This window comes from Amblyomma americanum, chromosome 6, assembly GCF_052857255.1.
Source record: "Amblyomma americanum isolate KBUSLIRL-KWMA chromosome 6, ASM5285725v1, whole genome shotgun sequence".
NCBI classification, from domain to species: Eukaryota; Metazoa; Arthropoda; class Arachnida; order Ixodida; family Ixodidae; genus Amblyomma; species Amblyomma americanum.
Window position 1 is genome coordinate 36,031,340 of NC_135502.1, and position 52,939 is coordinate 36,084,278.

Here is a 52,939-nt window from a genome sequence, read left to right on the forward strand (position 1 = left end):
AAGCGATTCTCTACTGGTCTGGGACTGGCAGGGTGAAGCGATTCTTATCAAAAACTCGAAACGGGAACGTTGCTAGCCGGATGTGTTAGAGAATTTGCTGATAGAAAAATTTTCTACCCTGGAAACCTCCAGCTCTCATTTGTGGCCATTGGGTTTACATATTAAAACTGCGCAGCTCTCCAAATATTCGCTGTTGAAGATGTACGCTTTGGGAAGAAAAAAGTGAAACGAGGCATTCAAATCACATGTTTCTGAGAAAATCAAACATCACGATTAGTGCGAAACGAATACTTTACCGAATACTGAAAAAGAGTAACCATATTTCCGGGCCTTCAGAATACTTTACCTAATGCTTTACCAAGCGCCAAGCTAGCCTGGCGTCTTGAAGCCCGAAACAAATGGTATTTGAAAGGCAGTTTCTAAACACTACAACTGAAGAAATTACCATACCTCGAAGACGACTAGAGAGGCGTACGTGTCTGGAATATTGGCGCATGAGAAAGCGTCGACATCGTTTTTTTTTTTTTTTGCAATGGCGAGGCGCAAGGCGGTTATTCAGCGGCGTGACCGTGTAGTGACCAGAGGCGGGAGGCTGGCGCACTTCCAGTCGCGGCCATAGCCGATAAGCAGTCGCGCGGGCGTCGTGCAAGAACAACCAGTTTCTTGGTCCTGACAAGAAGAGAAAAGAGGGTGTCGGCGTGCAGCACAGTGCATGACAGCGCTGTGGCGGTGGCCAAATAACAGCGAACTCTCCGCGTGATCTCATGATTAACATTATATGGCGTTGTTTGTGGAGTTTAATGCCTCAGAGTTACCCACGGTCTATTAGAGACCCTGTGTAGAAAGGTTCACGATTAATTTCAACTGTCTGGGATGCTTTAATCCTGTAATATTTGGAGCATCAGCTGTGATACGGACTGCAAAAATGCGAATAGCCTTCAACTCTTCTTTCCAGACTATTTGAATTGCTAACCAGCAAGATGGTGGTTTCCAACATACTTATCAAACTAAGGACAAAAGGTGGGCTGCCAGAAATGAAGGAGACCTGTTAAAAGTTCGTTTCATGAAGGAGCTATGACCAACGGCTGAACAGCCCAAATTTTATGTGATCTTAATGCTGGGCAGGCGATGGAGAATTTCTAAATTTTGCTCTTGACTTACTGTGCGCGCACGCGTGCTCAAAGCAGTTTTATCACCCTCAGATGTTCAGCAGTTATCAAAATGAACTAAACCTATTTAGGTTGTAATCACTTTTTCTTAATAAACACCGCAGGATTTTTTTTAGATTTCTGCAAGGGAGGGATAATAAGGGATGAAACCTTAGAAGTTCAAAATTTATGTGATGTTTTCAGTGCACATTCATTGCAGAGTTAACGTGGAATGACATCGCAGAGCACAAGGGCGCGTTTTCATATCGCCTACATCGAGATGCAGCCTCCGAGAGTTGGAGCCTCAATACCGTCCCCAGCTTTTTACTAAACCGCAGATTAACCTCAACGAAAAAGTTTATTTGAGGTGTAGTAAAAAAAAAAAACATGACTGGAGTTGCAGAACTAGCACTGCGTAACGAAATAAGCACGGCAACATAAAAAAAATATTCCGGTGGTAACAGTGTGCATAGCGCAGCGTCGTTATTTTGCTCTTTGTCGTATTTTAGACACCTCAGACTGCGCGAAGGCGGTATGCGTACCTTCCTTGAAAATGTTTATGCAGGCTAGAAATGGCGAGCAAAATAATAATAGAACAGTGAACGGAAAGTTAATAAATACGGCAAGTTAGTAATATTTGCACCCCTAAGAGCTGCAAGAAGTTTAACTAGTAAGTAAAGTTTAGCCGCAAAAGAAAACTGATGGAAGATTCAGAGTACACTTCCTAATCAAAGATGTACTTTCATAGCACATCAGTCCTAGTGGGGCTGCAAATAAACATTGGGCCCTACTCACTGTTAATATTCTGGCCCTATAAGCTCGTATTTCACCAATGACAGAAAAAAAAAGCAAGAAACGTGCCTGGATTGTGGACCACAGCTGAAGACACGATCCAGCGGCTGCGAATATTCTGAGCGTTTACCACGACACTGAGAGAACCGATTATCAATATCGTGTCGATCTTTTCCATTAACACCTGAGCTGTGTGCAAGACCGCTTCCCCTAATTTCACGTAATGTCAAGTAAAGTTTTTTCAATCTGGGGATGGCTTTTCTATTCCCAGATACCTGCCCCCAGTTCCTAAGCTATCTAAAGAGAGGTATGTACTCGGACTTCGATAGGATAAATACGATCTGGAACTGGGGACACAAAACAGGAAACACATGTTTCAAGGACAGCTGGTAATACAAATTTTTCAAGGATAGCGCCACCATCGTGGCGAGACACACGGATGTTGGCGGCTGTAAGCTTTCAGCACTTGTCTCTGTTGATGGCTGGCGCTCGTCACGCTTGTTCCCACGCCATTCTTGACGGCAAGATTCAAGAATGATTCAATGTCCTCGTAGGAAACAAAACGAATAGACTTCCTTTTCACGAAGCTGTCAGCTGCCGTCGTGTACCTTAGGCCATTCATTTTTCAGTAGAGGTACAGCGAGCAACCCGCTGGTTTGCGAATCTGCGCTCGATGCGTACTAGAGTTGTGGGTTTTCCGCTCAGTTGCCGCTTACTAGAGATGCAGAACTGCGCAATAATCGGGTACTCAGAAACCTAAATCTCCTGATCATTTCAGCATCCCGCTTTTTGTTTACTCTCATTTAGAAGCCAGAGCTGGGTACTAAAATATAACCATTATTTTCTTCTAATTCCATTTCCTTTTAGTTGTCGTTGCAGAGTGACCAACTGCAGGAACGGCAGTGACGTGGAATTACCCTACCTTAAGACAACGGGTGAAAAGTGTCAGAGTCTGATACTGGCGTTCTCCGGGTTTACAATCATTTTCACTTCGTTTGTAGGCTCCGAAGTTCGTTCCTTGTAAAAGGCGCTTTTTTTTTAGGTGCGTTCTATGAGCGATCGTTTGCTAGATAATAGCACATGCAGTGTCAACACTTCCTATATTATTTAAACTATATTATTGAAAGGATTTGAAACAGACACTTGGCCTCCCCACAGTGATATACGCTTTTGAGTTTCAGTGAGCTCGTCGACATTTGCAAAGCTGCACAAGGAAGCACATTTTTCGTTGTGTAACAAGGGATGCTGTTTCGTTTACGAGTGTCCAACAACAGACTCCCAACTATTCGGAGGCGCCTGGCAGCACTTATTAAAAAGTTAATCAGTAAAGTTTGTTTACCTTGTCTATTAATTTACCAGGTCATTTCTTTTCTGACGTGCTTCGTGTGTTACGCTGTATAAATTCAGAAGAAAAAAAAACTTCCATTTGCCCGGAAAGTCTTAATTTAGTATTACACACAATCTTCACTGAAGCGCCCACTCTCCAATTACACAGGGCTACGGCTTTACACAATTTTAAAAAATAGGTTTTTGACTTAGAAGACCACTTTTTTCAGCGTAGCATTGTCAGGGCTGTAATACATCAGAATACAGCTAAGACGTGCTAACAAAAAGGCTGGTTAACCAATATTGAATAGTTAACTAACTATTACTGTTAAACTTCTTAATTATGAGGAGGCTCTAGCCCACCGTAAGTAATAACCATATCTGTTTTTAGAATTTTGAATATGCGGTCACTCTCGGTGCTGTGGCCCAACAAATTTTGGCTACTTCGACTAGTTACGTGTACTGGGGAGGTTGCTTTGCCTGCAAGCTTCTTGAAAGCGCACGTATTTTGGCCCGATGTATCCAAAATTTGTTGGGCCACAGCCCTGAGGATAACCGCATTTTCTGAATTCTAAAAAATTATATTGTTATTACTTATGGGGGGGGCCACAGGTTTCTCAATAACTGCGGAGCTTAAGAGTAATAGATAAAAAGTTAACTATTCAGTACTAGTTAATTAGCCTGCTAGTTAGCACGTCTTTGGTGTATTCCGATGTATTAAACTTCTGTCAATGCTCGGCATTGAAAAGCGCTCTTCTAGCTCAAGATCCTTATTTTTAAAAAATCGTCTAGTCTTAGGTGAAACACCCTGTATTCTGCCTTTGCTGACGTAGCACTTGCGAAGCGACGAGCTTAAGATACCTATTTCATAAACGTGGGCGCTGGGACCTGCCTACAGACCACCGTTCGCGTATATGAATCAGCGGCCTTCGTGAAAGCCAGCATCGTCATTCCTCGCACGGTCCTCACCCGCCTCACAACTTGTGTCCACAGGCTGCTCGGTGAATTCTCAATCCGCGTAGGCTTTTACTGCGCTTGCCATGAGAAGCGGTTTTGTGCAAAGCACCACGAGTGTCGGCGAAAGGGCAATGACCGGGAGACAACGCACACCCTCTAGAGTAACAAGGTTTCTATAACGCTAGCTCAATGTATAAGCAGATCTCGTATTTTTGCGGGCATGGAACCGCGTTTTCTAAAGGAAAACAATAAAATGGAGAGTTATTAGTGCTTCCGGTAGCGAAGAGCATGCTCTGGGCTGTTCACAAAAAGGTCACTGAGAAGTTGAGTCGAACCACAGTCGTCGTTTTCTTATGGCGGCTACCCGGCGCGCTCCGCAAGCAGAACAACAGCGTCTTCGCCGCCATCGACGGAGCCAGGAGCGGCCTCGGCAGCGACATATGCAGAGGCGAAGGGTAAGAGCATCTGCTGCTAACGCAGACTCGGCCTACCACAATGGGTGATCACTTTTTAGAAGAAACTGAATGAATAATTTTTTTTCAAGGTTACCCTTACGACGCGCAGGAAACCGGTCACCGCCATGGTTTCTGACCAGTCGCGTATTGCGGCATACGAAGAACAGACGACGCGATGAAAAGGCAAAGGCAATGTACTTACTCACTACGCTTTTTAGCCATATGGCCGAACTCGGAAAAAAGTATCTAATCGCACGCCAAGCAGGAAGGAGTAATGAAGAATATGTCGGAAAAAGAGTCCCTTAGATGGACATCGAAGGTAAGGGGGACTATCAGGAAGAATCTGGAGAGGACTGGCGCAGGTAGATGTTCTAATTAAAGGAGAGAGCTCAGGAAAGTAAGAAACGAAGGGTGCATATTAGAAGTAGCCATCCCACATAGACAAAGGACATAATTAGCTCAATGAGGAAGAAAGCTGGCGCCCCAAATTAAAGGTGCGCTAATGAGGTATCTGAACTCGTCTTTTTACTGTGGGAACTCGATCTGCACGTTCCGAACATTCTTTGAAACTTCGAATTAATCTCCTGTGCTGCCGATTTTTGTAATTTAAATCGAATTAAACGCACCAGCTTCCGCTTTTTTTTTTTTTACTCAACGCTGAAGGTACGAGGAGTCAACCAACGCGGGCGAGTGCCTTTCAGCCAGTGCCGCGGCGGCTTGCCGCTCTGCCATCGGCGGAGTGGTACGTAAATCAAAGAGCCCACGCATATTTTTATTTCCGTGGGCCTAATTTGCTGCTGTTTTCTGCGTCTCAAGCTATTTATTCCCAGAAACCTAAAAAAATAGAAAAATAGAAGCGAAAGAGAAGCCGCCACGGGACTGGCTAAAAGGCACTCCACGCGTTGGTCGACTCCTCCTACCTTCAGTGTTGAGTTTAAAAAAAAAGACGGGAGCCGGGACGTTTAATGAGATTTAAGGGAGGAAAATCAGCAGGACAAAAAATTATTTAAAATCCCTAAGAATGCTCGGAACGTGTAAATCGAATTCCTGCACATTTAAGCTTGCAATTTGCGTATGGCGTCAGCTGCCAGCTTTCACCGCAATTGCAACTCCCTCCAGCCTATTATGGGCAGAAATTTAAAAATCAAAATACTGCGGCCATCTCGATAACACATCTCGCGAAGAGCATGCGACCTAAACAGTAGGCACTTTTTATCTCTCTCGCTGTCTTTTTGCTTATCCGTCTTATGAGTGAACATGCGGTTACAGGCACACCGGCAGTGCAAGGAAAATGCACCCTCAATTTCAACGTAATTCTTATTCAGGTTATATGTTTAAGAATCATCTCGGCGGCTCCCCTCCAGCCTTTAATTTCTTTTCTAAATGTAGAAATATTTAAAACCCCTTCTGGCTTCAACGGCCCTCATGCGAGTTATTGGACAGGTTAAGAATTTTCTAAACATCATTTTTCAGTGTCCGGTTTAGCATAATGGCTTATTCTGAGACGGTTCCATTATCTGAGCAAGTATGACGAAGCGGGGCTGGAAAGAAGGCTTTGATATGAATTAATTTCAGCCGAAACTCGATTATCAGGCTTCCTGGAATGACGTCATGGGTGACGTTGCTAGTCGTAATGCAGTGATGATGAGCGGCTGTGACTCACTTATTTGCCCCCTCCCTTTTTTTGCTATCTCCCGGAGTGTACAAGCTATTATATTCCATCTCCGAAGGCAAATGGATGGTACATAAAATTATGTTACATAAGCATTCAAGATTTCTGGCATGGCATCATGGGTGACCTTGCTAGTCGTGATGGAATTGCCTCCGCCACCCCTTTTTTTATCTTCCAGAGCCTGCAAGCGATTATATCCGTGAATACCGCTTCTTTTTCGCTTTCAACAGAACACGTGGCTAGCAGGTGACCTGATACAGCGCACACATAACGCGAAAGTAAGCGAGAGGTTGGAGAGGGAAGAGGAGCGATCGCAGGACGACCCCTCACATGAACTGCTTTTTTTTTTAGCATGTGAATCGAGGACAAACCTGTACACGACTTTTTTCCTGCGCCTATTTTCTTCGCTTATAATGGCAAGCATACTTATTTTGTTTCTTTCTTTTGTGCTCAAAATGAAGGAATTTAATGATGCGGAAACCGCCACCTATTGCCCACAGCTGGCGGTTAAATCGAGAAGAAAGCGCCACATCTCCGTGTATATCCAAGAGGGGGCGCATCTGTCTTGATATCCAGGTTGCGCGCTGCTGTGTGTACGACCGTGTACACTCCGACTGGATATCCGTTGAAAAGAGGAAATCTAGGCACTTTACACACTCTCTGTTAAAAAATTTATGCCGCGTTTCACATTTGCAGGTTCTTTTTTTCAGAATGGCGCCGTATATATTCTTCCCTTCCTGCAATAAAATTCAGTTGACGTCAGCGCTTGTCCTGTCTAACTGTCCGCGTTTACTGCGCTGTTGTGAATCATGAATATATACAAACATTATAATCAACATTTTTCTTGATCTGGAACTACCGGGTACTAAAGGTGTTTCAGAGAAATTTTAAAGAAAATCTGAGAGTTTTTTTTTTTAATCGCCGTCAAAGTTTCTCTTTCTTTCGAATTTTTCGAACTCTAGATTGTTTCAACGCCTCATTAAAAATCATCTGCCTATTCTAGAATTACAACATTTGTCCAACGACTACAAAAAAGACGCATTAATACTGAAGAAAAATTTCATTATCACGTTCTAACTTCTTGCCCTATTATTGTCCTAAAAATTAAGCTCACTGGAATGCCTTACATTTACAACTAGTTGACTAACCAGTGGCGAAGCGTCGCGAGGTAGCGCGGGGTAAAAGACTGCGGTGATATGACATTTATTCAGTGACTCTATGCTCCTGGAAGCGGCCGACAATCTTAAAGAATGCAAGAGAAAAAATGACACAAATCTGATGAGACACAAGGTCGTCCGGGTGCCGGGACACACGGGAGTGACGGGAAATCAAGAGTCCGGAATGCAGGATAGCTCAAGCATATTCTACTTGAGCATCCGAGGTCGAAAATCTCGAGCCACCTACGCCAGTAACCCGGGAGTACTCGGCCATACTATAAAGCTGTAGAGGCAGCAGAAAATGACATCCGCCGCCTCACAAATCACTCAGCAGAGAGGAAGCTGTCACTTGCAGACAATCACAGACAGGTTCATACCTAAACCTCCCCATACTAAACAAAATACAAAATAAAATACGTGAACGAGTGCCCTGATGCTACGAAAATCCCACACTATACCACATCACATGGACCTGTTAGAACATTGACGCGATCCCCAAAAATTGAAAACTCGAGTGCAATGGGAGAAACTGCTGTCTAGCGACCGCTGCTACGACAAACTCTGTCTATTGCAGCCAGTTTAGCGGGCCGGAGAGGCTAGCGGAGCAGTGGAGTGGAGGCAGCCAATCATTGACCACAGGTGGACAAGATCGACACGGACGGCTCTGCAGATGAAACCAAAGAGGGAGACCTCTGAAGATGCCACCAAGTCCAAAAAGGCCAAGAATATTAGAGATAAGGTTTTTCCTTCCTTCCTTCCTTCCTTCCTTCCTTCCTTCCTTCCTTCCTTCCTTCCTTCCTTCCTTCCTTTAATGACTCACACGTCCACGTCGCGAGGTGGCCGTTAGCGCCGCTCCGGCTAGCTCGGGCTGCAGGACACCGTAGGCTCCTTTGCGCTGTGTGCTGGCTTCGCCCTGCACGGGACAAGGAAAACGCTGTTGTCGGCGTTTCCCTGTTAGCGGCAGCGCTGCAAGTATAGGTACCGAGCGATGTCTGGAAGTTTCGCTCAAGTTCGTTTAGATTCGCCTCCATGTTCCCCCTGCGCTCAACTTCCGTTCTGGTGGCAGCGTCACCCGCGGTGCCCCGACAACGTGAGCTAAGCGTTTAGGCTTTAAAATACGTGAAAGCGCGAAACAAGTGCGTCGCGATGACAGCGCTCTCATCCGCGACCTGATAAACACACCACTGCTTCTCGTTTTCTGGGCTACCCACGAGAGGGCTTCACAACTCTGTCCGAGCAGTTCCGGGAGAAGCACCTGCGGCCGATAACGGAGCGCCGTCACCGGTTGTTTTTTGCGCTCTGTCGGAAACAGCAGCTGTTATTCTCCCGCCGTTCAAATCGAACGGGATGGCTGCTAATAAAATAGAACAGTACTGTTACCGCTGAGTAGCGCGAGAATAAGTGACAGCTGTTAAGGTATTTATATTTTACTACATGCTGAGAAATAGATTATGACAGCGACTTCATACATGTGTAGTTCTGGAGCTCTCTTGTCGGCTTTGCCAGCATACTCCTTTTTAGATCTAGCTATCCTCTCCAGTCCGACGCCCTTAGAGCACCGCGCTACTGCTCTCCTCGGGCGGCGCCTTTCGCACCAGCTGCCACAGATAGACCACGCTATATTTATCCGTTCTCGCCATAACCTGCCCCTCCTAGGAAGGAAACACGGTTCCCGCGTCATCCACCCACCAGTTGCGCTTCAGTCTCGCCATACCCTCCTCCTTCCACAGTAGCCTTCCTCCTCCTTCTTCCGAGGTACCTTTCCTCTGAGAGGTTCCCGTTCCAACTAGCGTCCGCTTTCGCCTTACGATGTCGCCATACTTTCCACCTTCTACGGTAAACACCCTCCGGTTGGTTGCCTCAGCAAGTTCATCCGTCAGAGTAATCCAATAGCACCCTGCACCAGAGGTGCCCCCAAACTCCTGGACCAACCTTCCCGATTTAAAATAAACGCTTTGTATCTCTGCCTCTACGGTTGGTGATTCTACCACGTTCGTCACACCCTTGTCCTTCCAAGGTTCCTTCCGGACTGTTCCAGTCGCAACTACCCGCCAGATGCGCTTTATTATGCTCCCGCCATACCCGCTGCCTCCACGGTAAGGACCCTCCAATTGAAGATTGCTCCACTCTCGTCACATCCTTCTTCCACGGTAACCACCCTCCGGACACTTCCCGTGGTACCTACCCTCAGGTGACGCCCCCTTCCTTAGCTCTCGCCATACCCTCATCTTTCAGGGTAACCCTCCTCCTCCTTCCGGGGTAACTACCCTCCGGGTGGTTCCCGTGGCAACAATCCACCGGTTTATAATAAACTGCACATCTCCAATCTAAAACTTTAATTTTAACCAAACGTTTTAACCAACTCTCCCTCCCCCTCCCGCCTTTCGCATCACATCTTTCATTCCTTTGACCCCCCCCCCCCCTCCATACTTAAAGGCGCTAGCTACTGCCCTCAGTCACCCCTGATGCTGATGAAGGAGCCGAGTCGGCTTCGAAACGTTGGGTTAAAATTATAGTTTTTGGTTGGAGATGTGCAGTCTATTATAAGTCTTAAAACCCGACCAAACCGGCAAATCTGTCAAAATGTTTAATTTTCAATCAATCCACCGGTCGCACCTTCTTATGCTCTCACGATACCTTCCTCTTTTCGCGGCAATCACCCTCTGAATGGTTCCGGTGGTAACCACCCATCGGTGACGCATTCCTCAGCTCTCGTCACACCCTCCTACTTCCACTGTAACCACCCTCCGAATGGATCCCACTGCGCCGATTACTACGATTACTGCAACTGCAATTATTACTGCTACTACGACGCGAAACCCACGAACAGGCACTTAACAGCTGCGCCTGTAAAAATTCATACCTATTAAGAATGTAGAAGTGCGGGACTTTGTTGACAAATTGCAGCGGGCTGACGAAGCCAATTTTTAGCGAAAAACCCAAGTAAACGTTCATAACACGCATTACTGGAGCGATACAAACCAGCACAGGGTGGCGCAGGTAAAACACCACTGCGAGTGGTCGTTCAGCCGGACCTTTGGCAAGGGAATAACCACATGCTCAAAGCTCGGCGGCGCACTTGAATTGCACCTTTAAATTAAAAGGTCAGTGGAAGATTTTATTTATCGTCTCTCTCTATGCTTTTACAGACAGCCTTGTTTAAGAGCGATGAAGCGCCAGCCGACAGCTTCCGCCTGGCTCCAGCATGGCATGACGGCGCCTTCAAGGATGAGGTGGCATGGACCAATGATCTGGCCTGCTAGGTCACCTGTCGTTTGTAGGTTTATGTCAAGAGCAAGTGCACCCAACGCCCACAACCACACCAGAAGCACTAAAGTCAGTAATTCCAAAGGTCTGCAGCGCTATGCCGCGCTAGTGTGATCGGGAAGGCTACAGCGACTGTGCTGGAGAGGTGCCAAAACTGCACTGGCAGTTTTTCTACTTTTCACTATTTTATTCCTAAATTTCACGAGTAACTTCAACCGAGTTAATAAGCGTCACTTCTACTTACTGTAATATTCTTCTCATGCGAATACATGCGGTTGTCATTGGTGTTCCACGTGCATTCTGCTCGTGGAAGCTAGCAGTTTCCGCCACATAAACTGGCCTCGCGCATTCTTACCGTAATCATCAGCAGCCGCTGGCAGTTACGGTAAGAACCAACGCCAACACATGAAAGAAAGGAATCACAGCAGCAAAACCGGTTGCAACAATGTTTACGGCGCTTTCTGTATTACGGCATCCACACTTTCGCAAACTCTCATGGCACGATACAGTTTACGTCCTCCTCCGCCGGGGGTATAGCTCACATTCTACTTCCGGCTACCTTTCGGTGCGGACGCAGAATCATGAGCTCCGTCGTTGCGGCGATAGCGGCTGTTGCTGGCCGCGGAAACAGGTTTACGGCCGACGCAGATAACGAGTACGAGATTGTTTTGCCTACTCTGCCAACAGGACGTGTTGTTCTTAACACGGTGTTTCTTCACGGTGACGTGCGAGCGAGGACCTACAGGGTGGAAGATTTTCTGGACGCCCTCGCCAACGCTGATGCGCTCCCCGACATCGTGGCGTCGGGGGCGTATCAGATTAATCGATTAATCATGTGTGGGCGGTGACGATCAGCAGTGCTGAAGCCACGAAGAAACTTGCTGCCTTCAAGGAGCTACAAGTGAAAGGACGCCGGTGCATCATTTTCGACCCGGAGGATCAGCAGGTTAAGCTGCGCCTGCATTGGATGCTGCATGGTGTGGCTGACGAAGACATCAGGACTGCTTTCGGGCCGTTCGGAAACGTGACGGAGGTGACACGGGAGCGTTTGCGCGTCCAAGGGATGAAGGAGAAAGGCTCAACCACCAGGACCGTGCTACTCAAGTTGAAGCCCGGAATGAAGGTGGATGATTTGCCACACCAGGTGCGAGTAGCCAGTGAGATGGCCCTCGTGGCTGTGCCTGGGCGACCGATGCAGTGCCTGCGTTGCCACGGCACGGGTCACGTTCGCCGGTGTTCCCAGTGCAGGCGCTATGGACACGCGGGCGCGGACTGCGTCCGTACCTACGCGTCGGCTACCGGGCTCGGAAAGGCGAACGACACCGCGGAACTCATGGCCGTCGCCGAGGCGGAGGAAGCAGCGACTGGCACGGACGAGGCGGGCAAGTCGGCTTCAACGCTTGCCCCCTCTGTGAGTTCCAGGGATAGCACCAAGGCGGCCAACGAACCAGCGAGCCAACCGCCGACGGCAGACTCCCTCGGCTTCGCTAACGGGGCATCAGGGAGCGGGGCGTGCCCACCAGAGCCCGAGGCCGTCGAGGCAAAAGAGCCGAACGAGGACAACCACGAGAAGAGCGGCACCCGCACAACTAGCGTCACGCCCCCCGTCTCCATCCCGGCGAAGCGTCCCCACGACCAGACCAGCCCCAAAGGGGACAAGGTGGTAGCGCCCGGCGTCGAGGAACCTCCTGCAAAGACGGCTCAAGCCCGGCGTCCGAAGTTCCGGCCGCGCCCGAACCTTTCGGATCACAAGCGGGCCAGCGACAAGGTACTCCTCGATCAGGCCGATGTTCTTCCGCCGGATGATACCGGCGGCAACAGTGGCGTCTAGCCGCGCGCTAGACGTGGGAAGTAAGCACCATGCTGTTGGGTCCTTCTTCTTGCGTAAAAATGGCTCCTGCCTCCGCCTTTAAAGTCACTACACTAAATGTCAGGGGCCTGGCGACTAGGAAAAAACAAGGTCAGGTGTACCGACTTATTACGGAGCGCGAGATAGATGTATTGGCCGTGCAGGAGTCGAAAGTGGACGGCAACGAAGGAACCGAGAGCATGGTTCGACGCTTCACGACTAGATTTTTTGCTGTCGTCAGTCATGCCGTGGGGACATCGGCTGGTTGCGTGCTCTTTGTAAAGAAGATGCCGGGGCTAGAGGTGCAAGCTTATTTTTCGTGTGTGTCTGGCCGGTGTATTGTCCTTGATTTTTCTCTGAACAGCATTGAGTGGCGCATTGTTGCCGTGTATGCGCCGAATGTGGTTGAGGAAAGAGTTGCTCTTTTCCAAAGCCTCCAAGAGCGCGTTTGCACGGAGAGGCAGCTCATTGTCTTAGGCGACTTCAATTGTGTCCTTAATGCGCGCGGTAAGTCAAGCACCCGGGGGTTTCGAGACAGGAGCACTGAAGTGTTGATCAGAATGATTGAGAACGGAAACCTCGAGGATGTGGCTGAATGTCTTGAGGGTGTGCGGGCAGTGAAGTTCACTCATTTTCAGGGCTCAAGCCGTGCACGGTTGGACCGCATTTACGCATCAGTTGATCTTGGCCCTGAATGCAGCCATTATGAAGTTGTCGGAGTGTCCTTCTCAGACCACTGTTTAGTTGAGCGCTGCCTGGGAAGTGTGAAGCGAAGCAAGGCATTTTCATGGGAAATGTGGAAGCTAAAGAACACGCTTCTTTGCGACGATGTCTACTACCGAGCAGTAAAGGATGAAATAGGAAAACTAAACCCGTGCAAGAACTTGAAGATTTGGCAACAGTGGAAGCTAAGCAAAGAATCGTTAAAAATCAGATAGAAAGGGCCACTTCTATCCTTTGTAAGGAAAAACAATACGAAGCTGAGTTAAGGGCACTGCTCCAAACGTTGTTGAAGCAGGAGTGCCAAGAGCCTGGGAAATGGAATGAAGATGTCAGGAAAACAAAACAAAAGTTAGAGCTTTTGGAAGAACGGCGTTATCGCGGAGCACTGGTGAGGGCGAGGGCGGAAGACACAGCTGCAGCAACACCCTCTAAATACTTTCTTCAGGCCTCTCCAGGCCCTCCTTTCCACACGCGCTACGTCACGCCAAGTGTCCGGTCAGGCTGCTCACCAAGCGCGGCTGGCGCGGCTCCGCTCCGCTCGGTTGTCTCCCTCGATGTGCTCGCGCTTGCCCGGGCAAGCACAGACACGAACGCAGTCTTGCAGTGAGCGTCTAGCTGCTGCTTGAGTCTTTCAGCCTGGCGTTGGGTGCATTTCCGTTCGCTCCTCGCACGGCTGTGTCTGTTTCGTGTGGCCGTTTCTTGTGTGGCGTGCGTACCTGTGCTAGCGCACGAATGGGAAACTGATTGCCTGCCGTGTAGCGAGTGCAACTTCGTGAAACATGGGCCGGTGCTGTGTTCCCGGGTGCCGCGGGAACTACCAGAATGGTCCCAAAGTACGTGTTTATTGCTTCCCAAGAGACGAAGTACGAAGAAAAGCCTGGTTGCGAGCCATTCCACGGAAGGATTTCACACCTACAGAGCATTCGAGGGTAAGACTCTGAAATATTGCTTAATAGGCGCTGGTAATTATCTTAGTTGTGAGCTGTCGCTCCCGGAAAGGCATGCTGTCTTTGTAGGCAATGATATCACTTCTTACACTTATGTATGAATTGTCCAGGAAGCATTTAGTTCTGTGGATGTGCATAAGGCTTGTGTAAAAGCTGTGTAAATATGTAAAAGCTGTTCACTATTCAGACTCTTTTTACTTAGTGTTTTAGGCAATGGAGAGTCATGGCGAATGGCCTTGCTTCATTTTCTCGTGCAGGTGTGTGAACTGCACTTCCACGCAGGCGACTTCATTACGACGTTGTCACACCAAGATGAACTGACAGGGAAAATAATAGAGGTGAAGCGTGACAGGCTACAGTTGAAGATTGATGCTGCGCCTTCTGTTTTTCCAAACTGCCCAAAATACTTGTCCTCAACGCCTGGACGGAGTGAATCGCCAGAGACGAAAAAAGCAAGAAGGGAAAACGCTGCTTTGCAGGAGGCTATGAGGAAGTCACTTCAGTCTAATGAGCTTGAACAGAAAAGAAACAAAGTTTCATCTTACGAGGAGTTCAAATCTAAGTTGCCTGGAATCTGCAACACGAAATTCTGGACCGTTTCTGTCGATGAGCAGTGCGTTAGGTTCCTTCTCATCGAGAATGATCCTTCACCTAATGTGAAATGCGCCTTGGTAGTTCTCCCTGATCTGTCACTTTCTGTTTTCTTGAATGGAGTGAAGCTTCTGTCGCTTCCTTCAGGCAGGATTCTGCCAGCTCAAGTATGCGACACCTCCAGCCTGTCCTTGCTGCTAGAAGAACTCGAGATAGGCTTGCATAATATACCTGAGGTGACGAAAGAGTCGAAACATACTAAAGTATTGCAGTTTGTCGGTTCACTGCTTGCAGACCTCATTGAGGACAGTGATACGACGAAAGAACAGTCTTCTTTGCTGAAATTTCTGGTTGAGCAGATAGAGCTTCTCCTCGCGAAACAGCATGTGTATAGCGCAGAGCTGCTGGTATTCGCCAGTATTTTGAATTCAATTTCTCCTCACGCATATCACTTCACAAGAGCTGCATCAAGAATCATTCTGCCCCATCCTTCCACACTGCGCCGTGTTTGCTCAAATTACAAAGCTGACCCTCTTGTGGAGCAAAATCAACCGCACTGTCTCTCCTACATCCGAGAACGAGTCAAATCAATGAAAGACCACGAGAAGACAGTGACCCTGATGATCGATGAGATCCACATAAAACCATACTTCGACTACAAAGGGGGCACAATAGTAGGATCGTCGGTTCATTCAACGGAACCAGCAACAACAGCCCATGTGTTCATGGTACAATCACTCCTTTCTGCAAACAAGGACGTCATTCACATATTACCTGTGAGCAAACTGAGCGCAGAAATTTTGCACGAGCATGCTAAGAACATAATCATTAATGTTGAGAAAATGGGGCTCAAAATTATCGCTGTGATAACGGACAACAATGCTCTGAACCGCAAGATGATGTCGTTATTTGCTACAAGTCCTCAGGTGAGCATTGTCTATCCCCATCCAGCCGATAACGCTCGCCCTCTTTTCTACGTGGTCGATCCTGTGCATCTCTTGAAGTGCATTAGGAACAATTGGATTAACCAGAAAAACCCTGGAACATGCCTCTATTTCCCTGAAATGGACTTGAGTGGAGCAATGCCCGAAGGGCCTCCTCGTATGAAAGCTGCTTCTTTCGCAGCTGTGCGGCAGCTTTATTCTTCAGAGAAGACGTCGCTTGTGAAGGCTGCTTACAGACTGAACGCAAAAGCCGTGAATCCAACCTCAATGGAGCGGCAAAATGTAAAGCTCGCTCTCGACGTCATTAATCAGTTTGTTTCAAATGCCCTCAGGACACATGGTTCCGCGTTCAAGATTCCTCAAGCTGAGTCGACTGCTCTTTTCATTGACGTTATCCTCACATGGTGGCAAATAGTCAATGTTAAGACCCCTTGCAAAGGCCAGAGGCTAAGGGACAGCATGCAAGACCCTGTAAGGTCTGTTGATGACACACAGTTAGCTTTCCTGAGCGGCGTTGTGGACTGGTTGGACGCTTGGGCAAGAATAAACATCACCAGTGGCTCGCTGACGAAAGAGACTCACAGTGCTTTGCGACTGACATGCTATTCTCTGGTAGAACTCTCGCGCTACTGCTTAGAAGAACTTCACTTCAAGTACGTACTGCTGGGCAAATTTCAGACGGATGCGCTAGAAGACCGGTTCGGCCGTTACCGCCAGCTGGCAGGATCACAGTACCACATTTCCGTGCGTCAGCTCTACGAATGTGAGAAGAAGCTTCGTCTTCAAAAACTTTTGACATTTCCACGCGAGGAAACAGAGTTTGAAGACGTAAGTGAGGATCTTGTCCCATGCAACTTTTCTGTGGCTGTCAGCGACGACGATATTACACACGCCCACTCTGACATGGATGCTATTGTCTACATTGCAGGATACGCTGCTCATGCTGCTTTAAAGAAGCTTTCATGTTCTGCTTGCTTCAGCACATTGGTGATTGAAAATCGAGAGATCGAAGCGGAAAATACTGCCATGATAGCTAACCTGTCGAGAGGAGGGCTGAAGTTTCCCCAGCCATGCACAGTTCACATGGTACTGATGACTAAACTAGTTGCAGAGAAGTTGTCTTTTGGAGCAACCGCGGAAGATTTTCTCTCCTGTAGAAATCAACGTGGTGTCGTGATTTCACAGACGATTTCCCTCCTGGACGAACACGACATTGAGACATGTGAAAATGGCCACACTGCACAAACTCTCCTGCGCTTGGTAGTACGCGTTGCAACCAACGTTGTTCTAAACAACTTTTGCAAACTAAGAAATGATGCCATACAAGACAATGCGCAGCAGAAGGCCGCAGCCCGGAAAGCAGCAACGCTTAAGAAGAAGTAAGTTTTATTCCCAAGCAATAAAAATGCTTTGCGCACACTTCATTGCTGGTGTCTCGTCGTTTTTTATTGTAAGGGTCAGATTAGCTGTACAAATACTCAACAGCGCAACATTATTGTGAGTGTCATTATTGGTGTGTGTGAAAGCTTTAAGCAAAACACAATACAGAATAAAACTAACACAATGCGCAGTAGACGGTGTTTTTTTTTCAATGTTCACGAACTTCTACTTTAACAACTAGATATACGCATGTGCGGTCTGTGCGGATGGATTTTACCGCACGGCAGACATCATGTACGTGATAGAACCTAATAATTAGATGATTAATTGAAATTAACTAATCAATTTTTTATTATAATGACCAATAATGCGAAATTGGCGGCCGTATGCTAAATTGTTTATTATAAAAAACTGTATTAGCAGCTCGAACTTTCTTGACAATAAGGTGTTCTGCAATAAAAAAAATATATAAAGCAGATAAAATGATAGCCTAAGGCGCGCACAAACTAGCGAATTTCTTTTCTGCAGCAACGACAAAAATGAAAATGAAGGAATCACTTATAAGGCAGCTACGTACGGCAGTACCCGAATAGTGCAGACGGGCGCGGCGCGCTGAAATCGCGGAGCGCGGGGCCTGCACGGTCCCTTGGCGTGACGTCACGCGGCCGGTGGAGAGGCCTTAGCATTGAGAGGGTGTTGGCTGCAGGCGAAGCGCCATCAAAACGTGCTCTCGGTTTAGAAAAAGCCCAAGCTAAAAGGAATCACATCGATAAAATTGAATGGGGGAGGGGGGGGGGGTATCTTATCGGAAGACACTGACCACATTGAAGCAACCTTTAATGAATTCTACCAGAGGCTTTTTTCATTGCATCCGGTAGACGCAGTCGCATTTAAGCATCAGTTTTCTTGGTGCAATGCCACGGCTGGACGAAGAAAGGAAAAAGCAAATCGAACTAGCAATAACTGAAAGCGATGTAGAGCACGTGATAGATGAATTAAACCTCAGAAAATCACCAGGACCAGATGGATTCAGTGCGACATTTTATAAAGAATTTAAGCATGAAATTGCCCCGGTGTTGTGTACAATGTTTAATGAAGCCTATAGAATAAGCGTATTGCCTCCGTCTTTTGGGACTTCCCATACAGTACTCATACCTAAAACTGATGATATAAATTACAATCGGTTACCCCATATCGACTCACAGAACTCTCTAATGTGGACTACAAAATTTTTATGAGGGTATTGGCGCGAAGACTGTAGACAGTGATATCGGATATTGTTGGACCCCCCCCCCCCCCCCCCCCCCAGACATGTGGAATAAAAGGGCGCTCGATTTTTTCTAACATTCACAAAGCACGCAGTGTACATGAAAGCTGCGATGACATTAATGGACGAGTGGCCATGCTTCAGATTGATCTCGAAAAGGCTTTTATTGTGTTTCTCATGAAATCTTGCTTTCCGTTTTAGACCATGTAACGTCGGTTCTGTTATCCGTGAGGGTGTAGCCCTGGCTTATCGAAACTGCACGACAAGATTGACCGTGAACAAGAGTCTGGGGGACCCATTAGCGTGCAGCGTTCAGTGCGTCAGAGCTGCCCCCTCTGCCCTCTCTTATTTTGTATTTACATCGAGACGCTGTGTATGAAAATAATAGAAAACAATAGCATTAATGGCTTTAGGTTACAAGCAGCTGAAGTTAAGCTGCTGGCTTATGCTGACGACGTTGCAGTATTCACAGTTGATCAGGGGAGCATAAGCGAAGCTGTCGGGTGTGTACGCGAGTTCAGCGAAGTCAGCGGTAGCGGGGTTAATTGGTCCAAATGTCTCGGACTCTGGCATGGATGGCGGCCATCCCACCCGGACTATTTCGCCAACGTACCGTGGGCGACTACCCCGGGCAAGTATTTGGGCGTTCCGCTCGATACTTATCGCGAAAGCGAGGAGTATTGGAAACAGCAAACTAAAGAACCACGTGACAGAGCTGGAAAGTGGAAAGGCGCCAACCTCTCAATTTTCGCAAGAGCGACAGTCTCCAATCTTTTTTTTTTATTAGCAAGCTCTGGTATGGGATGCAGGTTTTGCATTGCTCTCGTGTGAACATTCAGCAGCTACACCGGGTTTTTTCTGTCTTCATATGGGGTTCCGAATGGGAACGTTGCAGCCGAACGAACCTGTTCCAGCGGGTAAAAGACGGGGGGCTGGGCTCGGGCATCTCTTTTTAAGGCAGCTGGTGAACAGTTTTATGTTCTTTCGCGACGTCACAGACCCGTTCTTGCGCACCGTGTGCCAAGTTAGGCTGCGGCGATTGCTGCCGGAGTTTGTTGTATCCACAGAAGAGCTCTCGGGTAGAATTTTGGGAGGAGGAAGAGGACATCAACGACATCACTCTACGGTGCGACATCGTTTACGTCCTCCTCCGTCGGGGGTGTAGCTCAGATGGTAGAGCGCTCGCTTAGCAAGCGAGAGGTACTGGGATCGATACCCAGCACCTCCACAGAACCTTTTGTTTTCTCATTGTCCACCAGATTACGCTTGTTTTTTGGGTCGAGGAAGAGAGAACACTGACGAGCAGAACCGGTTCACAGCAAGTTTATGACGCTTATTCTATTGCGGCATCCACGCGGTCTCGCACTCTACGGTGCGACATCGTTTACGTCCTCCTCCGTCGGGGGTGTAGCTCAGATGGTAGAGCGCTCGCTTAGCATGCGAGAGGTACTGGGATCGATACCCAGCACCTCCACAGAACCTTTTGTTTTCTCATTGTCCACCAGATTACGCTTGTTTTTTGGGTCGAGGAAGAGAGAACACTGACGAGCAGAACCGGTTCACAGCAAGTTTATGACGCTTATTCTATTGCGGCATCCACGCGGTCTCGCACTCTACGGTGCGACATCCTTTACTTCCTCCTCCGTCGGGGGTGTAGCTCAGATGGTAGAGCGCTCGCTTAGCATGCGAGAGGTACTGGGATCGATACATAGCACCTCCACAGAACCTTTTGTTTTCTCATTGTCCACCAGATTACGCTTGTTTTTTGGGTCGAGGAAGAGAGAACACTGACGAGCAGAACCGGTTCACAGCAAGTTTATGACGCTTATCCTATTGCGGCATCCACGCGGTCTCGCGCTCTACGGTGCGACATCGTTTACGTCCTCCTCCGTCGGGGGTGTAGCTCAGATGGTAGAGCGCTCGCTTAGCATGCGAGAGGTACTGGGATCGATACCCAGCACCTCCACAGAACCTTTTCTTTTCTCATTGTCCGCCAGATTACGCTTGTTTTTTGGGTCGAGGAAGAGAGAACACTGACGAGCAGAACCGGTTCACAGCAAGTTTATGACGCTTATCCTATTGCGGCATCCACGCGGTCTCGCACTCTAAGGTGCGACATCGTTTACGTCCTCCTCCGTCGGGGGTGTAGCTCAGATGGTAGAGCGCTCGCTTAGCATGCGAGAGGTACTGGGATCGATACCCAGCACCTCCACAGAACCTTTTCTTTTCTCATTGTCCACCAGATTACGCTTGTTTTTTGGGTCGAGGAAGAGAGAACACTGACGAGCAGAACCGGTTCACAGCAAGTTTATGACGCTTATTCTATTGCGGCATCCACGCGGTCTCGCACTCTACGGTGCGACATCGTTTACGTCCTCCTCCGTCGGGGGTGTAGCTCAGATGGTAGAGCGCTCGCTTAGCATGCGAGAGGTACTGGGATCGATACCCAGCACCTCCACAGAACCTTTTCTTTTCTCATTGTCCACCAGATTACGCTTGTTTTTTGGGTCGAGGAAGAGAGAACACTGACGAGCAGAACCGGTTCACAGCAAGTTTATGACGCTTATCCTATTGCGGCATCCACGCGGTCTCGCACTCTAAGGTGCGACATCGTTTACGTCGTCCTCCGTCGGGGGTGTAGCTCAGATGGTAGAGCGCTCGCTTAGCATGCGAGAGGTACTGGGATCGATACCCAGCACCTCCACAGAACCTTTTGTTTTCTCATTGCCCACCAGATTACGCTTGTTTTTTGGGCCGAGGAAGAGAGAACACTGACGAGCAGAACCGGTTCACAGCAAGTTTATGACGCTTATTCTATTGCGGCATCCACGCGGTCTCGCACTCTACGGTGCGACATCGTTTACGTCCTCCTCCGTCGGGGGTGTAGCTCAGATGGTAGAGCGCTCGCTTAGCATGCGAGAGGTACTGGGATCGATACCCAGCACCTCCACAGAACCTTTTGTTTTCTCATTGTCCACCAGATTACGCTTGTTTTTTGGGTCGAGGAAGAGAGAACACTGACGAGCAGAACCGGTTCACAGCAAGTTTATGACGCTTATTCTATTGCGGCATCCACGCGGTCTCGCACTCTACGGTGCGACATCGTTTACGTCCTCCTCCGTCGGGGGTGTAGCTCAGATGGTAGAGCGCTCGCTTAGCATGCGAGAGGTACTGGGATCGATACCCAGCACCTCCACAGAACCTTTTGTTTTCTCATTGTCCACCAGATTACGCTTGTTTTTTGGGTCGAGGAAGAGAGAACACTGACGAGCAGAACCGGTTCACAGCAAGTTTATGACGCTTATCCTATTGCGGCATCCACGCGGTCTCGCACTCTAAGGTGCGACATCGTTTACGTCCTCCTCCGTCGGGGGTGTAGCTCAGATGGTAGAGCGCTCGCTTAGCATGCGAGAGGTACTGGGATCGATACCCAGCACCTCCACAGAACCTTTTGTTTTCTCATTGTCCACCAGATTACGCTTGTTTTTTGGGTCGAGGAAGAGAGAACACTGACGAGCAGAACCGGTTCACAGCAAGTTTATGACGCTTATCCTATTGCGGCATCCACGCGGTCTCGCACTCTAAGGTGCGACATCGTTTACGTCCTCCTCCGTCGGGGGTGTAGCTCAGATGGTAGAGCGCTCGCTTAGCATGCGAGAGGTACTGGGATCGATACCCAGCACCTCCACAGAACCTTTTGTTTTCTCATTGTCCACCAGATTACGCTTGTTTTTTGGGTCGAGGAAAAGAGAACACTGACGAGCAGAACCGGTTCACAGCAAGTTTATGACGCTTATCCTATTGCGGCATCCACGCGGTCTCGCACTCTACGGTGCGACATCGTTTACGTCCTCCTCCGTCGGGGGTGTAGCTCAGATGGTAGAGCGCTCGCTTAGCATGCGAGAGGTACTGGGATCGATACCCAGCACCTCCACAGAACCTTTTGTTTTCTCAATGTCCACCAGATTACGCTTGTTTTTTTGGGTCGAGGAAGAGAGAACACTGACGAGCAGAACCGGTTCACAGCAAGTTTATGACGCTTATCCTATTGCGGCATCCACGCAGTCTCGCACTCTAAGGTGCGACATCGTTCACGTCCTCCTCCGTCGGGGGTGTAGCTCAGATGGTAGAGCGCTCGCTTAGCATGCGAGAGGTACTGGGATCGATACCCAGCACCTCCACAGAACCTTTTGTTTTCTCATTGTCCACCAGATTACGCTTGTTTTTTGGGTCGAGGAAGAGAGAACACTGACGAGCAGAACCGGTTCACAGCAAGTTTATGACGCTTATTCTATTGCGGCATCCACGCGGTCTCGCACTCTACGGTGCGACATCGTTTACGTCTTCCTCCGTCGGGGGTGTAGCTCAGATGGAGCTGCTTCCGGCCGTGCTAGCGAACGGACGCGGCATCAGCGGCCCAGCAGGGCCGCGGAAACAGGTCTTTTGGTGCTTTTTCTTCGACAGGTGCTGAATACCAGGTAGTTCTACCGAGTTTGCCTACAGGGTGTTTCGTTGCCAACACAGTTTTTTTGCACTGTGATATCAGGGCACGCCCATACCGGGTGGAAGATTTCCGCGATGTTCTGGCTGAGTTATCGCTCCTGCCGGAAGTAATCGCCATCGGAGCCTACAGTATGAGCCACGTGTGGGCGGTTACGTTTAAGGATGAAGACGCCATGAAAAAAATTGTGAGTGCTGATGAGCTGGTTGTGAAAAAGTGCCGGTGTCTCGTCATCGGCCCAGCTAACCAAGACGTGCGCATGAAAGTCCACTGGCTTTTGCACAGTGTTCCTGACGACGACGTGAAGCTCGCCTTCGCGGCATTTGGCAAGGTGACTGACGTTGCCCGCGAGCGGTGGCGAGTGCAGGGTATGGCAGACAAAGGCTCCGCTACAAGGCTCGTCACCGTGAAGCTGAAACCGGGAGTGAAGCTCGACGACATTCCCCACCAGGTGAGCGTCGCCGGTGAGCTGGCTCTCGTGGTCGTGCCGGGCAGGGCTCCGCTCTGCCTTCGCTGCCGTGGCACGGGCCACATACGCCGGGAGATCCGCATACCGCGGTGCGGTGCTTGTCGACGGTTCGGCCACGAGGACAGCCAGTGCGAGCGTACCTTCGCAAAAGTCACCGCGTCCGTTAACACTCAGGACGCTTCAGCCTTGCTAATGGACGCGGCGGATATGGAAGAGACGTCTGCCGCTACGACTGCGACAGCGGCGGGCGAGGTGAATGCCGTGGAGACATCGCAACAGGACAAAATTGTTGCTGAGGAGGGCGTAACCATACATGAACCAGCGCCTCGCCAGGACGCAGGGCCGAGGTCGGAGGGCGAGGTGAAATCCCCAGTCGCTACTGGGGCTCCTTCCATTCCTCCTGACCCTGTGAGCATGGACATGTCTTCCGAGGTGGCTAACCTAGCGGCGGGAAAGCGCCCGCACGACGGCGGTGAGATCACGGCGCTTCAACAGGACGGCAATGGCGGCGACGAGCCGCCGTCCAAAGCCGCAGGTATGAGGCGGCCGACCTTGAAGCCGCGGCCGAACACTTCGTCCGAAACACGGCAGGCGGGGAAACCGCCTCGTTTCATGCCTAGAGCCCGTTCTGGGGTCTGGGGATTATTTTTTTTTAGGCGTGGCGCGAAGGCAGACACCATAAAATAAGGCGTTTTTTTCTCTCGATATGGCTCTCATTTTAACTGAAGCGCTGCGTGTATCCACTTTAAACGTGCGAGGCCTTGCAGCAAGAAGGCGACAATGCCAGCTCAGTCGCCTTCTTCTAGACAACGATCTGCACGTAGTTGCAATACAAGAAACTAAAATTGAAAGCCAAGAAGCTACAGAACGTATGGTGTCCGTTTTCCGTACGCTCTTTGAAGTATGTGTGTGTCATTCTGTATGTGCCTCTGGCGGCTGCGTACTTTTTCTTCGCAATAATTTCGGTATTACGGTGCAGTCACTTTTCTCGTGTGATAGCGGCCGTCTTCTTGTCTTTGTTTTTTTGTGCTCTGGCGTTGAGTTCCGAGTTATTTGTGTGTATGCACCAAATGCGGAGTCCGAGCGAAGAGTGTTTTTTGACCGCTTTGAGACATACCTAAACTGTGACAAGGAACTAATCCTACTGGGCGATTTCAACTGCGTCTGTCAGGCTACCGATCGTGCAAGAAGTTCGTTTGTGAGAGATAGGAGGGCTGATGTCTTGAACGAATTGGTCCATGGCCATAATTTAGAAGATATTGGAAGTGTTTTCACCAATGGCCCTTGTACACGGTATACCCATTTTCAGGGCAATAGCCATGCCCGATTGGACAGAGTGTATGTGTCGGCAGAACTTTTTTCACTATGCACATTGTATGATGTCAGACCTGTGGCTTTCAGTGACCACGCCCTAGGGATTACAACCTTTGGCAGGCAGCAAAGCAAAAAGCGGTTTAATTGGCATTTATGGAAATTAAATAATAAGTTGTTGGAGGACGAAGGATTCGCTAAGGAAGTAAAGCAAGAACTAGAGAAGCTAATTACAGCGCAACCGTCGAACTTCGCTGCAGAGTGGGAGGAGTTTAAGCAAAGGGTAAAAATAAGAGCGATTGAAAAAGGTACGCAGTTGAAATATGCCGAGAAACAAAACGAAGCAGAGCTTCGTGACCAGCTTGAATACCTCACGTGTATAGAAAGCGCACAACCAGGCACATGCTTTAATGAAATCAGGGATGTCAAAGCCCAGCTGGAAAAAATGGACGCCGATAAGTATACTGCGGCAGTTATTCGGGCGCGAACTGAGCAGCTATGGGCAGGGGAAACACACACAAAACGAGCGATATCGGATGAAAAACGATACTCGTGCCGAAAGCAAATACGACAAATAAACACTGTGGCAGGGGTTTCGGCCGACAGTGGCGTAATCAAGGAAACAATCTGTGATCACTTCAAAGATATGCTGGGTCATTCGCGGAAAGCGGAAAGGGGCTTCCATAGCGAATTTCTACCACTTATGCCGAAACTTGACGAAGAAATCAAAATACGGCTCGAACAGATGATTTCCTTGCAAGAAATAGAGGACGCAATAGATGCATTGCCAACCGGTAAAGCTCCTGGCCCCGACGGCCTGGGAGCAGCTTTCTGCAAAGCTTTCAACTGCAATAGCCCAGATACTGCAAGTCATTGTCGTTGAAAGTTATGAGAAAAAACGTGTTCCGCTGTCCTTCACAACTTCGCACATAGTGCTCATTCCTAAAACCGATGATGCTGAAAAGCTCCTGATGGTGGGGTCTTATCGCCCGATAAGCCTCAGAAACGTCGACTACAAGATTTTCATGAAGGTGCTGGCGAAGAGACTGCAGAGTGTTATAACATCGATTGTAGGCACGCACCAAACGTGTGGCATAAAAGGTCGAAGTATCGCTACGAACATACACGTGGCGCGGTCCATACTAGAATGCTGTGACTCTTTTGATGACCGAGTGGCGATGATTCAACTAGATCTGGCAAAAGCCTTTGACCGGGTGTCTCATGACGTCCTGTTTGCCGTACTAGAGCATGCGAATGTTGGCCGAATAATAACAGAAGGTGTTAGAATGGCATACGCAAACTGTACGACTCAGATTGTTGTGAACGGCGAACTCACTGGCAGCCTGCAAGTGCGATCTTCTGTAAGACAGGGTTGTCCCCTGTCGCCATTGCTGTTCGCGGCGTACCTTGAGCCACTTTGCTTGGCCATCCGGAATAATGAATGCATAACGGGTTTCAGGCTGCAATCAGCGCACGTAAAAATCTTTGCTTATGCTGATGACATCGCTGTATTTTGTGCAAATACAGAAAGTATTTCTGAGGTAACGAACGTAGTGCACAAATTTTGTAGCTGCACTGGAGCCCAGATCAACTGGGAAAAAAGCGACGGGTTCTGGCAAGGTGGCTGGGACGTCACGCCTGAACACTATTCTCGGATGCGCTGGTCCACCACTCCAGCGTTGTATTTAGGAGTACCCCTTGACAGTTACCGGGACCCAGATCCGTACTGGCTTGACCAAGCATCGAGGGCCAAGGAAAGAAGTGATGTATGGCAAGGGAGACAGTTATCGATGTTTTCGCGTGCCATTATCTGCAACCTGTTCCTTACTGCTAAAGTGTGGTATGTGATGAATGCGCTCAGTGCTTCCCGGGCAAGCATTCAAAAACTTCATCGTGTATTTGCGGTTTTTATTTGGGCTTCGACCTGGGAAAGGACGAGTCGAACAAACTTGTTTCTTTCTGTGAAGAAAGGTGGGCTTGGCCTGCCGCATTTATTTTTGAGACAAGTTGTCTCGCGTTTCATGTACCTACGGAATGAAAATGATGTCTTCCTCCGGACCGTAATGCAAGTACGGCTTTGTCGACTTCTTCCTGACCTTCTTGTAAGTTCGTTACATGTAAATGGTGCGATAAGAGGGTACCTTAAAGAAGTTGTGCTCGCATACAGAATGCTGCATGTTCGGTTTTCCATTGAGTATTTGTGTAATGTCAAGAAAAAAAAATTGTACGTGGACTTAGTGGACACAATGCTTCCTCTGCCGATATATCGTTTGCCACACATTGCAGGCCCAGGAGCTGATGTACTTAAAAGAGTTAAGAAGATGCCAATATTGCCAGCGATCAAATCCTTTTTCTTTAAACTCCACACTAATACCTTATCAGTGAAAACGTGGATCCACGATAAAGGTCTTTTCGTCCCTTGGTCAACAAACTGTTTCCTGTGCCACAAACCGGAAACCATTGAACATGTGTTTTTGGACTGTTGGGATCCCATTTTTTTCCGGGATGTCCTTCAGAGAACTTTAAAGAAAGACCTACCATTAGATGCACAAGGCATAAGATTTCTACCTTTTCACAAAACAGATGATTTTCCATTTGATGCAGTAATGCTCCTGGGACTTCACAGCTTGTGGAAAACCAGAATGGAGTTTAACAATGCAGATGAACAAGTGAAACCTGTACGGGAACATTTCATTCAAAATGTTGTGCGATTTAGGGAGGCGTATAAGGCCCTCCCTGAACAGCCAAAATGGATCGATGTGCTTGATGATTTGGCAAGACTGGAAAAATTTTAACATCCCGTGTCAGGCAAAGGTCTGCCGACACGTTTTAATCGTTCATCTTGTGTGTTTTGAATGTCAAAGTCGGCAATAAAAAAAAGGTGTAGCTCAGATGGTAGAGCGCTCGCTTAGCATGCGAGAGGTACTGGGATCGATACCCAGCACCTCCAGAGAACCTTTTGTTTTCTCATTGTCCACCAAATTTCGCTTGTTTTTTTTTGGTCGAGGAAGAGAGAACATTGACGATGAGAACCGGTTCACAGCAAGTTTACAGCGCTTATTCTATTGCGGCATCCACGCGGTCTCACACTCTCACGGTGCGACATCGTTTACGTCCTCCTCCGTCGGGGGTGTAGCTCAGACCGGGTGATATTGTTTTCCCAGAGCCTATGTACAGGGCCTTGTACAGTGGAGGTCCTGGAGCTGATGTTTTAAAAAGGGTAAAGAAAATGCAGGTGCCACCAGGAGTAAAGACCTTCTTTTTTAAATTACACACCGGGACACTCCCATTTAAAAAGTTTTTGGAAGGAAAGGATTTCTTTTTACCGTGGGGATCGAACTGCTTAATTTGTAAACAACCCGAAACAATAGACCATGTTTTTTGCATTGCTGGGAAGGGGTTTATTTTTGGGATGTGTTACAAAGGACAATAAAGAAAGAGCTACCACTTGACGCGCAGGGAATTCGTTATTTAAGCACAGACAATGAGGATGGGGTACCATTTGATCTCATAATGCTCTTGGGCCTCCACAGTATATGGCGCTCCAGAATGGCAGGCTATTATTGTGACAAAGACGCATGACCTGCCCGAATTTATTTTCGGGAAAGAATGGACTGCTTTCTGGCCATCCAGAAAGCAGCTGCGGAGCCTCCCGAGTGGCTCTCGAGGCTAGAGCCGCTCTGTATGCTTCGTGAATTTTAGTATGACGAAGCCAGACTCATGATGGCTGACCACGACAGTGTCGTATGTAGATAGCGTTTTGTGTGTTTTTTGTTGAGTGTTTTTTGTGTAAATGTTATGAGTCAAAGCCAGGCAATAAAGAAAAAAAGGGGGGGTAGCTCAGATGGTAGAGCGCTCGCTTAGCATGCGAGAGGTACTGGGATCGATACCCAGCACCTCCAGAGAACCTTTTGTTTTCTCATTGTCCACCAGATTTCGCTTGTTTTTTTTTTGGTCGAGGAAGAGAGAACATTGACGAGGAGAACCGGTTCACAGCAAGTTTACGGCGCTTATTCTATTGCGGCGTCCACGCGGTTTCACAATCACACGGTGCGACATCGTTTACGTCCTCCTCCGTCGGGGGTGTAGCTCAGATGGTAGAGCGCTCGCTTAGCATGCGAGAGGTACTGGGATCGATACCCAGCACCTCCACAGAACCTTTTGTTTTCTCATTGTCCACCAGATTACGCTTGTTTTTTGGGTCGAGGAAGAGAGAACACTGACGAGCAGAACCGGTTCACAGCAAGTTTATGACGCTTATCCTATTGCGGCATCCACGCGGTCTCGCACTCTAAGGTGCGACATCGTTTACGTCCTCCTCCGTCGGGGGTGTAGCTCAGATGGTAGAGCGCTCGTTTAGCATGCGAGAGGTACTGGGATCGATACCCAGCACCTCCACAGAACCTTTTGTTTTCTCATTGTCCACAAGATTACGCTTGTTTTTTGGGTCGAGGAAGAGAGAACACTGACGAGCAGAACCGGTTCACAGCAAGTTTATGACGCTTATTCTATTGCGGCATCCACGCGGTCTCACACTCTCACGATGCGACATCGTTTACGTCCTCCTCTGTCGGGGGTGCAGCTCAGATGGACGATGCAGACGGAAGAATTTGTTCAGAAGTGTGAAAGATGGTGGCCTCGGGCTGGAAAATATATTTCTGCACCAGTTTGTCAGCAGGTTTTTTTTCTTCTTTCGAGATGTTCGTGATCCTTTTTTTTTTTTACACTGTGTGTAAACTAAGGTTGAGCCGTGCTTAGCCTGGTTTTGTTGTGAGAACAAACAGTTTTTCAGGGAGAACTTAAGGTTTCTTCAGCGAAGCTGCTGACAGCGTTAATTTTCTAGGAGTGCGATTTTAAAAAGAATATTTAATTGGCGTGAAGCGGAAAAAGCTTGTCGGAGATCCAAGTGATGTTTTTCCATTGCCAATGTACGCAGCCTTGTGTGATGGAGGTCCCGGTGGGGACGTTTTGAAAAGAATAAAAAAAATGCAAGTGCAGCCAGGAATCAAAACTTTCTTCTTCAAGTTACATACGGGAGCACTGCCAGTTTAAGAGTATTAGAGGGAAGGGGTTTGTTTTTACCCTGGGGTTCGCATTGCCCCGAAACAATTGACCATGTATTTCTTCACTTTTGGGAGAGGGTGTTTTTTGGGATGTTTTGCAATGAACGATTAAAAAAGGAGTTTCCGCTTCATCCGTACGGTATCAGACCATTGGAAATGACGATGATTTTTCGTTTGACCAAGTAATGCTCTGGGGCCTCCATTGTATATGGCACTCCGGAACGGCGGGTTATTACTGCGATCCTGACACGCGACCAGCCCGCATGCATTTTCGGGAGAATGTACATAAATTTTTGGAAGTGATGGGATTACAATCATGTGTTCCCGATTGGCTACCAAGGATGGAAGATTTGAGTCCTTCATTTATATACATGAAAGCAATGTACCATGACTCCACGTAGCAGCACGTGCATTTCGTTTGCTCGTTTGTCTGCTGTTGCCTTATATTATCCATGTTTCCAGGGAATAAACTTCAGCTGTGATCAGTGATCGTCCTGTGTTTCTCTCGCTTCGTCCGCGTCTTTCGCGCTGTTGACCTCAAAATGTATCAACATATCGCCTGCATAGCTGCAGTGTTAGATTTGTTTGAAGAATTCATCGAGTATTAGCGTGAAATTTGCGCCCAGATAAAAAAGATTTGTGTTATGACTTTTGAATTCTTTTTTTTTTTGTTACCGCCACATTTCCTACCTATACGCCGGATATGATGCGTGTTTCGCGGGGATTAATTTTATCTGGAAAAAAATTTATTCCTGAATTTTCACACCATCTACATAGCTCACAGGAGCTAGGTGTGAAACCAAAGTAAAAAAATGTATGTGCCCACTCTGACTAGTACCTCCCGGGGCGCAGGAGAAAAAAAAAACAAGTAAATTATTGCTGCGGCATGAGAAGACTCGTTATTGTCCTGGGTATCTTCCTTGCTACTCTTTCTATCGGGTCCAAACGTGTGGACGAAGGCTCTAGCGAAACCAATTTCAATAACTTGGCTGCATGCGTGTAGTTCTGCTATTGGGCAGTACTGCGGCAGACCGATATCCAGGCGCATCATCCTGCAATTTATTCGCTAAAGCTGAAGGTGTTGGGTAAGGTTAAACAGCATGTACAAATATTCGTACCGGAATTTTGGTGTTACGAGTGCCAGGGCTCTCTGACGGAGCCCCACCTCTTTCGATCCCCACCCACGTTCAGGGACGCGGCGTGTTCATGCCACACTCCTTGATGCAGCCTTGGACGGCATTGATGCCTGTCTGTACGGCTAGTTTTTGCTCCTCTGAGGACCACGAATTGGTCCATAGCGTTACATCCTCCACATACACGACGTAATTAAGACCGGGTATAGACGTTCGCATTGACAGGAGACCTGACATAGCGATGGTAAAAAGAGCCGGCGTTATGACAGCGCCATGGAGGACACCGGTTTAGTTACATTTCCAATTACCGCGAGTATCCCCAACCATTACTGAGAAAGTTTTGTCCGCAAGAAAGGCTTTCACGAAGCGGTAGACGCTCCCGCCTATCCCCACTTCCTGGAGCCGGTGAAGTATGGTCGTGTGGGGCACGGGATCAAAAGCCTTTTTGACGTCTACCCCAACAACTAGGTGTAGCTGTGCTCTGCTAGGGCAGCGGCAATGTCGCTATGAAGCCTTCCGAGAATATCGTGCGCGTAGAGCCCCTCGACGAAAACCTACTTGCATAGACGACAGGACGAACGTTCTACTTGGCTAAGTACCACTCATGTCTTCTTAGAGCCATTCGTTCCATGACCTTACAAAGGTTGGACGTCAGCGATATCGGCCTAAAGTCTTGTAATGTTCGACTTGGCTTGCCAGGTTTTGAAATTGGTATCCCCCACTGGATTCCTTCCAGGTAGGGGAAGATCACGGTTGGTTAGTATTCGTTGATCTCTTTCAACAGGGCAAGTTTATGCGACCTGGGAACGTTGAGAAGTGTTGAATGGCGTACACCATTCGGTCCCGGGGCGCTATTATGTTTGGAGTCATACAAGGCTGCCTCCAGTTCGTTTAATGTGAAGAGGACGTCGTTCTCTTTCGAAGTATCTGATAGGGCGTCCGCGGGCATGACATTCACATTTTCAGGTTGGGGAAAAAAAATATTCCCTGCTTGTATAGCTGGCTGATCCGGGGAGACGTTCAAGTTCAGGGCCATGCCCTGGGAAAGAGAAATCGGCATTTTGCGTCCAAGGATAGCTCGAAATATGTGTCAGCTCTTCGACAAGTTTACTTCATTAAGCGAGTGGCACAGGAGCCGCCACTCTTGGAGAGCGAGGTGCATAGTACTCTTGGAGGTGCGCTCTTGGAGATGCGAGGTGCTGAACCTCTTGAGTAATGCGAGTGAGAGCGCGTCAACGATGGGATGTCCGACCAGATCGGCGATACGCCTTGAGAGCACGAAGCCTACGATTCCCCAGACTAAAAAAGTGGGAGTCCGGCTTCGGGGCATCGAATTTTACTGAAAGCTTCGTTCTAACTTTCTTCTTGGCATCGTTGATCTGTGTAATGAGCTTGTCTAATACTGTGGGAACTTTCACCTCACCGATAATCCTACGGAAATAGTCCCATAAAACGTGCCCCTCTATTCGATGATGTTATTGCCGCTGCAGTGATTGACGCCCTCGAGGAGCCCATAACACCGCCACAAGATAGTGATCACTGCCCATGACGTCATCAGCCCGTGACTATAGGATCTCACTGGGATAGGAAACAAGTGTCAGGTCTGGAGAAGTGTCTTATTGACCTCTGTGCTCGCCAAAGCGAGTAGGCAGCGTGAGTTCATTGGCGATGGTCAGTTTGGCTTTGACTTTGGGCTACCATAGGTGTCTTCTCCTAAGCATCTGAGCGATGATATCCTCAGCTGGTATGCATGACGTTAAAGTCTCCCCCAACCATAACGCGAACCTGGGTATATATCCTTGAGAATTGTTCCAAAAAAGATATATCCACTCGATATGTCATGGTACCGAACGTCCTGGTATAAACCGAAAAAACCAAGGCTTGTTGGCAATCATCTAATGCAAGGTGTACTCCCGCTACCTCCTGCGTCTGCGTGCACCACGCGGAAGTGTCAAGCTCGGTTCTGGGAAACGCGCGTAGATCGCGATCCTGACCCAGGACATCGGTGCTCTATATAAAGGGTACAGTAAGCTTCGTACCCTATTAGATTACGCCCATTGGAATCAGCCTCCTGAAGTAGGATGCCTAGAGGAAGCGTTGGCGTGATGGACAGTCTCCTCGGAAGTTCTGCTTATTTGCGACGGATTCCCCGGCAGTTTCATTGCAAGAACCATACAGGAAAGTCCGGAGCAAAAATTACATGAGGTTTCGCGCTAATGTCCGCCATTATTAAACTGGAAGGCGCGCAAAAGGGAAGATGGCATGTGCCCGATTCCGGGCTCTTATTCGGAGAAACCTATGGCATTCCTAACAGTGGAAGCATGCGCTTCATCACCTCAGCAGTGACCAGTTCGATAATGTGCTTGAGCTGGTCTTCATCTAAGTGTACCGTGCGCGAGCGATCTTTCGCAAGATGCGTTTCTGCGCCGTGTTTTGTAGCACGGAGAGTTTCAGCATAAGCCCGATGTACGCATGCTTGATTTGGTGCCGGCGCAGGATGCTCAGAGGTTGTTAGGGATCAAGAAACGACATTCCTTAGACTAATGCCTTCAGCTTGTGTGGAGCGCTTGTGTGCATCTCGCCCTCTAGTTTTAGCTTCTCTGCCTCGTGTCTTCGGTAACGGCTGACTTTATATTAGAGGCAAGCACAATTGGCTCCGAGGCTGGTTGCTGTGTACTGGCAGGGTTCTTGTGACCAGTCATCGACAACGTTCGGTTGCCCATAGAAGCTCGGCTTGATGCTTGCGCTCCTTTTGTCACGATACTCGGATGCGGCGGACAGTGCCGTTTCTCGGGGTTTTGGTAGCTTGTCGCCGAGCAGGGCACTTCAGGTCTGTGGCTACGTGGTGACCTTTGCAATTTCGGCATAGTAGTTCTATCGGACAAACCTTGAGGTTGCCATGTGCGGGATGACCGCAGAACGAGCACCGGCGTTGGTCGACTAGTGGACACGAATTTGTCCTGCGCCCGATTTTGTGACATGTCTCACAAATGACAGATTTGGGTGATAAGGTGTTACCAGTAGGAGTATGCTGTATAGATTAACTTTACGGAAAAGTCTGAAGCCCTCAAACGTGATGAAAGCTGCTCCGTTCTTACCCATAGGCCTGGCCCGCGTTAATTAGCTTGCGCGAGAAGCATGTAAGATTGGCCATCAGCACTTCACTTGTTAACTCGTTGGCACGATATATGACACCGCGGATCTGGGCAGGATGAATGGCTTCATAAGCCTGTATAGGTGCCGCCTTTTCACAAATTAAGAGAGACTGTAGCTCGAGATGATCCCTGGCATGCCTAAGCGTTATGCCGACTGCAAACTGATTGCTTCTTTCAAGAGGCCGTACTTCAAAACCAGAGTGAAAATGAATTTTTTCAAGCTCATCGGCAATGGTACCGTGCAAACGGTGTGCGAGGAGTGTGTCCACGATCGAAAATTCGTATCCGCGTAGGGAGCACTTACAGCTGCCTGCGAGCGGCCAAGTTATACGCCTTGTCGTTTGTTCACAAAGCTGGCGTTTTCTTGTGCTATCTGGAAAGTGCCTAACACCGTCTTACTTTGCTTGGCAAATTTTGAAAATGGAAGAGTGCAAGGTCCTACCTGATAATGATTAGTTCCAGGCATGTTTTCCGTGGAAAGAACAGAGAAGGAATTGCAGACAGGTATCGCCACTGCCACTTGGCTGGAATCCTCACCCGTCATGCTTGCGTCGGCGTCAAGCACAGGGATAGATTGCGCCGCGTTATCTGGGCCGCTGCGGAGCGATGTTGCCGTGGCGTCTTGCCGGAGCTGCCCAGGAGCCATGTTGGCTGTGTCGGCGGTTCGGCGGTAGGAGTATCCGATGTTTCGGGGTGGTTTCCTGGTGTAGTCTTCGAAGCGGAAGCGTTGAAACCGTTGTCCACAGGTGGCAAGGAACAGGATGGTGGTGGCCCATCCAGTTTTGGAAGCCTAGCCCAAAAACGTCCAGGCCAAAAAGCTTCAAACAGTCAGAGCGATGCGAACGTGCGTCTGCTCAAGACGGCTGCTTGCAGCGCCCTCTTCCACACATTTCTTTGTGTTGTTAAGCGCCGGGGCTAAGAGGGAGCAATGGCGGGAGGCTTTATGGTGTTTGCTCATGTTCGGGGCCGCCAGTCTGCGGCTTTATCACTGTTTCTGACGCGAGATGAGACGAGATTTTTCTCGAACAAAAGCAACTGCGGGCACCTGCTTCCAGGTTGTTCGAGATTATCGAAGCTATTCGCACCTTATCTCGAAAGTTATTTGTGTAGTTTAAATTGAGTGTGACCGATAGCGATGGTGATTCCGTACTTCGAAGACCGATGAACGCCTTTGTTGTTATTGCCGCTAACCAGTTGTTCAGTACTTCGTGGGCGCAATTCAGCCCAATAAAGAATTCATTCTCTGTGTTCATCAGCCCTGCCCTTATTTGCTCACGGCGTTGTCACTCCCACGTGACAAATAGCGCAATTGAGAAAATTTCTGTACCTGCTTTGTTATGCGGCTGCGATTTTGCGTGCATATAAGTTCGACCCCACCACCTTCTCAGGGACAATGATTTCTTATTTACTAAAGGGAACGAAATGTAACATGGACTTGTAGCTATCAGTGAATTCAGCGCTGTTGTGAGGCGGATATATATGGTTATGTTCAGATAAGGAAGGCAATCGAGGTCCCACGGCAATTTTTTTTTATTTTCAGTGAAATTATTATATGTGATGGCCAAACGTGTCAACACAAGGCAGTAGAACATAGTTCTGCTAGATACAGTGTAGTTTTTTTTTTAAGTCGTATGTCACACGAAGTGGAAAATGTCGCTTTTTGTTTTTGCAAAATCGCTATAGTTTGGATCCCCGCCGAGTGTAAAATAAAATTTTGTGATACCTGATTTTGGTTTCAGTAAAGGTGGGTAAACTTTAGTGTCGTAATATATGCAAAAGTACTTTCTGGCTCCTATGATTACTTACCGGTAGTATCTTACCGGCGCTCACCTATGGGACACAAATGTGCCGGATAACAAAAACGGTTCAACTTAATTTCAGAAGCAGGCTGCGAGCTATGGAAAGGAAAATGATAGGTGTAACGTTTAGAGACCGGAAGAGGGCAGAGTGGGTGAAAGAATAATAATAATAATAATAATTGGTTTTTTTGGGGAAAGGAAATGGCGCAGTATCTGTCTCATATATCGTTGGACACCTGAACTGCGCCCTAAGGGAAGGGATAAGAGAGGGAGTGAAAGAAGAAAGGAAGAATTAGGTACCGTAGTGGAGGGCTCCGGCATAATTTCGACCACCTGGGGATCTTTAACGTGCACGGACATCGCACAGCACACGGGCGCCTTAGCGTTTTTCCTCCATAAAAACGCAGCCGCCGCGGTCGGGTTCGAACCCGGGAACTCCGGATCAGTAGTCGAGCGCCCTAACCACTGAGCGACCGCGGCGGGTCTGGGTGAAAGAACAAACGCAGGTTAATGACATCCTAGTCGAAATCAAGAGGAAGAAATGGGCTTGGACAGGGCATGTAATGCGAAAGCAATATAACCGATGGTCTTCAATGATGACGGACTGAATTCCAAGAGAAGGCAAGCCTGGCAGGGGGCGGCATAAGTTTAGGTGGGGGGATGAGAGCAAGAAGTTTGCGGGGATAGGGTGGCCGCAGCTGGCAAAGGACAAGGTTAGTTGGAGAGATATGGGAGAGACATTTGCCTTGCGGTGGGCGTAATCTGGCTGATGATGATAATTTTGCAGTAGAAAAATCGCAAAAATTCGTAGATCACGTGGTGTTGCGGCCCGCGTTCATCATGGAGCTGCCAAACAGACATAGCGTGGACGCTTTTCGTCCCCGTGGTTGTGTCGGGATTCTTATGTGTCGTGCTTTTCTCTCGATTTTGAAGGAAAAAAGCGCTCCCAGGCAACGTGCCAGGCGGCTGCGCTTTCGGATGCAGCAGCCGGACTGAGTCGTTGAAGGCTTTCTTCATTGCAAAGAGGAGAGTTAACAAACCGCAAAGATGCCTTGCCTGGCTTCATAGGACCAGCCGGTAGAAGTTCGTTCCGACATGAAACACACGTTTGTGCTTGGTAAGCCAGTTTGAAAGTTTCAAGAGCGCGCCCATCATGGTTGCCAGCTCAAGGTGAGATATTTGCGGTACTCTGAAATTTATCCAGCGAGTCTAATTGAGGCACCCTATCTCGTGCGAAGTCATGTCGCCATCCTTCGGCGCGTTGCGGAGCCCACTGCAAACAATGAGGGCGGCGAAAAGTGGCGGCCTTGGACGTTGACTCAGCCGCCCGAGCGACGCTGTGGGTCGTGTTTGGCCGATACGAGTGAGATTTTTCACTGAAAGCAATATTCCGAATAAAACTTGCGACAGCGTTTGTGCCGCCACGATCTTTCCATCGCCTTCCGAACGATAGATTCATGTACGCCTCATCCCTGTGGCAATTAAAGCTAAGACCACGCGCCCGCGTAAACTCGTTTCGCTCGTGGGCGAGACTAAACGAGAGAGAAAGGCAGGGATTGTACATTTTGTAAATTTCATTCTTGCAACAATGCCATCGTGCAACAGAAAAAGATACAAAACCTTCCTCAACTATGCGTCCCATTCGTCATATAGCGCTTAACCCTTTCGGCCCTGGCGGTGTCAATTGACACCGCAACAGAAATATTCCGCTTGCGCCTCAGGAAAAGAAGAAAATACTATTAATTTGTGATACAATACTTCCTCTGGGATCTCTGTTGCTATCGGCATCGCTGCTCGCGCATTTCCATTGAGCTGTGCGGTCTAAGGAAGAAGAAGCGGCAGCATGGTAGGCATGGGGTGAAGAAGCCGAGGTATAGCGAATTTGTAGGCTTATATCTCACTAACCATTTGTTCGTTTGCGCTCATGTTTTTAAATGTTTTGTGAAACGCCTATCCAAGCTCATATCCCCGTCGTAATTATTATTTAATGCGTAGACGCTGCGCTTGAACACATTTTTGACATGTACGATTTTGACACCACCAGGGCTCAACGGTTGCCAGTGATGGCCATTGAGTGATGATAGGTGATCTTTGTAGAAGAAAATCTGCTGGTATTTTGCGAATGCGCCTTTATTAGTATGTTTGTTGTACTGCTGACATGAACGTTCATTGCAGCAAATGGACGAAATCTTCAAATTAGCTTTCTGATTAACGGTAAAATGTAAATTTTCGCTATCATACAAGGTGAAGGTTCGGATATTGGCGAACAGCAACCGGAGAAGAGGAATAGTGAGAATAAATGCACACCTGATCTTGCGCTTTTATTCCTTTTTTCTCTGCCGCTCTCCTCCTGCAAGATTGGATTGGAAAACATTTAATTCGTCAGAAAAGGCAGAATGCAGACGATCCGTGCTAGGTGGCTATCAGTCCACGGCTGACAGCGACCTGGGTAGCCCATTCAATGACCCGGGTTTGAACTCCCAAGTCTGAGCTGACCAACACGGCCTCCCACTGCTCGAGAGTAGGAACCTATATTAGAGATTTTGGGGGCGGCTCCTCTTTACAATTCCACAATAGGTGATCATAAGTGGCTAAATCACCACATAATGTACATGCAGGGTCGTATTCACCGGGGTACAATTTTGACAACAGGTAAGGCGTCATGAAGGATCGCGTCTGGAGTCGCCTCCAAGTGATCTCCTGCTCCTTATTAAAGGCTTTGTCTGGAGGAGTGAATATCCGCCTTTCAAGTTTAAAATGATTAGTAATATCGTGAAAAGATGATAGGCCGTCCTTCGAAAAACTCTTAGCAACGACAGCGTCCCCTGCTCGGCTGACGAATCCTCGAGCTGTTATGTGTGCCGCTTCGTTACCAGGGTTCCCCGAGTGAGCCGGGACCCATATCAATTCAATAATTCTGTCTAAGTCTTTGGTTTGACCCAATATGCTCATTGCTACCTGAGAAATTCTGCCCCTCGCATAATTGCGTATGGCAAATTTAGAGTCGCTGAGTATGGTAGTAGCTTCTGTGTTAATGATAGCAATGGCGATTGTCGCCTCTTCTGCCGTTTCCGAGGATTTCGTTATGGTAGTGCCGGAGACTATCAGTTTACCTTGCGTATCCACCGCCGTTAGTGCGAACGCTTGTTTCTGGGGATATTCTGCGGCATCTACATATACTGCATGTTCATCTTGGTTGTATATGTTGTGTAGAGCTTTTGCCCTAGCCCTTCTTCTCCCCTCGTGGTGAGCAGGATGCATATTCTTAGCTAGTGGCTTAACTCTTATTACCTTAGCGATGCGTTTAGGTATTTGTGTTTTGGTATCTTGGGGTGGCAGCTGTATGCCTAGTCCTAAACGATCAAGTATGGTTCTTCCTGCTTTGGTGCGGGAAAGCCGGCCTCTCTGCATTGTTAAGTGTGCCTCTGTAAGCTCGTCTAAGGTGTTGTGTACTCCCAAGTCCAGAAACCTTTCGGTGGAGGTACAGTTCGGTAGCCCTAATGCTACCTTGTATGCCGTTCTAATCATAGACTCTACTTTGGCTTTTTCACTACTGTCTAATTTTAAATATGGGAGTGCGTAGACAAGCCTGCTTATTACAAATGCTTGTACTATTTTGCAAAGTTCTGTCTCCTTCACTCCCTTCCTTTTGCTTGCAATTCGTCTAATTAGTCTTACCGTCATATTGACGGTTGTCTGGAGTTTTTGTAGTGTTTCCTTGTTCTTCCGGTTCGACTGAAGGAAGAGTCCTAGGATTCTTATAGTTTGAACTTCCTTTACAGGGAGCCCTTCCACCCAGATTTTCAGTGGAGGCGGAGGTTTGTAATTTTTTGCTCGAGGGCCCCTTGGTTTGTATCTGATTAGAAATAATTCGGACTTGGAGGGCGAGCAGGTTAGCCCTGCTTTACCTGCCAGGTCTTGTATTATGTCTACAGCTTGTTGCAGGGAATCCTCTATCTGACCATTGCTGCCAGTTGTGGTTCATAAAGTGATATCATCTGCGTATAATGTGTGTTGCAGCCCCGGGATGGCGGCTAATCCTGCAAGAAGAGACCGGGGTATTATCACTGCAACTCGCGCCCCGCCGCTCGTGCAGCCGCTCGTGCAGTACGTGTGACGCACTCGACACTGGGAGCAGTGCAGCGTGTTTGGCGGTTTTCTTGTGAAAGCACTTACGGTGTGCTCATAAACAGCTTCAGCTCTCTCCCCGGCCGAGAGATATCCGCGCCGCATAAGACTATGGATGAGAGGAAATTTCTTGTCACCTGTAGAGAACAGCATTTGATCAAGATAAAGGCACGACTGATTATCTCCCAGTTTATGAATTCTTTTATAGTAAACAGCTTTTTAGAAAACAGGCGCAAGCCAGATGCCCTGAGCCTCGCGCAAGCTCAGAACTTAGATGTGCCGAGCTCCGCGCTGGGCGTTACGGAAACGCTTCACGAAGCTCGACAGACGAGGGCGTTAAAGAATTGGGGAAAATCTTTATCTTGTCCACAGTCCCCTTCCGGGAAGGCTATGCAAGTTTTCAACGTGTGCTGCTGACGTGACATACACAAGCTGGTACACAAGTCTGTCAGCAACAGGAATGAGGAGGTATGATACAAAAGGCAAGGTAAACAGGAGAGAGAATGGCGTTTTTTGTGACAACTGCAAGATCCATCCATCTCTTACATAGTAAAAAAAGTTTCTTTAGAGTTCCCTACACTGGAAATTAATAAATTTTCCGTTCATTTATTTGTTGTTGATTCCGGTAACCAGAACACTTCTTTTCGCATTTTACACCCACTGAGCCCTGGTGTCCGATTTTGACACCATACCTGTAAATGAATTGTGCGTATTATAGAGGCCCGTTTGTGGCTAAATTTTAGTTTAAGTACTACTTTATAATGGAACACTGAAGAGCAAAACTTAAGACGTCAATCAAACCATACTGACCTCACGTCAGTAACTGGCACCAGCGGCTAGAATACTCTATGGCAACTTACATCGACAGTATGCCGTGCGTCTTAAGTGTCAAGAGAACAGTGCCTGGTCCCTCCGTCAAGTGGTAGGCAATTTTCCTCAGTAATGCATAGTATAGGTCCCAGCTTAATGAAGGGAATCACATTTGAGAGGAAAATTTATTTTTACTCCAGCATCAACCTTAAATAGCCTTAGCGAGGATTGTGCGCCTTCGGCGCAAAACAGTTCGAAGACCCTAACTTGACCTGAGCACGTGTTTTATTTAGGTGCCATATGGCGCAAGTGGGAATTATCTTATGCGTTTGCATCCTTTTCTTCAACCTTTCCCGTGTACTGGAAGTTTTCTGGTCCATGAATGTTTTCAAAACATGGTTCGTGTGTCCAGTTCTCGTTTATATGGCGGATGGTTGTCATGACCAGTTCATGTGGCGTGGTGCACAGTCGGAGGGTACTACTAAGCGAGGTTATAATGCTGACTCAGTAACTAGAATGTAACGTTCTGCCAGTTGCAGGCAATAGCTTTTATGGCGTACACCCCGCTACGGTGCCTGCGTGCTCACCAGTAAAAGCATGCACGTCGCATTACTTTGTCATTTAGTCGAGAAACATCTTTTTTTATTCTCATGCAAATCATGGAAAAATGATAGTTGCACGTGGCTTGGTCTCAGTGCGGACGCAATCGTACGCGCTTTGAGCGCCAGATGCCGGGCCAGGGCGGTGCCATCTATCGTGTCGACTCCAGGCTGCATGGCTCGGGGCAGACTAGTGTACGTAAGGCTAGGGCATTCTCGCAGGTAGGGGTGGTGTCGTAGATCTTCATGCTGATTGGGCCGCTCGGCGTGACGACTGCGAAAAGCCAAAGGCGACAATAGTGAAACACATGGCGACGAAATACAAAAAAGATGTCGGAGTTGGTTTAGTTTACTACCTTCTGCAGTAGCTCAGTGGGTATGTTGTACTCCTGTTGAGCACGTGTTCTCGTGTGTATGCGATTCTGAGAGAGATGGTTTGGTTTGGTTTTTCGGGGAAAGAAAATGGCTCAGTATCTATCGCATACATCGTTGGACACCTGGACCGCGCCGTAAGGGAAGGGATAAATTAGGGAGTGAAAGAATAAAGGAAGAAAGAGGTGCCGAAGTGGAGGGCTCCGGAATAATATCGACCACCTGGGGATCTTTAACGTGCACTGACATCGCACAGCACACAAGGCGAAAATCTGCGTGATCTTATATTTAGGTGCGCCTTGGATAAACATACGTGTAATCGAATTTATTCCGGAGCCCTCTCCTATGTCATTCGCCCCAGCGTTTAGGCCAAGGAGTGCATTTCGCAACTAATTTTTCGGTTTTCTTAAGAGAAGAGCATATCTTGAATACCTTTAAGGAGTCAAATCGAGGCTAGTAATCATATAAGTAAAACGCTTAGTGCAATGCCTGCATATATGTGGAGGTACTACTGACACGGAGAGTTCTCTTTAGTCCTGACTGCGGATGCGATTCAAGGTAAGGAATATATCAGGTAAGATGGGACTTTTCAACTAGCACTCAGCCAGGCAGCCACAGTGCGTGATCTTAATGGGCATTCTTCGGGAATGCCTTCGTGACACACCAGTGTGTGCAGCTCGATGCACTGAGCGGCAGGAAAGCTTCCTCGATAGATTCAGCATGGCACATTAAGCGATGAAATAACTGTCACGAGTAAAATTAACAGCGAAAATGAGGAAGGCACACATAGAAAGCCGGAAGGCGGAACGGACGCTCTCCTGCAGCTACCTTTACTATATATGTTGAACGAGCCACAAAGAAAAAGTTCTGAACATGCGCCAAAAGTTTAGCCACGGAAAAAGCACCTGATTCACACTTAAACAACATGCTTGCACTGATGCAAGCGGAGCCCAGCCTTTTTAACAGGAAGGCCTTCAACAGACAGTTAAATTTGAAAGGCACGAACCTACTAACCCAGCAATTTTTTTTTTCATTTAACTGTGTCGCAGGAATAACGCACGTGTGCCCGACATTCCAGAAAACAAGCCGCGTTATGAGCGTGGAGTCATCATAACAGTTGTCCCCTGTTCCAAATTAGCACGATGATGATTTCAGCCACGTGTTCCTCCCTGCAGAATGTGCACACAAGTCTAGGTAACCGAAATCGTGCGTTCATCACATAAACAAGTCAAAGTCGCACAGAGAGCCAGAGAGAGTAATTTGTGAAAAAACGTTGCCTCGAGGCCTAACTAGGAAAAATAAAGGTAGAACAGGGCTAGCTGTGATCCACTATGGAATCCTCGCATGCAATGCTCCACAGTGAGTTCAGCGAAGCAACGTGTCAGTTCAGGACTGACACATATGTCAGATCATTTCTTTTTTACTTTTTCTTGTTAGCGAAAGCTCCAGTGATCCAAGGGAAGCAGCTCTTGTACTTACTTTCGCCAGCGCCGCACAAATGCGCAAAGTACGATACCCTCGCGACGGACAGCTACGTGTTGCATGCTGATGTAAACACCTTGCCATTTATTTCGAACGGTACATTTTGCGGGCCTTTTATGCTGCAGAAACCTCCACTTAAGAACGAAAAGCAGTGTAATTATTACCCTCTGATTTTCTTGTTTTCTATTAATATTGGCACTTTCACCATTCCTTTTTTTATTCTTTAATGCTTACATTACACTACGTGTTTTTATTTCTTGTCCTAACTACGTAAACCAAAGCAGCAGTCGGCCACACGTCGCTTACAACTTTGTTATAGGACACCGTCGTCATCAGCCTACCAGCCACTTCTGCAAAACCAGGGTCTCTCCCATTCATTTCTAATTAAGAGTCGTGTGGGCTAGCTGCCACCGCCGTACCGCCGAAAACTTCCTAACATCATCCAGCAACCTATCTCTATAACTTAGTAACCTATATCAGGTCGGGTTAACTAATAAAGTGTAGAGTTGACGTTTTAGGGCGTGGTTAAATCTAACCTACTTTCCCTAGCAGGTCGGGATAGCAATCAGGAAAGGAGACGATATCAGGAAATTTGCTGGGACAGAAACCCATAGAGAAGGCTGGACTAATTGGAGGAAAATATTATAGGCATTTGTAATGACGCAACTTCACTTATGAATATAATTAACGGGGCCCCGCTACTCCCTCTATAATCACGTTCGTTTTTTGCAGCGCTGTCAAAGCGATTGTGTACAAATGTCATTACACGCACTTTGCAACATTACCAGGAACTAGTTCTACGTCAAGGCAGTGCCGCTAGGCTTTGCGGAGTACATATCCTGTTCTGCAGCCCATCAGCGATTCACTGTCTTTCTTACGTCACGAATGACGTCAACGCACAATTTTTTAATGTTCAAAGCCACGCGCCCAGTGGAGGTAGCCAAGGGAGCTAGAAGCGCTTGTCCCGAACTCCTGTTAATGTGTCCTCGACAGCCGTTCCGGACAAGAGCAACGAAAAGAATAGATACAACACGTTCGAGAGCACACCGTTGAACCACGCTTTCAGTGCAAGCATGAGTGAGTACAAATGGGGACTCTGTTCTTACCATGCACAAATACGTACTCCACAACATCCCTTACTTTGTTTGCATGTAAACTTGCACTCGGAGGATAGAAGAGCTAATAAACCTAAAAGAAATTTTGCACCACTTACCTTCCCTGAAGTAGTATGCCTGTCCGTTGTAAGGCGGAAGATGCAGATAAAGCTCCACGCGCATTCCTAAGGCACGGAGAAAACAACGAGAAATTGTGGGAAATTCTCAACTACTTTAAATACTGCGTAACAACAGCGGTCTCACAACAACAAATAAAAAAAAACCTGGACCTTAGTAATATTTCAATGAGTACGTCTCACACCCTCTACTGGGGCCTACATTGCTTCGGGATTTATTAATGAACCTTCTGTACTTTACTTGAAAGGTGTAATGTCTCTTCATGTTTAAATTGCTGTTTAAGCATAAACTGAGGTTTATATTGATTTTCTTGCGTTCTTCGTTATCACATACATGATTTTTATGCCTCTTGAGTAGTCTAAAACTTCACATGGACGCCTTGTTCCAAATTCTGACCCAATATAGCGCTTTGAGGTAAACACTTATCAATAACGAATTCAAAAGTGCGTTTTTGCGTGCCCTTAGGCAATGTCCAGTTACGGGCGATGTTGGTATCTTTTCTGATAAACTCAAAGTACTGACACCAAAAGACATGCTCTAAGTTTCGTGGAGAATTATTATCTTACCTTCACCGGTCAGTATGGCGTTGTCGTCTTCTGGCACATACTCTGCATTCACTTCGAACCTATGGGAGAAGTGGTTACGTTGAGGTTACGTTAGATTAGGCAACTAATAAAACAAAACGCGGGGTAACTGTCCCATCCTGGGTGGACATTTGAACCATGCCGTGAAAAAACGGACGAACAGTGTGAAGCAGGGTAAAAAAGAAGAGCAAGTACTTTTTTTTCTTTTACCCCGCCCCCTCCTCTCTCCGAATGGCATGTTTCATGTTACAACATAAGCATTATTTTCAGGGAGCACACGACATGTCGCTCTGTGCGATGGCACTGTTTAAACACCGCCTTTTGTGCACAGTGAACTACCAATTAATGCGTCGTTGCAGACTTGCTCGCGACCAGACCTCGGGCACACAAAGAACAGCCACCTTAAAATCTTTCGGTGTTGCCATTTTCCGCTTCGCCACAACGTCCCACTGCATAATCTCTCAGCTTCTTAAGTCAGAAACCAAAGGTAGCGAAATATCACTCCATATTGAGTCTATCTTTCCCACGTTTACATACACTACTGCGCTATAACGTTTCCTTGTGCTCCACGACAGCGTTTTCTGTTCTCGGTCTTCGATGTTGTAGCAGAAAGTTTGATCGTTTCCTTGCTGGCCACTGTGCTGAGGATCTGCATCATATTGGCTTTGTGAGTCGCGGATTGGCATTCGCCAATGATAATTTCCCACTCTTGGTCATGTGATGCGTGTAGTCACGAAAGTAAAAGTACTTTCACTGGGGCTTCGAGCGAACATGAAATGAGTTGCAGAGGGCGTTACGCGTACGTACTTCATAAAGATAGAACACGCTCAGAAAATGTTAAGTGCTGCCGGCAGAGGCCATTGTATGTCTGAAGGTAGAAAGTGACCGGAGGACTTTGAAGTGGAAAGCACGATGGCCAATGCGAGCTGTCGTCTGGTGAGCCAAAGGTTGTAGACTCGATTTAAGCCGCAGTGGCTGATGAAGCGAAATCTAAGGGAAAATGTGTATTGAGAAATCACTGAACGGCTAGGAATCCCAGGTGGTCAAAAATTAATCCTGAGACCTCCACTACGCCATGGTCAAAGTCATAGCATGCAAAGTTCGCTCGCCGTACAAAATTAAACCCGTGAACGGGAATTAATACAGCATGGAATCATCCTGCCTCGTAGCCTTAATCAATAAGGTGCCGCTGTACGTAATCTGAAGTGGCGTACAAACTTCAGTACGAAATTTTTCAACACTCACTGAACAGATGCGTTTTGGGGGCTATTTCATAGGTTTATACTTTTTTTAGAACCAAGTAAAGCTTATATATTTACAATGAACCAAGAAGTAGTTGGGAACAGGTGCTGACGAGACACATGAGCCCCTCCTCCTAGAATCGTCTGCATTCAATCAGCGAATGATGATCAGGTGTACGTCAATGGGATGACTGCGCGGGGAGGGCACTCACTGTATGCTCTCCTCCTGTGTTTCTCGCCTTGCTGTTATGCAGCCGATTCTGTGAATTTCCCACTTTCCTCTTTCTTCGTGGAATTCAGGAGCATTCGTTCCACAGATTGAGACATTGATATTTGTCGACGGCACCCCGTCTTTCGGCAAAAGTATGTTGAGACAGAAAGAATATTGAAAAAAAAAGCGTCCAAGCCTGTGCCACTGGATTTAAGAGGGCTTGATAGCGGCCGATTTGTAGTCGAGAGTCTGCATGTAACGGATTCGGTGTCACAAAGAGCGTCACCTGGCATTCTAATGTTGGTCAGCAATATTGTGCCACGATGTGCCAAGCAAACACAAGTTTGCTCATTTTAACTGTTTGACGATGATGAATGCAAGACGCGACTGTATTTTTTTCATTTTTTCATGAAATATGGTGGGGTCTCGGAACTGTGATTAAGAGGCTGCAATCCGGAAATATCAAAAGCTAAAAACAGAAACTAGCCTAACCGCTCAATACACACTAAAGTTTAAAAAATAAATTGCAAGATATGCTCATTACAATAACTTGTAAGCAATCATAGTGCGCCACTCGTTTTGACCGAAACCACTGCATACGACTTCAACGCAAGTGAAGAGTGCAATCGCTCACCTCGTCTGCCCCTGGCTCCCAGGCTCTGAATAGCTGACGTTGCAGACTGCCTCGTCTTCGGGAAGGTTTCCACCGTCCCATAGGACGGTAAGGTCTGTGGCCGACGGATCTTCGAAGCTGGTGGCGTTGCGGAAACACTGGTACGTCAGCACGGGCTCCTCGTGCATTCTCTGCGGGTGTTAGCAGACGGAGTGAAAAAATTATAGTGAACAGGAACAAACAACAGAATAAACACGGAATTGACAAAAAAAAGAAAAAGTAGACTAGGTAAGTGAAAAAAAAATGTGTCGCATCTCAGATATAGACAACACAGTGAGGATCCCACGAGTTTTTTTCAAGTGTAATTAGTTGATCATGCTCTGTGTTAACGCTGAGTTAAAAAAGGGTAATTTTATTTTATCCTTTGTTTTTACCTTCCGTAAGTACTTTATCAGCGAAGTTGTGTAAAGATATTGGCTGCGAATCGCTGAGTGCCTGACGGAGTGTGCGAAAACGAGTGACTAAGACGTTTATCGATGCAATATAAAGCATCGCCCGAAGCTTCGGGATGATTGCCCCTGTATTTAAGTGGACGTAATATTCGACGCGGTATTGCAATATTAACGGTACAGGAAGCGGCAGAAAGTCACGTAAGTGGATGATATTAGGAGATATCCAAAGGTAAGGGTGCTGCAGATGGCACTAGATAGAGTTAATTGGAGTGGTATCGGAGAGTCCTTTGCCCTGCAATGAACGTAGTAAGGCTGATGATGATTATGATGATGCTGCTAATCGTACGGCCGGAATCAGTCTCAGAGGCCATTTCATCTAAATCATTTATCACTATTTTTTGCGGCAATACGCCCACTGAATTCAAAGATTAAAGAGTTAATTCGCGCCTTTCCTCGCAGAGCTCCAATTTTCGTTACACTTTCGCAGCGACTGCCGTGTCAAATACGGAAATTTAGTCAGCACTGGGACTGAGATGCTTTCATTTATTAATTATTACGTAAAAGTCATCAGCCTGAATATTGAGTCAAAGAGTTTGGTGTATCGATGCACGCCTGGTTACAGGGCTGTAACGTGTTCAAAACAGCGCATTTAAAACTGCTTATTTTTATCTTTGATGACTTTTGCCCTCAGTTATATTCACGTGACGCTCGCTTAGTACGAGCGACATCGACATTCACTGCATACTTAACAAGTTTGCAATTAGCTAATGAATTTAGTTGACCACAGTATTTAGATATTGTGTCGAACTGAAGAAGTAGTGGTGAAAGTTGCAATTGCAGAAACACAAAGCAAAGAATAGTAAAAATAACTGCGGAGTTCAAAAGTCCGTTCACAGCTTTATCACGATCTTAACCGAGTTTTGAGCAGTCGGTCAACAGCACGCTACGGATACGTTTGTTTTACCTTCAGTCAGATAAACACTTTCTTCAAGCCAGACACAAAAACAAAATACACACTAATATACTATGTCGTATCCAGGTGAGAAGAAAGGGTACTCATAAATACAATACAATAGAATAGATTTTCATTCTACTAGAGTCACAGGTGTTATTTGAGCCCGCGGAATCGTCAAGTGCTTGCGGGAAGGGCACATAGTTATTAAGTGCAGTTGATGGCACCGCATGTCGGGGTGCAGAACTGCGTCTGACAGTGATGCATTCTACAAAAACTCAGATAATAATAATAATTGGTTTTGGGGGGGGGGGGGGGAAGGAAATGGCGCAGTATCTGTCTCATATATCGTTGGACACCTGAAGCGCGCTGTAAGGGAAGGGTGAAGGAGGGAGTGAAAGAAGAAAGGAAGAGAGAGGTGCCGTAGTGGAGGGCTCCGGAATAATTTCGACCACCTGGGGATCTTTAACGTGCACTGACATCGCACAGCACACGGGCGCCTTAGCGTTTTTCCTCCATAAAAACGCAGCCACCGCGGTCGGGTTCGAACCCGGGAACTCAGAATCACGTTAAAGAACCCCAGGTGGTCAAAATTTCCGGAGCTCTTCACTACGGCGTACCTCATAGCCTAAGTCGCTTTGGGACGTTAAAACCCCATAAACCATAAAATCAGATGCAGAATCGAAGAAAACATTCAGAAAGACACTATAAAGAATAACTACCTATGTGCGATGCACATAAAAAATTCATAAACATTGGTGAGGTAAGCAGTGATTGCAGGAAAAGAGTCGGAAGCGACTGACTATAAACGGAAACGCAAGCACACAGGAAGCTAGACGCGAGAACCGCGGAGACACAATCAGGAAAAAGTGCACAATCAAGGCCAAAGCACAACACCACAAACGGCCGATAATAGTCAGGGGAGCAGCCAAGGTAAATGCCACGTAAAAGTAAAATATAACAGATTGTTAGGGGCCGGACTGGGAACACAGGAGCACTGAATTGAAAATATTAGTTTTTTTTTTCTTTTATATGCGAAATAGAAAAGCCTTATTCACAATAAGACATCGAAATTCTCCTTAAACCGCATTGTCGTAGAAACTCGTTTACCTAAAGCGATTTCCGCCGGCTGAGTTGAGCCGAAAAAAAAACTTAGTGACACGCCGATGTACGCAATTCCACGCTTTATATGAGTCCGCTGTGGCCGTGGAAGCATTTATCCGCGACTATCCGTAGAGGTCAGCTTCAGAACGTGACGCGAACCGGCGCCATTGAGGGTGTTCAAGTTCCAGTAGCCTCACTTCAACTAGCAAACACAAATTTAAATTAATGCAAGTTTTTGTATAACGTTACTATGCGAAACCCTAACGAATTTTCTTGCTTAGGGTTTAAAGTGAAATAAATGAAAGTCCTCCGCCGAAAGCGACAGATACAATTTTAGATAACCTGCTGTTTTTGATCGGCCTTTCTTTTATTCTGAAGACTTTAGAACTGTACGCTTCGTTCGCTGGCAGTGAAAGAGGAAATGTCGCGCCGCCTACTCAGAGCGTCTTCTGAACATCTCTAGCAATTAAGGAATAAGGAGCCTTCAACTCATAGCACCTGGCAAAAGAAAACCTGTCCATTTAAGCACCCACACATACACAAAACCTCGCGCACGCATGTTAACTTTTTTTAATTTCTAACTTTTCAAATCGATGCTGCTTCTCGGCTAGGACAGGTATCTGGTTGTTTCTCCTCGCTGATCAGTCGCTGAGCCACGTACCTCAAAGAAGTCTGCCATGGGTGTTCCATACACTGCCTGCGCTGCAAAGAACAAAAACAAGGCTGCAAAGTTTTTCGAATGCATGTCTACGCTAGCGTCAATGCCGAATGATTGTGGGACAAGCGGGGGGACGATTTTAAAGGAGTTTGAAGTCTACCAGTCCTTCCAGTCGCCGCCTACTTCCCTTTGTCTCTGTGCCCTTCCCTCGCCTCACTTCACTCCGAGCATGTTGGAAAATGTACAAGCCGTCCGATAGAGGGAGCACAACGCCCCCTTTTTTTGACCAATGAGAAACTGCGGGATATTTCATTTTGCTATTCTTGTTTATTTTTTTTTGTATGGTGTTTCCAAGAACGCCGCATTTTCCTCCTCTCTCGTGCAGGTCAGTGACGGCATTTTATTTTTTATGACGACAGACTTATGAGCCTGCAGCACACGGGAACATAAATAAGCTCAGGAAAAAGCTGACAAGCCAGTCTGACGGACAGTATATTAAACTGCAAATTTAATACATGCATTTCACTTTTATTATTTTTTTTATTTCTGTCTCTTCGTAGCACGTACAAAAATAATGTCGACTTTTTAGTGCACTCTTTTGTTGGAGTCAGAGCGCGGACTAAATAACGGTAAACCTTCAACCATTGTAAATTATCCGGTTTATCTGGCAGTGGCCGACCACTGGTCACTAACTTGGTCTGAACGCCGCATAACCAGCTGCTTTCACCTTTTAGGCGACGCAACGAGTCCCAGCTACGTGGCCGCAACACTGTGGTTCGATGCAATGAACATCGCATATAGATGCCAAAGCAGGACATTGGTATTTTCTTCAAGTTACCCAGGCTACTGACCGCAACCTTATAACGCAAGCGGGGTCCTTGCCTGGCACGCCAATTTAAAGCCAAGTCCTCACCTCCGCAGCTCTTTTCACTTCGAAAACCGACCTTTCTTGGCGGGTCTTGAAGTGCACTGCTTCCTCTTCCTCTTTTTTACTTGTAGAAGTAAACTTTGTAACTTTCAGCCATAAACATGGAATATTAGAACAAAGAGTCGTTCAGCTTCCGTCGTTCTTAGCGCCAACTGCGATGGCTTAGTTCGTGCCAAAGGAGTAAGACTTTTAGCAGTGGTTATAAAGCGCTGAATTTAGGAAAAAAGATTAAACGAAAAAAACACGAGCGCTGGAACAAAAATTTATGCTGACGGGTACAAATATGACTCAAGGGATAAAATTAACAGTAGTGTTGTCAGCAAAAACCACCGGGTAAATTGATTAATGCGATAATCAATAAGTGTGCTCTCTGCCGAATGCTACACAGCAGAACACTGAATAATACATGCGTGTTATCTGTTTAATATCAGGATATATAGAAGCGTGAGGGAGTGACTGCTAAAGCACATATGGTGGTTATGAATACCTTGTATCATTCATTAATTCTGGCTTTCTTTCTGTACATCGTAGCAGCTGTTTGCATTGTTAAATTTTCATGTCAAACTTGCCGTTTTTTTGTTGTTTCCGTCAAACTTTTCATCATCAGCTATTAACGGCGTTGTTGCGAAATCTTCTACAGCGACTGCTTATTGCAGTCATCGCGGGAAGAAAAAAGTGATAGGTTTTAACGTAGTTAAACCGAGCAGACGTACGAAAGTATGTGTTAAAAATGACTGACTCGTTGTATTGCTTTGCGGGGTCGTCTCCACGTCTGGCAACGATCTTAGTTCGACAGTAGTAAAAGTTTATGAAGACGACGATGTGCGATGCACAGCGCGAGAGTGTGCTGTAGTTTAACACGAGGTGTGGCCAGCTGCGGAGAGAGCAACTGCTTTGGAGCAGTGGCCGGCGAAGCTGTTCTGTTCGCGCCGCCGCGGGTTCGAAACCAAGTCGCGGCAATATTTACTTTATTTCTGCACCCTCAAGTTCATGCAAGCCACAATATTCTTGGTTAGGGATTTGAACCCGTGAAGTAGGGCTTTCGCACCAAAACGGTCGCGATATGTCAGCTAGAGAGAAATTCCTCGGATCATGACGCAAACCGCTCCTAAACCCAAGAGACCCTCGAGACAGCAGTGACCAAAGTTATGAATAACCAAAACCCACGCTGCTGCCAGGACACCAAACCTGAATCGTTCCATTGTTTTCTCTCTCCAGCTACAGCTGCGGGAAGTCATGACTCTCTGAGGCCAGCTTAGAGAGTACTGTGACGTGTCCTTCGGAAATTCTTCACTTTACAATGGCAATATGCTGCGCGCTTTTTGACATCACAATGGGGCCTTATTTACCATGCTAGCAGTGCAATCATAAAGCTTACCACATTAAGCGAGCAAAGAGACTTCCATTTTTATTTCTGTTTTTCTTTTTGTACTGCATTGCATCGCGGCAGAGTCAAACAGGCGGATGAAATTAGTAAGCTTGCGGGGCTAAAAAAGGTCACTGGCATAGGCCTTTCTCCTGCAGTGGACATAGGATGATGATCATTGTGGTGGTGGTGGTGGTGGTGGTGGCGGTGGTGGTGGTGGTGGTGGTGGTGGTGGTGGTGGTGGTGGTGGTGGTGGTGGTGGTGGTGGTGGTGGTGGTGGTGGTGGTGGTGGTAATGATGG

The 52,939-nt window shown here is 47.4% G+C and overlaps 1 protein-coding gene and 15 non-coding genes across 16 annotated transcripts; 15 read left to right on the forward strand and 1 right to left on the reverse strand.

The window, feature by feature from the left end:
- The first annotated feature begins 19,630 nt into the window (after positions 1-19,630).
- TRNAA-AGC (transfer RNA alanine (anticodon AGC)) lies at positions 19,631-19,703 on the forward strand. Its single transcript has one exon. It is a non-coding gene; the product is annotated as a tRNA-Ala (tRNA).
- Positions 19,704-19,876: 173 nt separating this feature from the next.
- Positions 19,877-19,949, forward strand: TRNAA-AGC (transfer RNA alanine (anticodon AGC)). The gene has a single exon. It is a non-coding gene; the product is annotated as a tRNA-Ala (tRNA).
- Positions 19,950-20,368: 419 nt separating this feature from the next.
- Positions 20,369-20,441, forward strand: TRNAA-AGC (transfer RNA alanine (anticodon AGC)). Its single transcript has one exon. It is a non-coding gene; the product is annotated as a tRNA-Ala (tRNA).
- A 173-nt stretch (positions 20,442-20,614) lies between these two features.
- TRNAA-AGC (transfer RNA alanine (anticodon AGC)) lies at positions 20,615-20,687 on the forward strand. The gene has a single exon. It is a non-coding gene; the product is annotated as a tRNA-Ala (tRNA).
- Positions 20,688-20,860: 173 nt separating this feature from the next.
- TRNAA-AGC (transfer RNA alanine (anticodon AGC)) lies at positions 20,861-20,933 on the forward strand. The gene has a single exon. It is a non-coding gene; the product is annotated as a tRNA-Ala (tRNA).
- A 173-nt stretch (positions 20,934-21,106) lies between these two features.
- On the forward strand, positions 21,107-21,179 carry TRNAA-AGC (transfer RNA alanine (anticodon AGC)). The gene has a single exon. It is a non-coding gene; the product is annotated as a tRNA-Ala (tRNA).
- A 173-nt stretch (positions 21,180-21,352) lies between these two features.
- TRNAA-AGC (transfer RNA alanine (anticodon AGC)) lies at positions 21,353-21,425 on the forward strand. Its single transcript has one exon. It is a non-coding gene; the product is annotated as a tRNA-Ala (tRNA).
- Positions 21,426-21,598: 173 nt separating this feature from the next.
- Positions 21,599-21,671, forward strand: TRNAA-AGC (transfer RNA alanine (anticodon AGC)). Its single transcript has one exon. It is a non-coding gene; the product is annotated as a tRNA-Ala (tRNA).
- A 173-nt stretch (positions 21,672-21,844) lies between these two features.
- On the forward strand, positions 21,845-21,917 carry TRNAA-AGC (transfer RNA alanine (anticodon AGC)). The gene has a single exon. It is a non-coding gene; the product is annotated as a tRNA-Ala (tRNA).
- A 173-nt stretch (positions 21,918-22,090) lies between these two features.
- Positions 22,091-22,163, forward strand: TRNAA-AGC (transfer RNA alanine (anticodon AGC)). The gene has a single exon. It is a non-coding gene; the product is annotated as a tRNA-Ala (tRNA).
- A 173-nt stretch (positions 22,164-22,336) lies between these two features.
- Positions 22,337-22,409, forward strand: TRNAA-AGC (transfer RNA alanine (anticodon AGC)). Its single transcript has one exon. It is a non-coding gene; the product is annotated as a tRNA-Ala (tRNA).
- A 174-nt stretch (positions 22,410-22,583) lies between these two features.
- On the forward strand, positions 22,584-22,656 carry TRNAA-AGC (transfer RNA alanine (anticodon AGC)). The gene has a single exon. It is a non-coding gene; the product is annotated as a tRNA-Ala (tRNA).
- Positions 22,657-28,585: 5,929 nt separating this feature from the next.
- On the forward strand, positions 28,586-28,658 carry TRNAA-AGC (transfer RNA alanine (anticodon AGC)). Its single transcript has one exon. It is a non-coding gene; the product is annotated as a tRNA-Ala (tRNA).
- A 177-nt stretch (positions 28,659-28,835) lies between these two features.
- On the forward strand, positions 28,836-28,908 carry TRNAA-AGC (transfer RNA alanine (anticodon AGC)). The gene has a single exon. It is a non-coding gene; the product is annotated as a tRNA-Ala (tRNA).
- Positions 28,909-29,081: 173 nt separating this feature from the next.
- TRNAA-AGC (transfer RNA alanine (anticodon AGC)) lies at positions 29,082-29,154 on the forward strand. The gene has a single exon. It is a non-coding gene; the product is annotated as a tRNA-Ala (tRNA).
- An 11,995-nt stretch (positions 29,155-41,149) lies between these two features.
- Positions 41,150-50,503, reverse strand: LOC144094652 (uncharacterized). The gene is made up of 5 exons (XM_077628576.1): positions 50,348-50,503; positions 47,200-47,369; positions 45,096-45,154; positions 44,511-44,576; positions 41,150-41,717 (listed from the first exon to the last, which is right to left on the reverse strand). Exons 1-5 carry the CDS (start codon positions 50,429-50,431, stop codon positions 41,596-41,598), a joined length of 501 nt encoding a protein of 166 aa, XP_077484702.1. The 5' UTR covers positions 50,432-50,503; the 3' UTR covers positions 41,150-41,595.
- Between the last annotated feature and the right edge of the window lie 2,436 nt (positions 50,504-52,939).

Bases quoted from the DNA above. Each gene is read 5' to 3' on its own strand.
- LOC144094652 (XM_077628576.1), bottom strand. From the start codon at position 50,431: ATGCATTCGAAAAACTTTGCAGCCTTGTTTTTGTTCTTTGCAGCGCAG. The intron at 45,155-47,199 runs GTGAGCGATTGC...CTTCTCCCATAG, and splicing joins GGGAGCCAGGGGCAGACGAG to GTTCGAAGTGAATGCAGAGT. The intron at 41,718-44,510 runs GTAAGTGGTGCA...GGCTTTTCGCAG, and splicing joins GGCATACTACTTCAGGGAAG to TCGTCACGCCGAGCGGCCCA.